The sequence below is a fragment of the Osmerus eperlanus genome, chromosome 14 (assembly GCF_963692335.1).
Source record: "Osmerus eperlanus chromosome 14, fOsmEpe2.1, whole genome shotgun sequence".
In the NCBI taxonomy this organism is placed as follows: domain Eukaryota; kingdom Metazoa; phylum Chordata; class Actinopteri; order Osmeriformes; family Osmeridae; genus Osmerus; species Osmerus eperlanus.
The window spans coordinates 17463481-17534669 of NC_085031.1; the positions used below are offsets into that span (position 1 = coordinate 17463481).

At 46.5% G+C, this 71189-nt stretch overlaps 5 protein-coding genes across 10 annotated transcripts; 2 read left to right on the plus strand and 3 right to left on the minus strand.

Annotated features, from left to right (window-relative positions):
* The first annotated feature begins 25774 nt into the window (after positions 1 to 25774).
* foxe1 (forkhead box E1) lies at positions 25775 to 27836 on the plus strand. The gene has a single exon (XM_062478890.1). It carries the CDS (start codon positions 26123 to 26125, stop codon positions 27233 to 27235), a length of 1113 nt encoding a protein of 370 aa, XP_062334874.1. The 5' UTR covers positions 25775 to 26122; the 3' UTR covers positions 27236 to 27836.
* Positions 27837 to 33102: 5266 nt separating this feature from the next.
* On the minus strand, positions 33103 to 46841 carry spag5 (sperm associated antigen 5). The gene is made up of 23 exons (XM_062478796.1): positions 46758 to 46841; positions 46094 to 46157; positions 45884 to 46006; positions 43556 to 45555; positions 43095 to 43287; positions 42799 to 42915; positions 42572 to 42664; positions 42356 to 42490; positions 41963 to 42082; positions 41439 to 41531; positions 41116 to 41229; positions 40791 to 40884; positions 40477 to 40624; positions 40332 to 40382; positions 39959 to 40133; positions 39070 to 39203; positions 38741 to 38909; positions 38495 to 38636; positions 38143 to 38374; positions 37592 to 37955; positions 37230 to 37304; positions 33470 to 33550; positions 33103 to 33255 (listed from the first exon to the last, which is right to left on the minus strand). The coding sequence occupies exons 2-23, from the start codon at positions 46094 to 46096 to the stop codon at positions 33184 to 33186; spliced, it is 4728 nt and encodes a 1575-aa protein (XP_062334780.1). The 5' UTR covers positions 46097 to 46157; positions 46758 to 46841; the 3' UTR covers positions 33103 to 33183.
* A 2803-nt stretch (positions 46842 to 49644) lies between these two features.
* trmo (tRNA methyltransferase O) lies at positions 49645 to 54555 on the minus strand. The gene is made up of 6 exons (XM_062478854.1): positions 54178 to 54555; positions 53934 to 54079; positions 52912 to 53086; positions 52585 to 52742; positions 50389 to 51117; positions 49645 to 50053 (listed from the first exon to the last, which is right to left on the minus strand). The coding sequence occupies exons 1-6, from the start codon at positions 54288 to 54290 to the stop codon at positions 49812 to 49814; spliced, it is 1563 nt and encodes a 520-aa protein (XP_062334838.1). The 5' UTR covers positions 54291 to 54555; the 3' UTR covers positions 49645 to 49811.
* Positions 54556 to 54824: 269 nt separating this feature from the next.
* hemgn (hemogen) lies at positions 54825 to 57863 on the minus strand. 4 transcript variants are annotated; one of them, XM_062478899.1, is made up of 5 exons: positions 57485 to 57862; positions 56807 to 56897; positions 55853 to 56121; positions 55322 to 55816; positions 54825 to 55048 (listed from the first exon to the last, which is right to left on the minus strand). In XM_062478899.1, exons 1-5 carry the CDS (start codon positions 57537 to 57539, stop codon positions 54936 to 54938), a joined length of 1023 nt encoding a protein of 340 aa, XP_062334883.1. In that variant the 5' UTR covers positions 57540 to 57862; the 3' UTR covers positions 54825 to 54935. The 4 variants fall into 4 exon arrangements, with proteins under 4 accessions (XP_062334883.1, XP_062334881.1, XP_062334882.1 ...); XM_062478897.1 differs by having other exon boundaries at positions 55322 to 56121; positions 57485 to 57863; XM_062478898.1 differs by having other exon boundaries at positions 55322 to 56121; positions 56819 to 56897; positions 57485 to 57855.
* Positions 57864 to 61683: 3820 nt separating this feature from the next.
* Positions 61684 to 70027, plus strand: anp32b (acidic (leucine-rich) nuclear phosphoprotein 32 family, member B). 3 transcript variants are annotated; one of them, XM_062478884.1, is made up of 7 exons: positions 61684 to 61911; positions 64201 to 64350; positions 64465 to 64587; positions 64952 to 65138; positions 68518 to 68633; positions 69144 to 69157; positions 69588 to 70027. In XM_062478884.1, the coding sequence occupies exons 1-7, from the start codon at positions 61858 to 61860 to the stop codon at positions 69886 to 69888; spliced, it is 945 nt and encodes a 314-aa protein (XP_062334868.1). In that variant the 5' UTR covers positions 61684 to 61857; the 3' UTR covers positions 69889 to 70027. The 3 variants fall into 3 exon arrangements, with proteins under 3 accessions (XP_062334868.1, XP_062334870.1, XP_062334869.1); XM_062478886.1 differs by having other exon boundaries at positions 61695 to 61911; positions 69144 to 69204; positions 69296 to 69731; XM_062478885.1 differs by having other exon boundaries at positions 61699 to 61911; positions 69144 to 69204; positions 69293 to 69731.
* Positions 70028 to 71189: the final 1162 nt, after the last annotated feature.

Below are 71189 nucleotides of genomic sequence, written 5' to 3' on the forward strand. Positions count from 1 at the left end.
CACAGCTCACACACAGCTCCTATGTAGGCCTACACCTGTTCCCTTTCATTTCAAGCATCTCTTATTCAGTGGCTTTCCTGTAAAAATGTCCTCTGCAAAATTACAGAGACTGTGTGTAACAAGGGGCAATAAGAATAGTATTTAACCCATTTTTGTACGTGGCTGTGCTTGCGAGGGTGGGTATATGTGCGGGCTGGTCAGCTGTTTGTGTGTGTTTACCATGCGATGTGAAGAGGGCTTTTAGTGACAGGTGCTTCTGTGATGAGGTAAACATGAAATTGTTTTGTCAAACTTAGTTTTGTTTCAGCACTGAAATCAACGTGTGGATGTCTCTATGACAACAGACCAATGCAGTATGAAGATTCTGAACGCTAATTCAATGATAAACACCCTTCAAAAACATGTTTTTTTGTTTCGTTTTTTTAAAAGGAAGCACAAGTTTTTGTATGAAAGTCTTGTTCATTGGTGGAGGAACCAGGGGTATATGGTGGAGAAACCATGGGTATATGGCACTGGCTGGATTTTTTTTTTAAGGGTATATATTTCCTTAATTTTATTTCTTTTTTTATTATCAATTATTGTGTTTATCTTTGGCCTCAGTGAGGACTGTACAGCTTTTCAGTGTTCTGTCATCACCCTGTGTGTATAGTCGCACATCTACAGTACCGTACCTTATTTTTGTAACTGTGATAAAAGTATATACATATAGATGTGTATATATATATACATATACAATATATACAGTACTTATATAGGACTTATTGTGAAGGGAGGGATTCTTTGTGATGCACACAATTGATGTCTTTGAATTCTTCTTCTCCTGTTTAATTTATTTTCATGATTTGATTTTGATTCAGTTTCTTTCCTGCACTGGATAACTTGGAGACAAAATGCTTGATGTAAGAAAAAAAATACTGATAAAAATCTCTCAATGTAACTTATTGAAATAAATACCAAAACACGGTTATGTTGCTGTCATGTGCTGTTCCTTCCTCTGCCTCTAGAGGGCATGTCTTACCCAACACTGCATGTGGAATCAGAATCAGAATCCGAAAAAGTTTTAATCGCCATGAAAGTTTGCACAGACAAGGAATTTACTTTGGCAGGAAGGTGTAAACATTCAACATTTAGGAATCTTAACTTAAGTATGTGGTCTACCTATACTAAAGCTACAAAGTCTCACTAATCCTAAGAATAAAATAAAGAATATTAAATATTAAATGTCCATAATATACAATGTCAAATTCAAATAGTATAAAAAATACAAATAGTGCAAAAAATACAAATAGTGTAACATAGTGCAAATTTCAATGAGGGTGTCAAGGTCTCATTGTACAGATAGTGGCTAAATTCAGTGTGAGCCCTTGGCCTTGTTGAAGAGGACAGCAGCGGATGGGAAGAAACTGTAATTCGAACCCTGATACTAACCCCTTTGGTCATTTCATCCAAAACACACATGCTAACCCCTTTGGTCATTTCATCCAAAACACACATGCTAACCCCTTTGGTCATTTTATCCAAAACACACATACTAATCCCTTTGGTCATTTTATCCAAACACACATGCTAACCCCTTTGGTCATTTCCCCAAAACACACAAGCTAACCCCTTTGGTCATTTTATCCAAAACACACATACTAATCCCTTTGGTCATTTCATCCAAAACACACATACTAACCCCTTTGGTCATTTTATCCAAACACACATGCTAACCCCTTTGGTCATTTCATCCAAAACACACATGCTAACCCCTTTGGTCATTTCCCCAAAACACACAAGCTAACCCCTTTGGTCATTTTATCCAAAACACACATACTAATCCCTTTGGTCATTTTATCCAAACACACATGCTAATCCCTTTGATAATTTTATTCAAAACACTCATGCCAACCCCTTTGGTCATTTTATCCAAAACACACATACTAATCCCTTTGGTCATTTCATCCAAAACACACATGCTAACCCCTTTGGTCATTTCATCCAAAACACACATGCTAACCCCTTTGGTCATTTCATCCAAAACACACATGCTAACCCCTTTGGTCATTTCATCCAAAACACACATGCTAACCCCTTTGGTCATTTCATCCAAAACACACATGCTAACCCCTTTGGTCATTTCCCCAAAACACACAAGCTAACCCCTTTGGTCATTTTATCCAAAACACACATACTAATCCCTTTGGTCATTTTATCCAAACACACATGCTAATCCCTTTGATAATTTTATTCAAAACACTCATGCCAACCCCTTTGGTCATTTTATCCAAAACACGCATGCTAACCCTCTTGGTCATTTCCCCCAAAACACACATACTAACCCCTTTGGTAATTTCATCCAAAACACACATACTAATCCCTTTGGTCATTTTATTCAAAACACACACGTTAACCCCTTTGGTCATTTTATCCAAAACACACACACTAATCCCTTTGGTCATTTTATTCAAAACACTCATACTAACCCCTTTGGTCATTTCTTCCAAAACACACATGCTAACCCTCTTGGTAATTTCCCCCAAAACACACATACTAACCCCTTTGGTCATTTCATCCAAAACACACATGCTAACCCCTTTGGTCATTTTATCCAAAACACACATACTAATCCCTTTGGTCATTTTATTCAAAACACACACGTTAACCCCTTTGGTCATTTTATCCAAAACACACACACTAATCCCTTTGGTCATTTTATTCAAAACACTCATACTAACCCCTTTGGTCATTTCATCCAAAACACACATGCTAATCCCTTTGGTCATTTACCCCAAAACACACATGCTAACCCCTTTGGTCATTTTATCCAAAACACACATACTAATCCCTTTGGTCATTTTATTCAAAACACACACGCTAACCCCTTTGGTCATTTTATCCAAAACACACACACTAATCCCTTTGGTCATTTTATTCAAAACACACATACTAACCCCTTTGGTCATTTCATCCAAAACACGCATGCTAACCCTCTTGGTCATTTCCCCCAAAACACACATACTAACCCCTTTGGTCATTTCATCCAAAACACACATACTAAACCCTTTGGTCATTTCATCCAAAACACACATGCTAACCCCTTTGGTCATTTACCGCAAAACACACATGCTAACCCCATTGGTCATTTCATCCAAAACACGCATACTAATCCCTTTGGTCATTTCCCCCAAAACACACATGCTAACCCTCTTGGTCATTTCCCCCAAAACACACATACTAACCCCTTTGGTCATTTCCCCCAAAACACCCATACTGACCGCTTTGGTCATTTCCCCAAAACACACAAGCTAACCCCTTTGGTCATTTTATCCAAAACACACATACTAATCCCTTTGGTCATTTTATTGAAAACACACATGCTAACCCCTTCGGTCATTTCCCCCAAAACACACATACTAATCCCTTCGGTCATTTCATCCAAAACACACATGCTAGCCCCTTTGGTCATTTACCCCAAAACACACATGCTAACCCCTTTGGTCATTTTATCCAAAACACACATACTAACCCCTTTGGTCATTTCTTCCAAAACAAACATGCTAACCCTCTTGGTAATTTCCCCCAAAACACACATACTAACCCCTTTGGTCATTTCTTCCAAAACACACATGCTAACCCTCTTGGTAATTTCCCCCAAAACACACATACTAACCCCTTTGGTCATTTCATCCAAAACACACATGCTAACCCCTTTGGTCATTTTATCCAAAACACATATACTAATCCCTTTGGTCATTTTATTCAAAACACACACGTTAACCCCTTTGGTCATTTTATCCAAAACACACACACTAATCCCTTTGGTCATTTTATTCAAAACACTCATACTAACCCCTTTGGTCATTTCATCCAAAACACACATGCTAATCCCTTTGGTCATTTACCCCAAAACACACATGCTAACCCCTTTGGTCATTTTATCCAAAACACACATACTAATCCCTTTGGTCATTTTATTCAAAACACACACGCTAACCCCTTTGGTCATTTTATCCAAAACACACACACTAATCCCTTTGGTCATTTTATTCAAAACACTCATACTAACCCCTTTGGTCATTTCATCCAAAACACACATGCTAATCCCTTTGGTCATTTACCCCAAAACACACATGCTAACCCCTTTGGTCATTTTATCCAAAACACACATACTAATCCCTTTGGTCATTTTATTCAAAACACACACGCTAACCCCTTTGGTCATTTTATCCAAAACACACACACTAATCCCTTTGGTCATTTTATTCAAAACACACATACTAACCCCTTTGGTCATTTCATCCAAAACACGCATGCTAACCCTCTTGGTCATTTCCCCCAAAACACACATACTAACCCCTTTGGTCATTTCATCCAAAACACACATACTAAACCCTTTGGTCATTTCATCCAAAACACACATGCTAACCCCTTTGGTCATTTACCGCAAAACACACATGCTAACCCCATTGGTCATTTCATCCAAAACACGCATACTAATCCCTTTGGTCATTTCCCCCAAAACACACATGCTAACCCTCTTGGTCATTTCCCCCAAAACACACATACTAACCCCTTTGGTCATTTCCCCCAAAACACCCATACTGACCGCTTTGGTCATTTCCCCAAAACACACAAGCTAACCCCTTTGGTCATTTTATCCAAAACACACATACTAATCCCTTTGGTCATTTTATTGAAAACACACATGCTAACCCCTTCGGTCATTTCCCCCAAAACACACATACTAATCCCTTCGGTCATTTCATCCAAAACACACATGCTAGCCCCTTTGGTCATTTACCCCAAAACACACATGCTAACCCCTTTGGTCATTTTATCCAAAACACACATACTAACCCCTTTGGTCATTTCTACCAAAACAAACATGCTAACCCTCTTGGTAATTTCCCCCAAAACACACATACTAACCCCTTTGGTCATTTCTTCCAAAACACACATGCTAACCCTCTTGGTAATTTCCCCCAAAACACACATACTAACCCCTTTGGTCATTTCATCCAAAACACACATGCTAACCCCTTTGGTCATTTTATCCAAAACACATATACTAATCCCTTTGGTCATTTTATTCAAAACACACACGTTAACCCCTTTGGTCATTTTATCCAAAACACACACACTAATCCCTTTGGTCATTTTATTCAAAACACTCATACTAACCCCTTTGGTCATTTCATCCAAAACACACATGCTAATCCCTTTGGTCATTTACCCCAAAACACACATGCTAACCCCTTTGGTCATTTTATCCAAAACACACATACTAATCCCTTTGGTCATTTTATTCAAAACACACACGCTAACCCCTTTGGTCATTTTATCCAAAACACACACACTAATCCCTTTGGTCATTTTATTCAAAACACACATACTAACCCCTTTGGTCATTTCATCCAAAACACGCATGCTAACCCTCTTGGTCATTTCCCCCAACACACACATACTAACCCCTTTGGTCATTTCATCCAAAACACACATACTAAACCCTTTGGTCATTTCATCCAAAACACACATGCTAACCCCTTTGGTCATTTACCGCAAAACACACATGCTAACCCCATTGGTCATTTCATCCAAAACACGCATACTAATCCCTTTGGTCATTTCCCCCAAAACACACATGCTAACCCTCTTGGTCATTTCCCCCAAAACACACATACTAACCCCTTTGGTCATTTCCCCCAAAACACCCATACTGACCGCTTTGGTCATTTCCCCAAAACACACAAGCTAACCCCTTTGGTCATTTTATCCAAAACACACATACTAATCCCTTTGGTCATTTTATTGAAAACACACATGCTAACCCCTTCGGTCATTTCCCCCAAAACACACATACTAATCCCTTCGGTCATTTCATCCAAAACACACATGCTAGCCCCTTTGGTCATTTACCCCAAAACACACATGCTAACCCCTTTGGTCATTTTATCCAAAACACACATACTAACCCCTTTGGTCATTTCTTCCAAAACAAACATGCTAACCCTCTTGGTAATTTCCCCCAAAACACACATACTAACCCCTTTGGTCATTTCTTCCAAAACACACATGCTAACCCTCTTGGTAATTTCCCCCAAAACACACATACTAACCCCTTTGGTCATTTCATCCAAAACACACATGCTAACCCCTTTGGTCATTTCCCCCAAAACACACATACTAACCCCTTTGGTCATTTCCCCCAAAACACCCATACTGACCGCTTTGGTCATTTCCCCAAAACACACAAGCTAACCCCTTTGGTCATTTTATCCAAAACACACATACTAATCCCTTTGGTCATTTTATTGAAAACACACATGCTAACCCCTTCGGTCATTTCCCCCAAAACACACATACTAATCCCTTCGGTCATTTCATCCAAAACACACATGCTAGCCCCTTTGGTCATTTACCCCAAAACACACATGCTAACCCCTTTGGTCATTTTATCCAAAACACACATACTAACCCCTTTGGTCATTTCTTCCAAAACAAACATGCTAACCCTCTTGGTAATTTCCCCCAAAACACACATACTAACCCCTTTGGTCATTTCTTCCAAAACACACATGCTAACCCTCTTGGTAATTTCCCCCAAAACACACATACTAACCCCTTTGGTCATTTCATCCAAAACACACATGCTAACCCCTTTGGTCATTTTATCCAAAACACATATACTAATCCCTTTGGTCATTTTATTCAAAACACACACGTTAACCCCTTTGGTCATTTTATCCAAAACACACACACTAATCCCTTTGGTCATTTTATTCAAAACACTCATACTAACCCCTTTGGTCATTTCATCCAAAACACACATGCTAATCCCTTTGGTCATTTACCCCAAAACACACATGCTAACCCCTTTGGTCATTTTATCCAAAACACACATACTAATCCCTTTGGTCATTTTATTCAAAACACACACGCTAACCCCTTTGGTCATTTTATCCAAAACACACACACTAATCCCTTTGGTCATTTTATTCAAAACACACATACTAACCCCTTTGGTCATTTCATCCAAAACACGCATGCTAACCCTCTTGGTCATTTCCCCCAACACACACATACTAACCCCTTTGGTCATTTCATCCAAAACACACATACTAAACCCTTTGGTCATTTCATCCAAAACACACATGCTAACCCCTTTGGTCATTTACCGCAAAACACACATGCTAACCCCATTGGTCATTTCATCCAAAACACGCATACTAATCCCTTTGGTCATTTCCCCCAAAACACACATGCTAACCCTCTTGGTCATTTCCCCCAAAACACACATACTAACCCCTTTGGTCATTTCCCCCAAAACACCCATACTGACCGCTTTGGTCATTTCCCCAAAACACACAAGCTAACCCCTTTGGTCATTTTATCCAAAACACACATACTAATCCCTTTGGTCATTTTATTGAAAACACACATGCTAACCCCTTCGGTCATTTCCCCCAAAACACACATACTAATCCCTTCGGTCATTTCATCCAAAACACACATGCTAGCCCCTTTGGTCATTTACCCCAAAACACACATGCTAACCCCTTTGGTCATTTTATCCAAAACACACATACTAACCCCTTTGGTCATTTCTTCCAAAACAAACATGCTAACCCTCTTGGTAATTTCCCCCAAAACACACATACTAACCCCTTTGGTCATTTCTTCCAAAACACACATGCTAACCCTCTTGGTAATTTCCCCCAAAACACACATACTAACCCCTTTGGTCATTTCATCCAAAACACACATGCTAACCCCTTTGGTCATTTCCCCCAAAACACACATACTAACCCCTTTGGTCATTTCCCCCAAAACACCCATACTGACCGCTTTGGTCATTTCCCCAAAACACACAAGCTAACCCCTTTGGTCATTTTATCCAAAACACACATACTAATCCCTTTGGTCATTTTATTGAAAACACACATGCTAACCCCTTCGGTCATTTCCCCCAAAACACACATACTAATCCCTTCGGTCATTTCATCCAAAACACACATGCTAGCCCCTTTGGTCATTTACCCCAAAACACACATGCTAACCCCTTTGGTCATTTTATCCAAAACACACATACTAACCCCTTTGGTCATTTCTTCCAAAACAAACATGCTAACCCTCTTGGTAATTTCCCCCAAAACACACATACTAACCCCTTTGGTCATTTCTTCCAAAACACACATGCTAACCCTCTTGGTAATTTCCCCCAAAACACACATACTAACCCCTTTGGTCATTTCATCCAAAACACACATGCTAACCCCTTTGGTCATTTCCCCCAAAACACACATACTAACCCCTTTGGTCATTTCCCCCAAAACACCCATACTGACCGCTTTGGTCATTTCCCCAAAACACACAAGCTAACCCCTTTGGTCATTTTATTCAAAACACACATGCTAATCCGTTTGGTAATTTCCCCAAAACACACATACTAACCCCTTTGGTCATTTTATCCAAAACACACATACTAACCCCTTTGGTCATTTCCTCCAAAACAACCATGCTAACCCCTTTGGTCATTTCCTCCAAAACACCTATACTAACCCCTTTGGTCATTTACCCCAAAACACACATACTAACCCCTTTGCTCATTTCTTCCAAAACACACATGCTAACCCTCTTGGTCATTTCTTCCAAAACACACATGCTAACCCCTTTGGTCATTTCCCCCAAAACACCCATACTAACCCCTTTGGTCATTTCTTCCAAAACAACCATGCTAACCCCTTTGGTCATTTCCCCCAAAACACACATACTAACCCCTTTGGTCATTTTATTCAAAACACACTTGCTAACCCCTTTGATTATTTCTTCCAAAACACACATGCTAACCCTCTTGGTCATTTCCCCCAAAACACCCATGCTAACCCCTTTGGTCATTTACCCCAAAACACACATACTAACCCTTTTGGTAATTTCATCCAAAACACACATGCTAACCCCTTTGCAACCTATAATTATAACACCAGATGGCGCCATCAGATTGCATAGATATTTCATGAGGGAAACGTCTCAGCAGATCCTGTCTGGTTCCTGTCTGGGACGGAGTAATCAACATGTAATTACATTTGTCTACAAACTTACAAGTTATTTCACAGCTCTGTCTTAAACTAAATAGTCTGCCTTTTCTTCTATGATAGCCAATCAGATGAGTCTGTCCCCAGCAGAGCAGCAGGGGCACACAGGAGGGAACATCTTCAGTCACTTTTATCCAAAACAACCTTCACTTTATCTTTTCTCCTGCTGTTGTATGTTTTGTGCTCAGACATTGTCACAGGCTGTGATCCCTCCATGTGGACACTCAGACCCCTCCATGTTGTGTGTGTGTGTGTGTGTGTGTGTGTGGCAGGGCAGTGTGTTCTGCTTGAGAGCTGTATAAAGGGAGGAGCAGCGATATGGAACAGCTTGTTGGCCCGCTGACAGACTGAGCAGGAGAGCCCCAACACACAATGGCATCTGTCAATCTAAACTGTCGCTATGACCCCCCCACACACACACCCACACACCCACACACACACACAAGTACACACACACACACACAAAAGTACACACACACCCTTTATACAGCTCTCAAGCTGAACACACTGCCCTGCCACACACTCACTGAAAGACAAATACTCACACACGCACAAACACTCACACACGCACACACACTCACACGCACTCATACACACACTCACAAACTGAAAGACAAACACGCACACACACACACATTGAAAGACACACGCATACTTAACTAACCCAGCCTACCAGGAGCTCTGTGTGTAAGACTCTTTCAGCACTAATGAAGCGTCCCACAGACACCACCCCCCATGTACACACACACACACATACAGCTGCACGAACATGTACACACACACACACACAACTGCATGTACATGTACACACACAGCTACATGTACACATACACAAAGCTGCACGAACATGTACACACACACATCCACAGAAACCACCCCATATGTACACACACACACACACACTCCACCCAAGGTGTTGCCCCTGTCATGTCCCTGATCACAGCAAATATACATACACCAGTGTCCATGTTTGACCTGGCACAGGTGGCAGCGATCCACACACACACACACACACACACACACACACACACTGGCCAGCCTGGACGAGCCTGCGGAGATGTGGATCAACTATGTCAACATGCTGCGTCTGTGTACACACAGCTGTTCTGAGGAGGATGTGTGTTGAGCAGAGGGGTCTCCAGCCCTGCTCCTGGAGAGATACCTGCCTGCAGGTTTTCACCCTAACCCAGTACACATGGTTCTAATAATGAGCTGGTTGATCAGGTAACTAGTGTTGAATCAAATATGATAAGTGTGGTTGGAGCAAAACTCATCAGACAGGCAGCTCTACAAGAACAGGGTTGGAGAACCCTGGTTTAGAACATGTGAGGCAATGTTCCTCAACCCTGGTCCTCAGGGACCCCCTGCCCTGCATGTTCTAGATGTTTCCCTGCTCCAACCCACCTTATTGTAATGAATGTGTCATTGTTGCAGACGTAGCTGGGTAAAAAGGTGCAGTGCTGGGGCTAGTAAAACGGTTGAAATTGAAATCAAATTCAAAATGTGCACATTTTGAATTTGATTTCACCACAGGGCACATTTTGATTGCCCTGTGGTGTTTTTAAGTGGACATTGATGCTCTAGGAAGCCTGTATTTGAGGTTTTGTTTGCTGCTTGTGAGTTATATATGGATAGCCTTTGTCAGATAGTTATTTACAGTAATAAAGATTTGAGACCACTTTTAGAAGGTGCTCCCTCTTGTGTTTAGCTGCAGTATGACATGACCTGTGAACCTGTGACCTCTCTCTCTCTCTCTCTCTCTCTCTCTCTCTCTCTCTCTCTCTCTCTCTCTCTCTCTCTCTCTCTCTCTCTCTCTCACACATACATACACACTCTCTCTCTCCATCTCTCTCTCACACACACATACACTCTCTCTCTCACACATACACACTCTCTCTCTCCCTCTCACACACACATACACTCTCTCTCTCTCTCTCACACACACACACACACACACACATACACACTCTCTCACACAGACACACGCGCCAGGCCAGTAAGGTGTGAGAGGAGACTGGGGTAGAGAACATGGGACAGACAGGTAATCTGGTAAAAAGCATTCCTCAGCCCTTCTCCAAGTGGGTGGCCCTCTCAGACAACCCTCTACCCAAACCTCCCCCCCATCCCCCCCCCCCCCCCACCCATCCTATAAAGCCCATGATGACCTGGCATTCTCTAGCCCTCGTTCTCTATCCTGCGTTCTCTATCCCAGACCCTGGCATTCTCTAGCTTGTGGCATTTTAAAATGTCTCGACAAATCATCACCCCTCTTGAACACATTTCATCAGCTCTTATGTAAAGTTGCTTTTCTTCCAAACGGCAGACTAGATGTTTACAGCCTCTAACATGTCAGAGTCATGATCGCTATCTGTTTCAAAATCTTGAGAAGGCTAATCTGGCTATCTTGAAGGATCTGGAATGTTTTAACTCAATTTAGAATGATCTTTCTCTCCTTTCAACAAATTGGTGCCGATTCTACAGACGTGTATTTCTACTTGATTTAAAAAAATCTTATTTCAGTTTCTTGCTCAACATTGGGCCTTTTTAAATTAGAGGTTAAAAAGAAATTACAATTCCCAAAAAGGAAAAACCCGCCCTGACCTCCTCCTGGACTCCCAGCGCCGCGCGGCCCGTCCCGCTTTCTCTGCTGATCCAGGGGGGGTTGGTGGTTCTGTCCCTGTGACCAGGAGGGATGGCGAGGCAGAGACCAGGAGGGATGGCGAGGCAGAGACCAGGAGGGATGGCGAGGCAGAGACCAGGAGGGATGGAGAGGCAGAGACCAGGAGGGGTGGAGAGGCAGAGACCAGGAGGGATGGCGAGGCAGAGACCAGGAGGGATGGCGAGGCAGAGACCAGGAGGGATGGAGAGGCAGAGACCAGGAGGGATGGCGAGGTAGAGACCAGGAGGGATGGCGAGGCAGAGACCAGGAGGGATGGAGAGGCAGAGACCAGGAGGGGTGGAGAGGCAGAGACCAGGAGGGATGGAGAGGTAGAGACCAGGAGGGATTGAGAGGCAGAGACCAGGAGGGGTGGAGAGGCAGAGACCAGGAGGGATGGCGAGGTAGAGACCAGGAGGGATGGAGAGGCAGAGACCAGGAGGGATGGCGAGGCAGAGACCAGGAGGGATGGCGAGGCAGAGACCAGGAGGGATGGCGAGGCAGAGACCAGGAGGGATGGCGAGGCAGAGACCAGGAGGGGTGGAGAGGCAGAGACCAGGAGGGGTGGAGAGGCAGGGGAGACTGAGGCAATGACAAGAAATAATATTGATTGTGCCACCAAATACAGATTAAAACTAAAGTAACAAGTCTGGCTTGAAAATGTAAGAAATAAAAAGTACAGATATTTGTGTAAAAAAAAAGATAGTGAAAGTAAAAAGTTGAAAAATAAATAGTGAAGTAAAGTATTGATGCGGTAACAAAGTAGAGTAATGAAGTAGTCGTACTTGGTTACGTCCCATCTCTGAGAGACAGACAGAGAGAGGGAGACCCAGAGATTCAACAGCTGTCAGGACAAATGTAGCTGTGGGAATACAGTGTGTGTGTGTGTGTGTGTGTGTGTGTGTGTGTGTGTGTGTGTGGCTACATGTTTGTCCCCAGCGTTCCTACATACTTTCTCTATTCATCAGCAAGGCTCTGCTCTCAACACCAGACAGAAGCAGCTAATACCCTGTCTGTCAGCCTATCTGTCTGTCAGCCTGCCTGTCTGTCAGCCTGCCTGTCTGTCAGCCTGCCTGTCTGTCAGCCTGCCTGACGAGCCTGAAGATGACACATGAGGCACTACGGGTCAGGCCGGGGGGGGGGAACACAAATACACCCAATATGTAAAAAACATAAATACACGTGCAAGGTAGAGTAAATACAACTACAGATTTAAATAATGTCGCACACACGTCTTTTGTGGATTTCAATCCCTGTCTTAAGACAGAGTCCAACAAGTAGACTAACACACAAGTAAACTAACACACAAGTAGACTAACACACAACTAAGTAAGTAAGTAAGACTTTATTTATATAGCACATTTCATACAAGAATTGCAGCTCAAGGTGCTTTACATAAAATCAATAAAAACAATAATACAAGTGATAAACAATTCAAACAAAAATAAAAATCCCAATAAGATCTCTGTTCAAGAGAGAAACCAACTTTAAACATGCATCTTAAAAGTAACAATAATATAATTAATAAAAGTAGGAAAACCCTTTTGAGATAAAATTACTTAAATGCTTCGGTAAAAAGGTAGGTTTTAAGCTGTCTTTTAAAAATGTCTAGTGTTTGCTTCCCTAATATTTATGGGTAATTTGTTCCATAGTTTTGGGGCGTAATTGACAAAGGCCGAATCACCAATCTTCTTATGACTGCTTCTGGTGACCTCTAATAGGCCTGCATTTGATGATCGCAGCTGTTCTAGACTAACACACAAGTAGACTAACACACAAGTAAACTAACACACAAGTAGACTAACACACAAGTAGACAAACACACAAGTAGACAAACACACAAGTAGACTAACACACAAGTAGACTAACACACAAGTAAACTAACACACAAGTAGACTAACACACAAGTAGACTAACACACAAGTAAACTAACACACAAGTAGACTAACACACAAGTAAACTAACACACAAGTAAACTAACACACAAGTAGACAAACACACAAGTAAACTAACACACAAGTAGACTAACACACAAGTAGACTAACACACAAGTAGACAAACACACAAGTAGACTAACACACAAGTAAACTAACACACAAGTAGACTAACACACAAGTAAACTAACACACAAGTAAACTAACACACAAGTAAACTAACACACAAGTAGACTAACACACAAGTAGACTAACACACAAGTAAACTAACACACAAGTAGACTAACACACAAGTAGACTAACACACAAGTAGACAAACACACAAGTAAACTAACACACAAGTAAACTAACACACAAGTAGACTAACACACACCCTTGAGCTTTGTGGGTTTTCGCTCTTGAGCCGTTAGAAATCCGTGTCCACAGTGCATGGAGGTCACACAGACAGCACAGAGGGCTTCACAGTGGATGGCTGGTCACACTGACAGCACAGAGGGCTTCACAGTGGATGGCTGGTCACACAGACAGCACAGAGGGCTTCACAGTGGAAGGCTGGTCACACAGACAGCACAGAGGGCTTCACAGTGGATGGCTGGTCACACAGACAGCACAGAGGGCTTCACAGTGCATGGCTGGTCACACAAACAGCACAGAGGGCTTCACAGTGGTTGGGACTTTAATAGGTGTTTAAGTATTGAGTCACAGTAAACCCAGGTCTCTCATGATAAACGGAGCTAGGTGAAGGGTGGGCTGCACAGCATGCAAAACATCCACACTCACAGAACCACCTGCTGTGCAAATCCCTCACGTCCATTCAAATTATGTCACCAACACACAAACAATGAAAGTGAATGGGTAAAGGGATCGCTTAAGGGTGATGCACACACACACAGACACACACACACACACACAGACACACACACACACACACAGACACAGACAGAGATACATATTTGAGGGTAGCCACAACACAGGTATCATGTCGAATTAATTGTTTATACTACAATACTTTTTCTGATTGTCTTTGTACTTACTGGCATGGCTCCAATTGACAACAATGACATTGCAAGATGGCTAAATAGTCTGATTGCAGTTGACCAAGATGATGACATTTTGTCACAATATATATTCATTTTGATTAAGATTTACATTGAAACGTGCCAATACCTAAATGCAACAGAAGAGACGAGAAATAACTCTCTAGATAAACACTGTCAAAGAAACAGCCTTTCATCCAAGCAATATCAACACTGCAAACACAACCATCTGATATACGTGGGAGATCATGCAGTAGCAGGGTTTACAGTCCGTACACACATCTATGTACACAACACGTCTATGTAAACAACCCAGCTCAACCAGCCAAGCCCACTAGGCTTCCCAGCAGCCTGGCTGACTCAGCAGTGTGGACCCTGTCAGAGAGCGAGGGTCTGGACCGGCTGCAGGGCCTGGACCGGCTGCAGGGCCTGGACCGGCTGCAGGGTCTGGAGAACGTGGGCTGCAGGGCCTGGAGAACGTGGGCTGCAGGGCCTGGAGAACATGGGCTGCAGGGTCTGGAGAACGTGGGCTGCAGGGCCTGGACCGGCTGCAGGGCCTGGACCGGCTGCAGGGCCTGGACCGGCTGCAGGGCCTGGAGAACGTGGGCTGCAGGGCCTGGAGAACATGGGCTGCAGGGTCTGGAGAACGTGGGCTGCAGGGCCTGGACCGGCTGCAGGGTCTGGAGAACGTGGGCTGCAGGGCCTGGAGAACGTGGGCTGCAGGGTCTGGAGAACGTGGGCTGCAGGGTCTGGAGAACGTGGGCTGCAGGGTCTGGAGAACCTCAACCTTTACAAACATCGCTTTAACCAGCTTCGACACCGAAAAGGTCTTTGATAACGCGGGTGGGCGGTATATATACTGAGTTTTACCAATTCAACTTGGTTGCACTAGCATCGCCTAACTAGTTTCCTGGGAATTTTTTCAGCAAATTGCCAATTGAAATGTTGTCCAGTAAATAAGTAGGCTAAGACTAGGTAACTAGCGAGAAGTAAACTTTCCAGTCAAAACTTTTGGCTGTAGGCCACTACAACGGTGTATGCCCAGTTGTTTTTAAACGTTTTTTAGACAAGTTCCGTAACAATTAGCAATCTCTTTGTTTTAAATAGATAGCATCACTTGCTCTACAGGAATGCCTACCAACCAGATAATAATTAGAAGGACTATTTAATCATTACGCTACAAAAAGTACAAAAAGTATACGTAAATGGCATTGGAACATGGTATAAGTGGGATAATAAACTACGCAGAATGCACTTTGCAGACGCAAACCACACGAGGCTTTGCCTTGTAGTTAACAACTTCTCTCTCTCTTCAACTCTCTACCTCTCTCTCCCTCTCTCTTCAACTCTCTACCTTTCTCTCTCTCTCCCTCTTCAACTTTCTACCTCTCTCTCCCTCTCTCTCTCACTAGTCTCTCTGTCTGGGTAGAAAACAGGTTAATTTGGTTTTAGAAAGGGGTTTCCATTAGAAAAACATGTGAAATCCAGCCCTGGTGTCCTACTGTAATTCTGGTAGCAGGGATCTGTGGGGGGGAAATCACCTCACAAAGAGGCGCGCATGCAGCACCTGAATGCGCGCACAAGATGTGGCTTGTGTTGGCTTTCTGTGGTAAGTACAGGTAATCCAGGTGTGTCAGTGATTGAGGAGGGACAGATCCTACAAGCACGCAGATGGACCAAGAAAGAGGCAACATACTGCCAGACCTAGGCGTTCTCTCTCTCTCCCTCCCTCTCTCCCCCTCTCTCTCTCTCTCTCTCTCTCTCCCTCCCTCTCTCCCTCTCTCCCACTCTCTCTCCCTCTCACTCTCCTGCTCTCTCTTTCCCTCTCTCCCTCTCCCTCTCTCCCGCTCTCTCTCTCCTGCTCTCTCTCTCCCTCTCTGTCTCTCACTCTCTCTCTGATGACAGACATTCATGTAAGCTCTGGAGGCCAGAGCCAAGTCATACAAACATACACACACTCACACACACACACTCATTCACTCACTCACACACACCCTCACACTCACACACACACTCACACACACACACCCACACACTCACACACTCACACACACTCACTCACACACACACACTCTCACACTCACTCACACACACACACACACACTCACAGACACTCACACACACACTCACACACACTCACACACATTCTCACACACACACACACACTCACAGACACTCACGCACACACATGCCATGCTCATTTGTCTCTCTAACGCATCCTGTTTGGATGGTTCCACAAAACCTCCAGCCAAGTCACACATGGAGGTGTCACCCCCAACCCTACCCAGTCCTACCTTCACGACCCTACCCCCCCAACCCTACCCAGTCCTACCTTCACGACCCTACCCTACCCCCCCAACCCTACCCAGTCCTACCTTCACGACCCTACCCCCCCAACCCTACCCAGTCCTACCTTCACGACCCTACCCTACCCCCCCAACCCTACCCAGTCCTACCTTCACGACCCTACTCTACCCCCCCTACCCTACCCCCAATACCCTTCCTCCCTTAATATCTATTGTAACAATATCTACTATCACAATACCCACTATCACAATATAAACCACTGTTGCTATCTATCACAATATCACCGGATGTAAGGAGGAGGTAGAGAGGAGTTGAGGAGGTAAGGAGGAGGTAGAGAGGAGGTGAGGAGGACATAGAGAGGAGGTAGAGAGGAGTTGAGGAGGTAAGGAGGAGGTAGAGAGGAGTTGAGGAGGTAAGGAGGAGGTAGAGAGGAGATAAGGAGGAGGTAAGGAGGTAAGGAGGAGGTAGAGAGGAGGTAGAGAGGAGTTGAGGAGGTAAGGAGGAGGTAAAGAGGAAGTAGAGAGGAGGTAAGGAGGAGGTAGAGAGGAGTTGAGGAGGTAAGGAGGAGGTAAGGAGGAGGTAAGGAGGAGGTAGAGAGGAGGTAGAGAGGAGGTAAGGAGGAGGTAAGGAGGAGGTAAGGAGGAGGTAAAGAGGAGGTAGAGAGGAGGTAAGGAGGAGGTAGAGAGGAGTTGAGGAGGTAAGGAGGAGGTAGAGAGGAGGTAAGGAGGAGGTAAGGAGGAGGTAAGGAGGAGGTAAAGAGGAGGTAGAGAGGAGGTAAGGAGGAGGTAAGGAGGACTAGAACAGACTTGCTTCTCCTGTATTTCTCCTTTTTTTTTTGAATGCTTCTTGTCATCTGTCTGTTTTATATGTATTTACTTTGAGAGCCCCACTGAGAATGTGTTTTAATTTCAAATAAGTTTAATTTGATAATGACAGGATGTTTGTGTGTGTGAATGTTTGTGAGTGTGTGTGTGTGTGAGTGTTTGTGAGTGTGTGTGTGTGAGTGTGTGTGTGTCTCATCCAGAGTCTCGTCTCCTGACAGGCTGACAGAGAGAGGGACAGAGAAAGGGGAATGTTTGGGCGTCTACATAAACAGAGATCTGCGCTCTTGGATCCAACTGGAAGCGGAGAGGAAGATCTGTACGTTCCTGCTCAGGAATCAGCAGCTCGGCCATGACACAGATCCCTGGCTCACCACGACGGTGCCGTATGAAGTAAAGACTTTATTTCCTCACTACCTCCTTCCTTCACTACCTCCCTCACTACCTCCCTCACTACCTCCCTCCCTCCCGTCAGAAAAGGCAGGCAGAGGAGACAGTGTTAATGAACTAGAACACAATAAGGGCATTTGTGTTTAACTTTTTACCCGCGTACCAATTGTGCAACAAGTAGCGTGGAAACATGCTGATGTGTGTGTGTGTGTGTGAGTGTGTGTGTGAGTGTGTGTGTGAGTGTGTGTGTGAGTGTGTGTGTGTGTGTGAGTGTGTGTGTGAGTGTGAGTGTGTGTGTGTGTGTGTGTGTGAGTGTGTGTGTGAGTGTGTGTGTGAGTGTGTGTGTGAGTGTGAGTGTGTGTGTGTGTGTGTGTGTGTGTGTGTGTGTGTGTGTGTGTGTGTGTGTGAGTGTGTGTGTGTGTGTGTGTGTGTGTGAGTGTGTGTGTGAGTGTGTGTGTGAGTGTGTGTGTGTGTGAGTGTGTGTGTGTGTGTGTGTGTGTGTGTGTGTGAGTGTGTGTGTGAGTGTGTGTGTGAGTGTGTGAGTGTGTGTGTGAGTGTGTGTGTGTGTGTGTGTGTGAGTGTGTGAGTGTGTGTGTGAGTGTGTGTGTGTGTGTGTGTGTTTGAGGACAGGTTGAAACTGAGCTGATGACACACACACAGACCCCAGCACATAGTGTGTGATTCTCGACTCTGCATCTGCAACCAGGCATGGAGGTAATTGTGGGTTCTACGCCATGGTGTGTGGTATAGAGGAGAGAGGGGAGAGAGAGCCATGGTGTGTGGTATAGAGGAGAGAGGGGAGAGAGAGCCATGGTGTGTGGTATAGAGGAGAGAGGGGAGAGAGAGCCATGGTGTGTGGTATAGAGGAGAGAGGGGAGAGAGAGCGGGGTAATGGGAGAGACAGAGAGGGAGGAAAGAGAGAGGAGAGAGGGGGAGAGCGAGAGAGAGACAGAGAGAGGAAAGAGAGAGGAGAGAGAGGGAGACAGAGAGAGAGGAAAGAGAGAGGAGAGAGGGGGGAGAGGGAGACAGAGAGAAAGGGAGAGGAAAGAGAGAGGAGAGGAAGGAAAGAGAGAGGAGAGGGGGGGAGAGGGAGAGAGACAGAGAGAGAGAGGAAAGAGAAAGAAGAGAGGAAGGAAAGAGAGAGGAGAGGAGAGGGACGAAAGAGAGAAGAGAGAGAACCAGACTGACAGCCCTACATAGGAATGCAAGGCTTTAAAATCAAGACAAAGAGGAAATACTGAACAAATTGTAAATCACTTTTGTGTGACACACAAAAAAATGGTGCATTTAGTTTAACAAAGACACCTGTATGAGAAATCTAGTAAGCAAACAGTATTTAAAGCTGCTGGTATGAGGAGTTTAGACACACCATCATCATGGGACACACACAACTGAGATCTCAACACAAAGATTATTTCAAATGAGTAAAATCGAATTTAAATCATTTTCAAATGAATCCTTGTATTGTGTGTCTTTTTCCAGAAGTTCTGTCTAAACAACCTGCTGTGCTGACTGAGACACACACATTCACCCACTCACTCATTCACTCACTCACACCCCCTTTCCCCCACACACTCACACACACTCACAAACACGCTACCCTTTCTCTCTCACACACACAGATACACACACACACTCTCTTTTTCACCCACATACTCTCACACACACACACATACTCAAACACACTCACACACACACACACACACTCACACACACACACACACTCTCTCTGGTGGAGATTTAACGGCGCCCCCCCCCCCCCCTGAGCGACACGGTGCTTCAGTTATGTAAACCGTCTGAGTCAGGAGCCAGTCAACCGTCCTGTGAACTTTGCATCCAGGCCAGGTCTCTGCTGCTGCTGATGCAAACAGCACACACTGCTGGGTCTCTCTCTCACACACACACACTGCTGGGTCTCTCTCTCACACACACACACTGCTGGGTCTCTCTCTCACACACACACACACTGCTGGGTCTCTCTCTCACACACACACACTGTTGGGTCTCTCTCTCTCACACACACACTGCTGGGTCTCTCTCTCTCACACACACTGCTGGGTCTCTCTCACACACACTGCTGGGTCTCTCTCTCTCACACACACACACACTGCTGGGTCTCTCTCTCTTACACACACACACTGCTGGGTCTCTCTCTCTCACACACACTGCTGGGTCTCTCTCTCACACACACACTGCTGGGTCTCTCTCTCTCACACACACACTGCTGGGTCTCTCTCTCTCACACACACTGCTGGGTCTCTCTCACACACACACACTGCTGGGTCTCTCTCTCACACACACACACTGCTGGGTCTCTCTCTCTCTCACACACACTGCTGGGTCTCTCTCTCACACACACTGCTGGGTCTCTCTCTCTCACACACACTGCTGGGTCTCTCTCTCACACACACTGCTGGGTCTCTCTCACACACACACACACTGCTGGGTCTCTCTCTCTCACACACACACACACACTGCTGGGTCTCTCTCACACACACACTGCTGGGTCTCTCTCTCACACACACTGCTGGGTCTCTCTCTCACACACACTGCTGGGTCTCTCTCACACACACACACACTGCTGGGTCTCTCTCACACACACACACACTGCTGGGTCTCTCTCTCACACACACTGCTGGGTCTCTCTCTCACACACACTGCTGGGTCTCTCGCGCACACACACACACACTGCTGGGTCTCTCTCACACACACACACTGCTGGATATCTCTCTCACACACACACACACACACACTGCTGGGTCTCTCTCACACACACACACTGCTGGGTCTCTCTCTCACACACACACACACACACACACTGCTGGGTCTCTCTCTCACACACACACACACACACACTGCTGGGTCTCTCTCACACACACACACTGCTGGGTATCTCTCTCTCTCACACACACACACACACACACTGCTGGGTCTCTCTCACACACACACACACTGCTGGGTCTCTCTCTCACACACACACTGCTGGGTCTCTCTCTCACACACACACTGCTGGGTCTCTCTCTCACACACACACACACACACACACACACACACACACTGCTGGGTCTCTCTCACACACACACACTGCTGGGTCTCTCTCTCTCACACACACTGCTGGGTCTCTCTCTCACACACACACTGCTGGGTCTCTCACACACACACACACTGCTGGGTCACTCTCTCACACTCACACACAAAGTACACGCCAATACACACACACTGTCATACACACAGTCACACACAGACACACATATTTACAGACACATCGAAACCAACAGGAGGTCTTCACCTCCTCTTCATTCTCCAGAGAATCTATAAGATTCAGGAGTCGGCATAAACAGACCCAGACCCAGGTGTTTCCATCCAGCTCACCTGTACACAACACAGCCCCAGTGTGTGTGTTTGTGTGTGTGAGAGAGTTTGTGTGGATGCGTGAATTCAAATGGAAATGCTCTAATTTGTTTGTCTTTGTTTGCAGAGAGCCGTTTCTCCCTGAAGCTGAGATGCGTCCCTAACCCATCCATCCAGGCCCTTCATTTGCCTTGACTGACTGACTGACTGATTGATCACATCAGGCTGGCTGGCTGGCTGGGTGGGTGGCTGGCTGGGGGGGGCCTTGGAGGATGAACCACACTGCCTCTCAGCCACATCACACTTCGTTCATCAACATGAATAGAACGTTTTAACTGGTTCTGTGGAAGAAAACAAGTCACAGGAGTTTGAGCAGGCAGCACTAGATGATCATGAGCAGGTCAAAGACACAGACATGGGCTGTTTATCAATCCACGTTTTTCTCCGTTCTTGTGTTCTTGCGAACTCGTTTGACGTCATCTTTCATTGCCCAAGTACGGTTCCAATCCAAAGAACACAAGTCACCAAGAACGCCAAAAATACCCTGAAATGTTCTTGATCCGCCCCTTTTATTGAGGATGCATCGGATGGTGACTTGGTCAGCGAGAACGCATTTGAATTTCCCATAAGTCCTTGCAAGAACACGCCTCTCAAATCGTTCTCAGTCCTCGCGGTCTTGAAAGACCGTTCTGGCAAGATGCTTGGCAAGAACGTTCTCAAGAACGCAAGTACAATCTTAGTGTTCTTCGGATTGATAAACAGCCGTGGTCTGCTGCAAGGTCTGTGTGAAGCTTGAAGGTTAGAGAGCTCGTTTTAGGAGTTTGAAACGACGGGGCATCTGTTCCTCCAGCTGTAACACTGCAAGACAGGAATCAATATCAGTAAATACAGTAATACGAAGAAACAATGAATATTATACGATGTTAATAAGGTTATTATAGGATGTTAATAAGGTTATTAGAGGATGTTAATGAGGTTATATGAGGTGTGATTTGATCCTTCAGGATCATAGCGTTCTCTCACGATGCGAGGCTGCAGGCTTTCCTCCGCTCTCCCGCGGTCCATCCTTCTAGATCTTTCACCACTCGTTTGAGAACGCAAAGTAATCCTTATCACAAACACAGAGGAGAGATATCGATCTAGAACTGTAAAACGAATGTCCTGGTCGGGGCCGATTCCGGGCCAGGCGATGAGGCAGAGGAGAGGTATGTGAGGGCTGACTCAGCTTTGAGCCGCCTGTGAGCGGCAGTTGCATGAGTCACTTCTATTGTGCTCTACTGAGGACCATGACAGGCCCGTCTTAGGAGCTGGGCGCGGTTCTGCGGGGAACCGAGGGGCCGTCGCACCTGTCAAGCCTGGAGAGAGAGAGAGAGCGATCGCCCCCTTTCACCGCGGCAACCGCAACACCTCAGGCAACTGTGTTGGAATCACAGATCAGAAAAAGAAAAACCGAATGGTGATTGTGATGAATTGTGTTGCGGAATCTGTCACCTTGACGTGAGAGTACATGTGGGTTTCCAGTCCTCCCTTAGTCCAGAGTCGGACCTGGTGAGGTCAGTGTCTGCATGCACACACACACACACATGTACACACACAAGCACACACACACAAACATGTACACACACAAGCACACACACACAAACATGTACACACACAAGCACACACACACAAACATGTACATACACAAGCACACACACACAAACATGTACACACACAAGCACACACACACAAACATGTACACACACACACAAACATGTACACACACAAGCACACACACACAAACATGTACACACACACACAAACATGTACACGGACAGGCACACACACACATACACGATAGGAAAGTGAGGCTTGAGAAGCACGTTTGTTTTTTCGTAAACAATATGTTTTCATGACCCTAAAGATGCTGATTTCGCTTTTACAGACTTAATAAAAGTTTCCCCGTCGGTAACCCCCCCCCCTGGACAACTCCCCCGTCAGAGCTGACAGGCTCTATCATCACCTCCCCTCCGCCCTGACAACCCTGCTGACGCTCAGAGCTTTCCCGGATACCTTGGACGGTGCTCGGAGGCCTGGGGATTACCTGTGGGCTGACAGGTGTGGCACATCCACCCTGCCCCTGGGGTCGCTCAGAGCCCCCAGGCTGCAGCTCCAGGGAGGGGGCCCTGGCCTCCAGGCTGCAGCTCCAGGGAGGGGCCCTGGCCTCCAGGCTGCAGCTCCAGGGAGGGGCCCTGGCCCCCAGGCTGCAGCTCCAGGGAGGGGCCCTGGCCCCCAGGCTGCAGCTCCAGGGAGGGGCCCTGGCCCCCAGGCTGCAGCTCCAGGGAGGGGCCCTGGCCTCCAGGCTGCAGCTCCAGGGAGAGGGCCCTGGCCCCCAGGCTGCAGCTCCAGGGAGAGGGCCCTGGCCTCCAGGCTGCAGCTCCAGGGAGGGGCCCTGGCCTCCAGGCTGCAGCTCCAGGGAGAGGGCCCTGGCCTCCAGGCTGCAGCTCCAGGGAGAGGGCCCTGGCCCCCAGGCTGCAGCTCCAGGGAGAGGGCCCTGGCCTCCAGGCTGCAGCTCCAGGGAGAGGGCCCTGGCCTCCAGGCTGCAGCTCCAGGGAGAGGGCCCTGGCCTCCAGGCTGCAGCTCCAGGGAGGGGCCCTGGCCTCCAGGCTGCAGCTCCAGGGAGGGGCCCTGGCCTCGGACTGCCCAACAGGCGTTAACCTCTCTTCAGGTCCTCCCCTCTTCTCCACCTTTCCTCCACCTCTTCTCCTCTCTCCTCCTCCCCCCCTCCTCCCCCCCCCCCTCCCCCCTTCTCCTGGTACTCTGAGGTAACACTCGTTCGTGTTATGTGCCGGGCTGGGGTTTGTGGAGTGTTTTCTTTCTGTTTGTGTCTCCTGTGTGTGCTGAACAGACGAGGCGTTCGACTGAACCTGGAGATGTAGAGGCTGTAGAGGCTGTAGAGGCTGTAGAGGCTGGAGATGTAGAGGCTGTAGAGGCTGTAGAGGCTGTAGAGGCTGTAGAGGCTGTAGAGGCTGTAGAGGCTGGAGATGTAGAGGCTGGAGATGCTCTCAGGTACTCCAGAAAGCTCCACAGGGGAACACAACAGCACAATGGTGTAACTTTAGTTATGTTCAGCTACTGTGTACATATTTATATATACATATACTGTATATGTTGTGTATAATATACATGTATATTGTGATGGCTTTAAAAAAATATATATATATAAACAGTACCAGTCAAAAGTTTGGACACATTTTCCCGAATATATACTTGTATAGTGTTGTGGCTTTCAATGTCAATAGGCACAAAATTGTGTAAATATACCATCTTTAAAACAAAGTGAGGGACAAGTTCCGTTAAGTCCGACAGCAGTGAGAATCCAGTCGTGTAAATAAACGGGTGCCATGTTGTTCCTGCCGCACTCAGAGATGCTGTTTGGGAGATTTGCATCTGACATCACAAGACAGGTGAGGTCTGGATTAACATTTACATCTCTCTCTCTCTCTCTCTCTCTCTCTCTCTCTCTCTCTCTCTCTCTCTGTGTGTCTCTCTCTCTCACACTGGTGCAGAGCAAACAAAGGCCTCACACAACACCAGCCCAGAAACCACTAATAAAGCCTTTTAGTGCTAAACATCCAAACTAGCCAGAGACCATTTTGGCCCTTTTAAAATAAACTGAGGTGTAGTTTTAGAGCTGCATTTGAATGCTTAGAGGTAAAGATACTTTGTTTTTGCATCCATGGTCACAGGATGAAAGAATTCCCCTAAACATAGACTGCCAGCACAAAGCAGAGCGTAGAGTGGGGTAAGGTAGAGTAGATTACAGGATGAAAGTAGAGCAGAGCTTAGAGTAGAGTACAGCAGAATGAAGTAGAGCAGGTTTTAAACTAAGCACTACTTATTGTAATACAGAGTGTAAACATATTCCTATAAGCACACTGTACAAACCGACTCCTGTAGTTCAGTAATCTTGCACAACCTTACAATGCTTGAATACACATGTATATGTACATAATTACTGTCTGATTCTGGTGGTTTCACTCCACTAGAAGTAGACAAAAAACTGGGCCCACACTTTAAAGGTAGAGTTCTCCTGGCGACACACTAGGGTTAGCAGAGCCGCAACAACAAGGTCTGGATCAGCAGAGGTATGTGACAGGAACCATGTGATGTGTGACGGGGGTGTGGTTCCCTTTTTCCTACTCAGGTGTGCAGGGTTGGTTTAAGCTTCAGGTAACACACAGTCCCCCTCACACACACACACACACTCGTACAGAGCTCCGCACTGTTTACCTGGAACGTTTCCCTCTTTGTGCTGCTGCTGGACTTAAGTGCAAAAGTGACTTTTATCATTCAGAAGAGACTTTTCTTTCACTTGAAGAGTTTGGACTGAGAAACTGAGAGTGAGTTATAATTAAAATGATATATTTCTTCTCTTAGATATGAATGTTTCCATCTGTCCCAGATAGCCTGGCAGCGTCTCAGGTGTTTTCCCTGTGCTGGGGTGCTGCTGAGCCGTCCGATGACAACACCTGAACAGCCTTGGTGAGAACGAGACTCCCTAACCCTAACGATGCCGGTGGTGAAAGTAGAGAAAGTGTCTTCCTCTGATCTCCCCCAGCCGGCCCCCGGCCCCCCCGCGGAGGAGACGACCCGCGGCCGGCGGAGGAAGCGCCCTCTCCAGCGGGGGAAACCCCCCTACAGCTATATCGCCCTCATCTCCATGGCGATCGCAAACTCGCCCGACCACAAGCTCACCCTGGGCTCCATCTACAAGTTCATCACGGAGCGCTTCCCGTTCTACAGAGACAACTCCAAGAAGTGGCAGAACTCCATCAGGCACAACCTGACTCTGAACGACTGCTTCATCAAGATCCCGCGTGAGCCGGGCCGGCCGGGGAAGGGGAACTACTGGGCGCTGGACCCCAACGCGGAGGACATGTTTGAGAGCGGCAGCTTCCTGCGCCGCAGGAAGAGGTTCAAGCGCTGCGACTTCACCACCTACACCACGTACCTCCACGACGCCCCCGTGTTCTCGCCCGTGCCGGTGTCACGGGCGTACGCCAGCTCGGTGTACCCTGCCAACATGGCGGGGCTGAGCCCGGGGCTGAGCCCCGCTCCGTACGGCCAGCAGCTGCCCTCGGCCTACTACCCGTCCCCCTCGCCGCCTGGCTACAGCCCGGGACAGCCACACCCCCGCATGTTCAGCATCAACACCCTCATCGGCCACCCCACATCCTCCAGCGGCCTGGGAAGCCAGGGCCCGGAGTTGATGCAGCAGCCCGGGCGGAGCTTCAGTCCGGAGGGGACGCCCGCCGGGCCGAGCCCCTGCAGCCTGGGAGCCCCGGCCTTCCAGCCCCAGTCCTGCGGAGGGGCCATGCTGTCCCGGTCCTCGGCCCACGTAGGGTTCACCTACCCTGGGCAGAACGGACACCACCACCACCCCCCCCACCCTCACCACCACCAGGGCCCCTACCCTCAGGGACAGGGATACGGGGGGCAGGGCCGGCACCCCTCCACCCCTGGGTCTGGAGACTCGGGGGACCTGTACGGGCGGGCCTCCCCGGCCCAGCTGGGATCGTTCCCCCAGTACACCGGGGGCCCGGGCCCCCTCACCAGCAGCGGCACCTACCTACGGCACCCCGCATACTCAGGGAACATGGACAGGTTTGTGTCCGCCATGTAAAACTGGACATAGTTTATCTAATGACTGAGTTGATTGACCGTTCTTTTTAGTGATTAATTTTCGACAACTGGACAAAAAGTATGTCGACGTGGAGATCTGCAGTTACCCTGGGCAACGAGATAGACTTCTGGAGGAGAGACTGTTCAAATGTGTTTTGTGTTGTCGTGGAATTTGTAGCGTTTACTTGTTTTTACGCTTGTTGACGAATTAAACAGGGTTGAAACGGTCATCGGTATTGCACTAACCCTACCACGGCATGAATACAGCGAGTGATAACTGACAGGATAAGGCATAAGGCGTGTTTTCACAACCACACAAGTCCGTACAAGAAAATCTGTCAACGTGTTTGAAGTGAACCATAATATAATTCATAATACTGCTTTTCAAATGCACAGTTGATATTCTAATGTTAAAGGTTAAAAGCATTTTGAGATTTAAATGAAAATATAAAGACTCAAGATCGTTCTGTTGCTATAGCTTCTTGAGTGGAACTGTTGTTATTTTACATAGTTAAGTTGCAATTTCAATGGATTTATATAATTTGCTGTAAATTATTGTGTAAAATGCTTTGAATAGAATTGATAAAAATGATTTTTGTGGATTTGTGTTGAGTTGAACCATTATTTCCTTCATGGAAAAAAGGACACAAGCTCCATAATTGCATTATTTGTATAGAATGACTCACAAAATAAAACAATTCCAGTGGTCATACAAATTAAAAAAACGTTCACACATAACACAAGCAACAAACAATTTCTGCCTTATAGTATTACCATAACCAAAACTTTACTTATAACTTCAAGAGTTACTTTAAAAAAAAGAGTGTTTTTCATATTTTCCATCTTGTTAGGAAAACACTTAAAATATCTCCACCTCTAGTGGCTGTGTCCTCCACCCTGTTTCAGCTCAGCTGAGCTTGAAGAGCAGTCTGGAGCCAGTGAACCAGTCCTGCGTCCGGCTCATTTATCATCTAGACCTCACCGCTGCACTCAGACAGAAAGCCCTGACTAATCTACCTCAGAGATCCAGCAATCAAGAAAATTATGACTTTGGAACCTGATATGTGACCCTCCTCAGTGGAGGCAGAGAGGAGGGCGACCTGCCTCTGGCGACCTGCCTCTGGCGACCTGTCCAGAATGTCAGACTTTTTGATTCAAAGCATAACCCTACAGGTCTTCAGCCTTTAACTGATTATAAAATGATGTGTAACTAACTGACTAATATCAAAGGAATAAATATAAACACAGTATTCTCAGAGGGGCTCACGGACACGTGGACACCGAGGGTCTGGTGGTCAGAGGACTGCATTACAAACCTTGTCAAGTTAACATCTAAAGTTTATTTTCCCATGAAACCCAGAGGACATAAATATCCTTATCAAACAAAATATGATGTAACATCCTCATCCAAACAGCCTTTTCACACAAGCCCAATCAAGCCTCTAGGAGAAAAGATATAAAACATACAATAAAAAACATGTCAAAGCCGTCTACTGATCAGAGAGGGATGTCTGTGGTGGAAGTGTCACCCAGACAGTAACTAACAGCGGAGGTATTTGGCCCAACCTGAGTTTCAGGCCCCATCCGTCATCCTCACCCAGCAGAGCATTGAGGAGCAGTGAAGGGGAACGAGAGCTGAGGGTGACGGAGAGAAAATGAGCTCTAGATTAGAGTGTTTTATCCACGTCGCGTCGACACAAGCACACATGCGATTCATTAGGAGAGGTTTTCGACCCCTCACACACAAACGCTCTTTCACTCGTTTTGGACCACAGTGCTTGGGAATTCTGTGCGTGACAAATCTCTCCTGTCACACCACATCAGGAATAAAACGCTCAAGAGGTTTTTAGTTTCAGATTTTTTGAAGTGTTCTGTCATGATTAAAGAAACTCCCACAAACGTCAATTACAGACTTGTTCTCTGAAACCAGTCAGCAGAACCAAGGTGATGAGTAAATACCTGTTTTTTGTCATTCCTTTCAAAACTTTCCTTTTACACAATGCAGTCAAATGAATAAACAGATCCACATATTAGTGTCAGAAGGTTCCAATACAGGATACATAAAACTTCACAAAAGCAGCACAAATGTTTCCTAACTAGAATTTACTGGATATGATGTGGAATGCAGTTGTGTTCATGACATCATCATGTGGAGTGTGTTTCTGTGTCTCTGTGATAGAAGACCTGCTAATGTGGAGTGTGTTTCTGTGTGTCTCTGTGATAGAATACCTGCTAATGTGGAGTGTGTTTCTGTGTGTCTCTGTGATAGAATACCTGCTAATGTGGAGTGTGTTTCTGTGTCTCTGTGATAGAAGACCTGCTAATGTGGAGTGTGTTTCTGTGTCTCTGTGATAGAAGACCTGCTAATGAGTTAACCCCAACCCCGCTGTACACCCTGGTCATCCACCTGCATCATCGGGGGCTCATGAGCACCATCTAGTGTTAGTATTGAGTTGCTGCTGGGTCAATAGTAAGCGACTGAGTGTGAGAGTGAATGTGAGAGTGAGTGAGATGAGAGTAAGTTGAGTGAGTGTGTGTGAGTGAAGCCTGGTTTATACGTCCTCTACCGAAATAACGTGTTAAACTATTATTTAGGCCTATATAGCCTGCATAAATATTCAGACTATTTATTTACTTGCTTAGTAGGCTACATTTGTTAATGTATCAAAGCTGAAATGTGAAAACCATTCAATCAGAATTTCACTGAATATTAGTCTACATGATTCCTTCATTCATTCATTTAACTTGATATCTTTGAATTTAGAAGACTTAGTAAATATCAACTTTGATAGCAATCTAGATAAATGTAAGTTAATTATGAATAACTGGCTCAGAGACATTAGAAAGTATAATTCTTCCAAATTGTGTAAAGAGTTGTTTACCCAAGCTATTTGTTGGCAATCTTAGCAAAAATGTTGTAATAAAACAAATGTAATTACGTAAGGTGACATTCTAAAAGATTATGAAGATGGTGGACTGAACACTATTGATTTTGACATTATGGAGTGCACAAACATTTCTGAGGAAATGTCTGTTAAAAGAATGCTATCCGAGCCCAGTAAGTTGAACAAGGTGGATAGCCTGTCAACAAATCTAGCAACATTGTCCTATTAATGGTAGGATACTGTTAGCCTGGCTCTGCCCTCCTACGTACTTCCGCTCAATTTTGATTTTGCTTCTGTACTAGGTCTGGGCATGAGGTACGCAAGTCAGATGTCTCCAGTTAATTTTCTACCTGTCCAATCAGCGAACAGAGGGAGTGGCTGAGAACGATGACGATGATGTCGTGCGCTAGTTTGTGTTGTAGTTCCGTAATGGCGGCCGAGAAAGATGCGAGCGAAGCCATTCGGTCCGTTGTGGCAACGCTGCCGAATATACAGAAGTTAACGCTTGTCAATGGAGCGAGCCCAGACTCTGTACAAATGAAATGTACGAGAGTCTGGTTAGGACCAGGCTAGGATACTGTATGCCGATCATACATTTTTAACCAGGCTAGTGTATCTGAGGTTCAATAAGGACAGTAAGTGTAAATAACTCTAGGAACCAACCAGGGAACACTGTTCACAGACTATTTGTTTATCAGTATATCATTTACAAGGCAATGTCCTAAAATGCCATAAAAGTGACAGTCTCTCTGGAGAGAAACAGACATTTATCAGAGAAATGAAGAAACTAAACATGAACCTGCCAGCCTTGTTCATCTGTGCTTTTCTGCTGCAGAGCATCCTTGCTGAGGACGATGATGGGTACCCAAAGCTTTCCAACGAGACTGTCACTCAAACCGTCACCAAGACAGTGGAGACCACGGTAGAAGCAACACAGCCTCCCCTGCTGATGGGTCAAAGCCCAGTTCCTCCTCGCTTCCATTACCCTAAGGGTGACATGTCCCTGAATAGGGTGGAATGGTCTGGCTCTCTGCCTCAGATGGCTGTGAAGGTCAACATCAATGGAACAGGAGAATAGAACTACATCTGTGTTCCTCGTACTGGCTGCAACATGACCACTGGCTTCTACAACCCCTCCAAAGGCCCGTTCTGCTTTCACACATGCAATGAGAAAAAGAAAATATCCTCAGAGTTTGACATACTGGTCAACGAGTTCAAGGTGAGTGGATGTGTGTGAGGTGAATGAGTGAGTGAAGAAGCAAACCTTGCACCTGCCAGCCTTGGTCATCTGTGCTTTTCTGCTGCAGAGCATCCTTGTTGAGGACAATGACGAGTACCCGAAGATTTACAACAAAACTGTCACTACAAACGTCACCAAGACACTCGTGACCACGGTAGAAGCACGAGCGTCGGACGATGGGTCAGACCCCATCAATTCATTTAGTTTGCCTCGACCCCAAGGCTAACTTGTTCTAGAAATGGGTGGAATGGTCTGTCTCTCTGCCTCGGGGGGCTGTGAAGGTACACATACCTGGAATAGGACGAGAGGACTACATCTGTGCACCCAATAAGTATGGAGGTGTTTGGTTCAGTGGCTACTACAACCCTTCCTTAGGCCCATTCTGCTTCAGCTCCATGTATGGAATTGACAAAAACAAACAACAAAAATGAACAACAAGCAAAACCTGGAGCAGTTGGAGTGGAAGGATTTTGAAGGTGACGTCAGGAATGGGGTCACTTCAAGTATAGGGAGTATAGCATATGTAAAGAGGTTTGTTGGGGAAAATCTATTTAGTATTGGGGCGATCATTCTCCCAGACAACTCAAAAAAAGACCTATTTTACCAGCACAGGAATTCAATCCATCAACTAGCTTTTGAAATTCTGACACTGCAAACAGGCCAACCCAAGGTGAGGATCTATAACATTGAGTACCACATTGATGACCCACCGTGTTCAATCAGATGAGAGTGGAGAACTATAACTGCAGAGACGTAGAAGAGGAGGTGAAACTGGAGGGGAGCACAGAGAGACAGAGTTCCTGGGAGAAGAGCATCTCCAACAGCCTGACTCTCTCTACAGCATCTCCAACAGCCTGACTCTGCCTCCATAGAGGTTACGGTACCTTTCGTCTCCGTCTCTGCAGGTGTTGAGTACTCAAACTCCAAAACCGTCACCAACGGCAACTCTCTGAGACAGTCTCTCACTCTCTCACTGTGAAAGTCATCGTCCCTCCCAACCACTCCTGTGTGGTGAAGATGGCAAGGAAGACGAACAAGTTCGACATCCCGTACAAAGCTCAACTCTCCAAGGAGTTTACCAACGGGAGTCCATACCACCCCAGTGTCTGGGACGTACAAAGGTGTCCAGGTGGGGGAGATGCATGCTGTGGCAGAGCGCTGTGTTCCCATCCCCAACGCCAAGCCCTGCCCTGACTGAAACTGACAGATATATCTCACCCTAAATCTGATTAGCAAACATTCACATGAAATACCATATGGTGTTCACCTCTGAACCCTCTACTGGATAGTGTTGCCCTCAGGCAACATAATACCTTTTTGTCTCTCTCAACTATACAAGTAATTTAAATATTTGACACTGATCCTGACATGTCCGGAGGCAATCCAATGAGATGGACACATTTATATGATGCAACAGTTGGGGGAGTAGCCTTCTTTCATCAAGACCATTGACCAAAATGTCATTATTTTGGATGTTTAGACACTTAATTACTTTTAAAAAATGTGCTTGAGTAGCAACATACAAGGATAGGTTTATTTTTATGTTTTATACTGATTGATTCTGCCTGACTACTTCTGATTGATGACTACTCTTGTTTTCTTGAATTTCTTAACTTATTTGTACCAAATCAAATGTTGAAGATCATACTTTCAGAGCAGCAAAACTGGGTGTTTGTACTTCTGGAGAACAGACACACGGCACAGGGCTGTCCAACCTGTCAAATCGAATAACAGCCTTTCTGTCGTATTAAAACAGCTTTTATTATTTCCAATAAACAATTCACAAAAAAAAAAAAAGGTTTTATCTGAAGTGTTATAAGGTCTTCATCCGAGGTATTCAGCCAGTTTACGAAGCTCCTCACAGTTCTGTACCACGTCCGGCACAGAGAACAGAGTCTGCAGGACAGGAGATCACATGACTATATTAACATGCAGTATAACAGGAGATCACATGACTATATTAAAATGCAGTATAACAGGAGATCACATCAGTAGATTAACATGCAGTATAACAGGATATCACATCACTAGATTCTAAATGTACACTTCCTGTGTGGACATGAAGCCTGAGTCATCACATCATGTTCTGAATCCATGGTGGAGCGCTCACCTTCCTGACGGCCTCGATCATGTTATCCAGCAGGTGAAGCTCCTTCTCCAGCTTCCTCTGGTTGGCCTCATGCACCACTTGCTGCAGACACAACACAAAGCCTTCATGCTGTTTAGGAGTCTTCAAATAACCCAGAAAACCCTTCATGCTATTTAGGAGTCTTCAATGAACACAGAAAAGCCGGCATGTAAGAGTGAAGTGGTTGTTTCATTCGGAGAACAGGTGACCATGGGCACCCACCACCTGTGTGTGTGTGTGTGTGTGTATGTGTATACACACTGTGTGTATATACATATACATAAGTGTAGATATACATGTTTAATGTTGCTGTATTCTTTATATTTTTTTGCTGCTTTTAATGTCTTATGTACCTCTGTACGATGTCCTTGAGGGCCGAGAAAGGCGCCTTTAAATAAAATGTATTATCAGTGTTTTCTCTATGTTGATATTGGCGTGGCAGCTCGCCACAGCTACATTTCTGCTGCCACGGTATCAGAAATAGGGCTGTACAAAAGGCCGTCTATCAGCAGTGATTGTTAGAGTGCATGTCGGAGAATAGCATGGACACGCGCTTCACACCGCAGTTGAGATTGCGTGTGTGCGTCCTTGAGAACTGTAAGTCGTATAACTTATGTTGTCAGTTCATTTAAGCCTGTTATTGTATTAGTCTATAGTTCTTGCAAATTAAAATTAAGTTAACTGGTTATTTTCGTTGTTTGTATTCTTCCCCTACTAGCTAAATTGCCCGTCTGTTGATTCGATAGTGATTGCTGCCCTTGCTCACGTTTGTATTTTAGGTGCATTATTATGCTGAAGTAGTTTTAAATAATAGTGGGTTTATTGTTATTATTTGCTACAGAATGCTTAGCCTATCAAGATGAAACTAGAGAGGGTACAATTTCTGGGGAAATTGTAGGGTGTGCTTGCTTGCGTCGGTTGCACAGGGGTCCGTTTTTGAATGACATTTTTACAACTGATATTTCTGTATATTTTATATAAAAATGCATACTTATTATTTATAAAGATGACATAGATTTAAAAGCATTTTTTTTTGCTGCTCATTTACAACTGAAAATACGAGTGAAGTGTAGAATGAAATAGATGTCTTCTCATTTCCCCTGCAAGAGGCAGCCTCATCATATACACGAAAATGTATATGTGAGGAATGTTTATTTTAACGATTGAAAACAGATAACGCTACATCATAGACCACTGTAGTATGTGTTGCCCGGGCAACACAGGCTAATGTCATGATGCTAATACTTCAGTGAAATAGTAGACTACTGTTTCCGAAAGTAGATGTACTTCCTTAATAATATCAGCTTATATTGTACATTACACATCACAATTGTGTGTCATATCACAAAGTAAAATTAGTAAATAGTTGTCACCTGGCCTCTTTGCTTGTGGCGTTTCTGCAGCTGCCTTGCAGTAAAGCTATAGTTAGCCTAGCTATCTCCCAGAAGTTAACGAGCTGCTAAACTAATATTCTGCTAGAGGTAGTCACGCGAGTTTTCGTGACGTTAGTGACGTAAGTAGCGTCATTGACTGTGGTTAGCAAGTTAGCCACCGTTAGCTTCACTTTTCGACACAAAAACGTAATTTCTACTTAAACCGTGCAACGGAACGTAAATCCCAATACAAGCAACTCAATCGGTACCAGGACGAAACGTTTGACACCTAGGTTGTCTATGTAGGCCAAATATTGACTGAGTTTTAGGGGGGCAAAAAGAATAATAATAATATATATATGTGAGAGAACAAAGGTTGTGCCCTTGCCAAAGGAAAAGCACACCCAATGAAGCAGACAGTGTAAATGCTTTCGAGTACCTTAATCGATAGGCTATAGCAGGGGTCACTAATTGGCGGACCGAGGTCTGGGTCCGGACCCAGGCGGTTCCCTCTCCGGACCCGGACCTATACTGTAACCGATATATTATTATGGAATTAATTCATTTTGACGGAACGTTTCCATTTTAACCGGCACATCTTTTTGTTCCAACTAAATGTGGTTTCTATCTTACTTGTCCAATACAAAGGTCCAATCAGGAGCTTTAATAACTGTAATCGCCATGACAACTTACTCACTGAAAGTTGGCCGCAACCTCTGTGGGTCAGGTTGTTTGTGTCATTCGCAACAACGCAGGCTAATCGATTTGCTAACAGTACCCGTTTCTTCCTTAGCAAAAAACATGGCGTGCTCTAAACCCGGCGAAAAGTTGATTCCAAAAAGACCTAATTTCAGACGAGTATGCATTTGTGCTGCCGGTGGGGAGCACACAACCAATGTGTTTAATGAGACGGTTGCCCTTGTCAATAGTGGTAGCTAATGTGAAACGTCACTATCATGGCCGTGGGAACTAGGAGTGCTGTAGCACCCCCTGACAGCACGAGAATTTCCAATGAAGAAACGTAAGGGTGGGCTGAAAAATTAAGAGACAAAAAGACATCACCTTCACTAGACAAGGTTTTACCAATTGAAAAACGGCTATGTCCCCCCTGATAAAATAACCTATGTTCCCGCGGCTATGGTCACTATGACACAAAGCATGGACACTTTGAACAAAATTACCCCCAGAACTCTGAGGTAAGGGCCAGAAAAATAAACCATAATTGTTCCGGACCCTGGACTGAATACAAATTTGGTTAGTGGACCTTTTGGGTTTCTAATTGAGTACCCCTGGGCTATAGGCTACTGACCATACAATAAGTTGTTAAATCAATTATTAATTGGCAGCATTTATGCCATTTAGAACATACTTTATGAGTGGAAGGTGTCTTTAAGTAGCCTAACTTTATTGCTTTAGGGTAAATAGGACGAAAATATGTGCAATATTACTATTAGACTATTACATTAACCTGCTCCGAAATATAGGGTTACAGTGCGTTCACACTGCAGCGGAGCGGGCGGCGCGCGGCGTCGGCTTCCAATTCATTTTCAATGAAACCAGGCGTTGACGCTCGCGTAGGGCATTGTGGGAAGGCGAGCGGAGCGGAGCGGAGCGTTGCAAGTTGGATTTTCTCAACTTTATGTAAATGAGGAGCGTGAAAACGCTAGCGTTGGCCAATCGGATTGGTTTCTTGTTTCTTGTAACGTAGCAACTGTTCGTCATGGTAAACATTTCTAGGTTTGACAATTTCAAGATGGAGGAGAAACTTTTCGTATGTGTCTGCACACCCAGTTCTGTTCAGAACAAAGTTACTAATGTGACGAGCCTGAATTTAAAGATTACATTAAACTAATAATGCATGGTGCATGGTTGCCGATGTCGTCATTGTTCCTAGTGTGTTTTTATAGCCTACTTTTAAATGTAGTCGTCACATTACGTGACTGTTCTGTGCCACTGCTAGCTCGCTAGCCCAGCCTACAAACGACTGGTTGAGTGACCGGTGGCGTAACATGTATTCTACTGTAATCTTGCACTAGTAAAATCTTGCACTTACATAAATGTTGTGTAAAAGTGGTATTTTGATCGATATTGTGAGTACATTAACCCAAATCTGCACGCTTGGCCATGACTACAACAGTGACCTTAGAGAACTACAACTCTGTATTAACTTGTCTAACACGCCCCCGAGCGTGGTGTACTGTGGGAAGGCAAGCGATGCAGAGCGTTAAAAAACGCTGCAGTGTGAACGCACTGTAAGAACTTTGTTTCGGCTGGGGGGGGGGTTCGGACAGACCTGCCCCCACGGCAAAAAAAAAATAATCCTAGAGGAAACACTGATTATTATTATATACATATAAAAATAAACTCACGTGTCTCTTGGCTCGATCCAGCAGCCTGGAGCGCCCCTCCTCTACCTCCACCAGACTCATCCTCAGTCTCTCAACCTGTGAATGACAGCCACGCTGAGGTTCATCTGTGTGTGCATTGTGAAAGTGTATCCCAGCCTGGTCTAGTAGCAGCTAGTGAACACCAGTTAGCTATGTGCTTCCACAGTCCACAGCTGCTGTTAGTGGATCAGTGTGCTCACTTCTGAGATCTCAATCTTTTCTTTCTCGCGTTACATTAAACAGTCCACAGATCAAATGAGAAACATCTCATTATCTCACCATATTAATGCTTCATTTATGTGTATACATGTATTTATTAATATAGTGATCTGTCACGAACAAACCTCTTTCAGAAGGCGGATCTTGTCGTCCATAGCATTCATGGAGGATGCTGATTGGCTGCCCCCTTTGCCGAGTTCCTCCCTCATTGCCTGGGCCTCCACCTCTGATTGGTGGAGAGAGCGGCGAAGCTCAAACACTTCCTTACTTAGCTCGGTGTTCTCAGTCCTGTGGCTCTGAAGCAGCTCTCTGGCCTCGTCCAGGTCAGTTAGAAGCTGCATGGTGGTCTTCTCCTCCTGGGCTCTGTCCTGCAGCGCTGCAGCCCACTTCTCCTCCTGGCTGCTCAGTCTGCTCATCTGCTCTCTCAGCTCAGACACTTCCTCTGTGTGTTTGCAGGCCTGGGCCTGCAGCTCCCCCTGCAGGGCGCCGCTGAAACAACAGCAACAGTCATTGAAGCCAGCTGCCTCTCTTCCACAAACACTACATGGATCACCTGACTGTTCTAATGGATGTACATGAATACAGCTAAATCAAAACACAGACATCCAGCATCTACAGATTTACTACACACACACACACACACACACACACACACACACACACACAGGGTACCTACATGGTGTTGTGCTGTGAGCCTTTGTGCTGGTGCAGCAGAGCGAGGGTAGAGGCCAGCTCAGTCACAGTGTTACCCATGTCTCCCAGTAGAGCCAGCACGCTCTCTTCCTCCTCTTCATCCCTCGCTTCCCCCCTCTCGTCCCCTCTGTCGCTCCTCTGGCTCCTCTTCAGGGGGACCCGGGAGAAGGCGCTGTTCTTACTGCCCAGACCCTTAGACTGGGACCCACCCACATCTGAGGAGAAACACAGAGAGAGGGAGGGAATCAGAGTGAGACAGGAAGAGGGAGCGAAGCAAAGAGAGAGCGAGCGTCCACATGTGTGCTGTGGATGGTGTCTGAGGTGTAATGACGTACTGTGTTCAGCAGGGGGCTCTGTGTGGCATTCCTCCGGCCCTCTGGCCAGGGCAACCATGATGCTGTCCACAAACGAGCTGGGGGAGGGCTGCTCAAACAGAGGGGTGGTCTGGGGCACAGGGGGCTGCTCCTGGGACGGTTTCTGGAGACACGGCCATGTCACGTTTAAATCAAGTTTAGCAGACTTGGATAGAACCTTGGTTAATTGTGTGTGTGTGGTGTAGGAGGGTGATGTGTGTGTGTCACCTGGGAGGTGAGGGCAGCATGCTGCTGGTTGGTCAGTTCTCGGAGGGTGTGGTGTAGGAGGGTGATGTTAGTGACCGTCTGAGCCTGCTGCTCTTCCTGCTCTGCCTGGACCCTGCTGCCTGCCTCACGCACGCTCTGCAGCTCAGCACGCAGCGCCTGCTGCTCCAGACTGAACACACACGCACGCACGCACACACACACGCACACACACACACGCACACACACACACGCACGCACACACAAAAACTTCAGTTCAAGAACATAGGAGAGAACTGTACAGTATAATACTACCTACAGAACCTTTATAAGACTATGAAATCAAAACGTACGTGGCGTGGCTGAGCGCCTTCCTCAGGTCCTCACTGTGGAAGTTCCTCTCCCTGAGCGTGTGCAGAGTGGCCCTCTGCGCAGCCTCGCTCTCCTCAATCTGCTGCCGCACCAGCTCGCTCTCCATCTGCAGGAACTGCCAAGAGAGAAGAGGCTTCATCTGGTGAGATTTGTTTGGCAAAGGCAGGAGGCCCGTTCAGCGAGTACGGCTCGAGCAGGGCTCCAGATTCAGGACCCTTCGTCCCAGGACCGACAGCAGGATCAGGAGGATGTTAATACAATTTGACAAGTTAGAGTATTAGTGGGGGGCACCAACGTTACTAAAACCACTGGTTGTGAAGCAGCACAGTTAGGGTTAAACCTACTTTAACAATTTACACACACGCACACATTAACTAGACCCGCGAAGGTCTTCCTCTGGCCGTTTATCTTATGGTAAGTTACTTGTTCGTATCAGATACAGAAACAGTTCTTTATCGCATAGACCTAGAGATAGGTTCGCATCGTCAGTTTCTAGTTAGCTTCTTGACTTAAGCTTTGTCATATGCAGAGATGGGAAGTAAATTTCTGGTATCAGTACTTTACTATTTATATTCATGTATTTTACTAATATCTGTACTTTCTACTTCTTACATTTACAAGCCAGGCTCGTTACTTTAGTTTCATCTGTATTTGGTGGCAGGATCAATATAATTTCTTGTCATTGAGCAACTTTTTTCATTTCCTGGCTATGACGCACAACAAACGTAAAATAATCTAGAAAGCTACCATGCAGCAAGGCAGACTTGATGAGGACTCTACTATACTCTACTCTGTATTACTCCCCTTCCTTTCACTGTCAAGGTTGCAAGGTTTCAAAGGCAAATTTGTAGGGTGTGTGTGTGTGTGTACCTCGTTCATCTCCTTCATGCTGCAGAGCTGAGTGTGTATCTGGGGCAGCTGCTGCAGCTGCAGGGCCTGGCTGCAGCTGAGGGCCTGGAGCCCTCTGCTCTCCTCCTCACTGTGCTGCAGGGCCCGCTCCAGCTCACACACATACTGCTCACTGTGCTGCAGCCGTGCCTGCAGCCTGGACACACACACGGAAGAGGATGACGATGTCAGGGCAAGGCTACGACAACTGTTCAAGTTAAGAAAGCCAAACTACAACAAACAAGCGAAACTGTTACAAATCACAACAAATACATGTATGTTTTATTCAGATGTGCTTGTCCTACAGGTCCTCTTTACGTTGTGTCTGAGTCCCTATTGGAGAAGTTCTACTCACTCATTAACACGCTCAGTAGCTATCTTCACATCCTGCTGGGCCTGCTGCAACCTACAGGAACAAGACATCACAGACAAATGAACCACACTATCTGATGAGATCTATAAAATAGACTGCACATGCATACACAGAGTCAGGGCCTTACTGGCTGGACTCCCCGGCGAGGGCCTGCTCCAGGAAGGCGTAGGAGGCCAGGCTGGAGGAGACCGTAGCAGAGAGCTCCCCCACCTTCCTCTCCAGACCAGCACGCTCCTCCTCCTCCTCACCCAGCTTCTGCCGGAGCACACCCATCTCTGGTGAGGGGGAGAGGGTGAGAGGGGAGGGAAAAACTATTAAATACTACGATTAAGAAGTTCACTGAAAGATAGTTGGCAGGAGCTGAGGATCACAATATTGTCACCAAGAGGTCGCAGGTTCAAATCCCCCTGTGTGTGGCGGGTAGGGTGGAGGGCCTCTCACCTGAGGTCATGATGGTGACCTGCAGCTGGAGGTCTGTGTTCTGCTGTTGGCTCTCCTGCAGGCTGGACATGCTCTGCTGGAGAGAGGCCTGGGTCTGGGCACAGGAGCAGGGATCAGGACAGAGAGTTAGGGATGTGCTGGGCCTAGAACACTGTCCTAACATAGGATCCTACAGACACAAAGACTAGAGAGAGAAACACAGAAACAGTGACTCGTGAGAGAGACTAGGGACACAGACTAGTGAGAGAGTTACGGAGAGACAGACTATCGAGTGAGACAGAGAGAGAAGACAGACAAGGGGCAGAGAGAGAGAGAGACTAGAGACCTGGTCTCTCTCCATCAGGGCCTGGTCCCTCTCAGCGATGGCAGCAGCAGTTTTCTGGTTCAGGCTGCTGAGCAGAGGGAATGTCTTCTGGAGGAGACGCCTGCTTGACTGGAGCTGGAGAGAACAGGCTCAACGTTAAAACACACACACAGGCTGACTGGAGAACAACGTCACAGACGTGATGATAATGATATCACAATGTATTTGATCATGTATGTTAAATGTAGGAATTTCATGCTATATAGTACTTAAACAAAAATACAACAAATAAACTCCAGTCAGATATTTGATTCCTGATCCCATTCTACAGAAGAGGTGTGTACCTGTTGGTACAGGCTGGCTTGGTCACTCATAGTTCCTCTTAAGAGTTCAGATGCTGAGCTGAAGGATTCAACATAAGCCTTGTTCAGTGCAACCTGCATGGCGGGAGGAACACACACACACACACACACACACACACACACACACACACACACTTAAAGAATGCTCTCAGAAGAAGCAGTGTGTATTCATTCTATTCATATGCTTAGCCAATATGCCTGTGATTAAAAGGGTGTACCTGTTGAGGGTAGGTAGGTAGGTGTGTGTGTGTGTGTGTGTACCTGTTGAGGGTAGGTAGGTAGGTGTGTGTGTGTGTGTGTGTGTGTGTGTGTACCTGTTGAGGGTAGGTAGGTAGGTGTGTGTGTGTGTACCTGTTGAGGGTAGGTAGGTAGGTGTGTGTGTGTACCAGTTGAGGGTAGGTAGGTGTGTGTACCTGTTGAGGGTAGGTAGGTAGGTGTGTGTACCTGTTGAGGGTAGGTAGGTGTGTGTACCTGTTGAGGGTAGGTAGGTAGGTGTGTGTGTGTACCTGTTGAGGGTAGGTCCTGGTCAGAGCATCTCTGAGGTCCTGGATAGAGCCGAGGCTGTTCTCCAGCTCTGAGATCCTGTCAGAACTCGACACCTTCAACTGCTCCACCACACTGAAGGCCTGCGCGCGCACACACACACACACACACACACACACACACCAACATTTCCAGATTAGGTTTGGAGGGAAAACCAATAACAACCCTACACACACACGAGGATTTCCTCTGCTGAAGTACAGACTACAGAGATGGGACACAGGACAGTTAAAGCTCCGTGGTTAGAGCATCTGACTAGATCAAGAAGACATGTTCAAACCCCCCCGCCCCATCTCCTCTGTGTGGAGCTCTGGAGAGCAGGTGAAGCCGGAGTGGTTGAAGTGCTGTATTTGTACCGCCTGCTGCTGAGAGAGGGCCTGGTCCCTCTGGGCTCTCATCTCCTCCCTCTGCTGCAGACAGTCTCTGGTCTTCTGCAGCATCTGGGACTGGCTGCTACGACAGCGCTCAAACAGGCTCCGCACCTGAGCATGCTGGGACAGGACACACATGAGTACACACACACACCCTGGGACAGGACACACACAGGGACAGAACACACACACAGGTCCTACCTGTGAGAGGAGGCTGTGGTGGTCTGATTTGACCTCATTCAGCATCTGCTGCAGGCTGGACAGAACTGCCTCACTGTGAGAACTCAGGCTGGCCTGGAGACACAACACACACACTGTGACTGATGGTACTGGTGTGTGTGTCCTCACCATGCAGGTCCTGGTGTTGTGTGTGTGTGTGTGTCCTCACCATGCAGGTCCTGGTGTTGTGTGTGTGTGTGTGTCCTCACCATGCAGGTCCTGGTGTTGATCATGCTGAGCCGCAGTGTCTGCAGATCAGCCTGGTCCTGCTCCAGATCCCTGATCCTCTCCAGGGACGCAACATACAGCTCCCTGTAAGTTACAGTCTACACACACACACACACACACACACACACGGTGAGGCATGAAAACTAAAAGATATTTCGGCAGAGCCAGAGAGGCTTCAGAAATGAATGTGTGTGATTTTAACAGTCCAGAGACTAAAACTGGAGCTTTCAAAATGTCAACATTCAACACTGGCTCAACCACCTCACACCCCCCTCACCTGTCTGAGTTCGGTGTGGTCCGTCTGCACGATCTTGTCCCTCAGGCTGGAGGGGCCGGGACCCCCGTGGAGGGAGGTGGGCGCCCTGGATGTCGACAGCTGCTGGGCCAGGGCCTCCACCATGATCAGGCTGGAGGACAGTCGCTGCTCCAGCTCTGCTCTGGAGAAGTCAGACAGGCTGCCTGGGGCTGGGCTGGAGGGAGTAGAGAGACAGAGGGGAGGGAAAAAGATGGAGGAGGGAGAAGGTAGAGGGGGAGAGAAATGGAGGACGAGGGAGAGAGAGAGATGGTGGGAGAGGGAGAAAGAGAGGGAGAAAGAGAGAGAGGGTGGGTGGGAGAGGGTAAGAGATGGTGGAGGGAGAGTGAATACTCCTGTATAGACTTGAATGAACAAGATGAAAAACACATTTCAAATTAAGGGAATTGAGCATCTTGGAGAAAGATTGTCTGAGCAGTACTCACTTCCAGAGCAGCGAGTCAGTGGCAGTGCAGGCGTCTGACACCAGCACCTCCCTCTTCCTCTCATACACCCCCGAGGTGTTGGAGCTGCGCTCCTCCAGCCTGGGGGGGCTGGTGCCCACACAGCGCTCCTCCAGCCTGGGGGGGCTGGTGCCCACACAGCGCTCCTCCAGCCTGGGGAGGGGTGGAGCCGGGGGGGTGGACCCACCCACCCTGTTGGACGCCAGGATGAGGAGGTGGGCCATCTGCTTGAGCTGCTGCTGGAGGGGGAGCCCAGGAACCAGAGAGAAGCCGAGGGGCAGCTGGTCCATCTGAGATGGAGGAGGAAGAAGAGGAGCGCAGGTTCTTCCTCCATCTGTCCTCGTCTCCACTGGAGGAAGATCCATCTCTTCCTCCTCCTGGGTAGGAGGCTGTGCAGCAGAAGAATTTTTCTCTCCTGCCTCCTGCTCATCATCCGCAGTCTTCTCCAGTGTGTCTGTGTTCTGATCCTGAGGGGCTACATGATCCTGCGAAGGCTCCACCTCCAGAACGTTCTCCGGGTGATCTTGCAGCACCTTCCCCCTGGTCGGAGGTGCTTGCAGGGGCTTGCAAGAAGACCTGGCCCCCAGAGCGGTGGAGTTGAACTGGGGATGGAGCCCTGGGCTCTCCAGGCAGATGCTGTTCCACAGGCTGTCAGGGTTACCAGGGACCACACAGCTTACTTCAGTGATGCCCACGAGGATCTTCTCAACCTCCAAAACTGACTCCTCTGCTATCGCTCTAGCGAGGGCCCGAACAGACCGCCGGTCACACTTCCTCCGGTTGACGGGGGTGGCCCTGAGCACGGGGCTGAGGAGAGAGAGGGGCAGAGCGTCGGCTACGGAGCAGAACCCCGGGAGTTCCCTCACCACGTCCAGCAGGGTCTCTGGGGGAGGGGCTACCCCCGGTTCCAGGCACGGAGAACCCGTTCTGCTGGAACCCAGGGCGCTGTCTCGGGCCGCGGTCATTCCTGAGGCAACTTCACTTTGCAAGTCTGGGTCATCGGCTGCTTCATCATCATCAACGTCATCATCATCATCATCATCATCAGCGCGTGTGGTGCTGCTGTGTGTGAACGCAGGGTTGTCACCACAATCTGTGATGGGCTGACAAATGACTTCTTCCTGTGTGGTGCATTCTGGGAAGAGCTGACAGGAAACAGCTTCAAGATCCTTTGCTGATTTCAAAGAGATGTTTCCCACAGAGGGCTTCATCATATGAGGGTGGCCAATATAGGACGTGACACCATCACTGCTCGAATGGCAGTATGGGTGATCTGCGTGACTGAGAGTCTCATCATCCAATAAGATGCTTGGGTTTAGACTGATGTCGCATTGCGATTGGCCATTCGAAGACTGATCCTTGGGTAAAGGGATGGTCTCCTCCCCCATTCTGATGGAGTCAGACAATTCAACCTCTCCTCCACAGCAACTAAATGATTTGAAGGTGACGTCACTCATGGCACTGGGAGGCTTCTCACTCGTCTCACTAGTTTCCAAAGCATCGTCATCAGGACAGTTAACCGAGTCCTTGTAAGAGGGAGGGTCAGTGTTAAAGGCGGCCATGTCTTGTTCTGTGTTACAGTAAGGGTGCTCAGTATGGCCACTGCTGGGCTTAGGGTCACGTTCCTCCATTAAGCCAGGAGGATGAACACTGTGGTGGTACGGGGAGCAGGTGAGCCACTCTGACCTGTCCCCAGGTAAACACATTGTCTCAGCAGCCAGGCTGGTGCCTTCAGAAATGTCCACCTCCCCGCCGGCACACAGGAGGGATTTGTACGTAATATCTCCCAGTCCAGAAAAGGAATCGTTGGCACAAACAATGGATTCGAAAGTGACGACTCCTGGTCCACACGGATGATTGACATGGTTGTCCTCCATGGTAGATGCCTTCTCAGCGACTTCTGGAGAATGTGTGCACGTGAGCTCACTTGAAGGGCGGGGCGAGAGCGGGGTTGCTAGGCAACGAGCAGCTGCCTGATCCTTCTGTTGGGAGGATAAAAGTAGGGGGTAAGACCAAATATTAACATCTTTATTAGCCTTTATAGAAAGTAGTACATGTACAAATAGTACATACAGAAAGCATATCAGCATATCAGAAGATCAAGGATCGGAAGTGCATCGTTGTAAATGTACTAGGTTGTCAGTCAAGGAACAGTCATCCACACCCCATCATAAGCACATTTCAGGCACAGTGCACATTAACAAACAATCATCTAAACTACAGTGCAACAAAACCAAAGTGCATTGAGAGAAAAACAAAAACCTAAACTTTTCACAAAGTTGAGCAAAATATCATATTTAATTCGCTTACCATTAAAGTATATTGGACATCGCTACTGGACTTGGACACTGATCTTAGCCTTGAAGCTGTGGTTTGCAGGTGCATCTCATTCTCCACATTTCTCAACGGCGTTCGTTCCCCACGCCTAGACGACTAGTAGCAGAGGAGAGCAACCAGCTCAAGTAAAGCCCGATGAGGATAGTGCACGAAACTGTGTTATAGTGATGTTAGGAGTTTTACCATGGCTGAGAACGTAGGAGTCGATCTCTTGTCGATCTCGAGTCGTTGCAGGCAAGCTTTGAATCTTTAACCAAGACGCAAATGCAACAAACGTATATCGTTAGCGTTTCTGTCGGTGGCTAGCAACTGTAAATTATGTTGGTTCTATGCCAGGGCTCTTTAATGCGGCTCCTGGAGATCTACCCTACTGTTGTGTTCACACACCAACCTCAGTTTAAACAAATTATTTAACTTGTCAAACAGCTAGACTATAGTAATTACAGTTAGGGTCACGTAGCGTCTGTGCGCTGGATTAAGTTTGATGAAAACCTACAAGAAAGTAGCTCTAGTCTTGCTCTTCGGGAACAGGGTTGACCTAATCTATGCATGTAAATTATACAATTAGAGTATACAATTACGAGTGAAGATCAATCAATAAAGCTGGGTAGTTAGAACATGTAACTAGACTAAATAAATTAGCTCTACGAGCACGTACAACGCTCATGACCCTCTTGTTAGAGATAGCCTAGCTAACGATTGCTGAGCTAACTTAATATTTTCCTAGATACTAGTTGGCTTAGTCTTAGAATATTATCAGAATGTCAGAACTTTCTCACAATTTACATAATTACAGAACATAGACATGTATTAAATAGCTAACGATATGAAAAGGAGGTAAACAAACCTGTCAGCTTGTGAACTTCAACCGCCTGTAAATTCAAACTGAAAGACTGCCGCTTATTGGTTAAAACTGAATTACCGTAGGTCTGAAACGTCACTTCCGCTTGCAAACAACAACCATTTCCTGCCGCGCTGCCGGATGCGGAGCAAAGTGTGTAATGACAAAATGATCACAGAAATATGTTTAGTTGGACGACACAAAAAGACACGTGTATTACAATTTCATTTTTATTTGTAATATATTTAAGCACGGGATTTCAAACAATCAGCTAACAAGAAACCATTACCCATGCCCAGTTAAAATTGCAATTATGATTCCTTTCTATACTGTGGCTATTTACTTAAAGGGCACTATGCTCACAATTCGTTCGTCATTTCATGTGAATCTTCTGAAAATGTCCTCAAAAGTGTATCTCGATTCAGAGCTCTCAAGTTTTATCATAAGTTTAGCGTGAGAATACATTTTTTTATAATTCCATAAGACGTCTCATATTTTGAACAGTTTAGAAAGCCAACGTGTTTAATGTGACAGACATTTACATTTTAGTCATTTAGCAGACGCTCTTATCCAGAGCGACTTACAGTAAGTACAGGGACATTCCCCCGAGGCAAGTAGGGTGAAGTGCCTTGCCCAAGGACACAACGTCATTTGGTTGGCATAGCCGGGAATCAAACTAACAACCTTCTGATTCCCTAACCACTCAGCCATCTGACTCCCCAGACATTCGACGTATGTTAGTATGTCCAGTTACAGACGGCTTTGTCTGTTACGACAGGCTTTTTGCGTGATGGAAAGTAACAATTACGTTGAGCAAACATTTCCGCAATGTAAGATTACATGAAAAAGGGCTCTCAGTGTTTCTGATTGCCTGGTAGGTGGCATTTAACTCTGTATAACTCGAGACATTTCCCTTCCGTATGGTTGCTTCTCGTCCATTCATTGAATATAGCGGGACAAGTTATTCCTTACTTCTCCGCGGGAGAAGGTGTTGCGTGAGAAATGGTGGATGAGAAATGCGTGAGTCTCACGGCGACTGCGTGAAACTTGAGAGCCCTGATCCAGATCTTCACACAAAAACTAAATTCATGATTGTTTCAAAGTTTTCTTCTTCACTTCCTGAATACTGACAAGTGGTTTAGGCGTTTCCCTCCACCCTCCCCCGGTACCGCCGCTCCCGCCCCCCCCCCCCTCCCCTCCAGCCTGGTGGAACAGTCCCTCTGCCCCCCGACACACCCATCCTGATCATTGGTAGGACCGCCAAACTGCAGCGCCTCCTAAACGCCCCGTTGGCGCTCTGCTCCTTCAGCAAGCTGTCGCTGAGGGCGGGAAGAGACATCTTCCTGCCTCTCTGGTTCTGCTGACGGAGCAGAGCCTCCACCCTAGGGCTCGGCCCCAGTCGGGAGGTCCTCTTCCTGGGTTTTGTGGCCGGGGGCCGGGCCTGGGCCCTGGGTCTGTAGGACGGGCTGATCTGGTGTTGCAGCGTCTGGTTTAACGTTCTCAGGGCCAATTTCCAGTCCTGTGGAGGGTCTGGTGTTACCTTCGGACCCCCTCGAGCTTTCCCTTCTCTTTCCTCACCTCCTCCAGGTGTATAGTCTTCATTTACTTTATTTGAAGCGTCATTGGATAACTTTTTTACCTCAGGCCTCGTTTCACGTTTCTTCATGGTGTTGTAGAAACTTGCCCTCTTTTCCCACAGTCCCGCGGGGAGGGGCTTATAGGGCAACAGTGTCACTGCATCTCCCCTTGGCTGTGGTGTTGTGTACTTGGTTGGACCATCCTGCAAAATCTGCCTGGATGCTTTCAAAAGGGCCAGGCTTCGACCACACATTTTCTGCCCAGCATGGTTAGAGGTGGTGGTTGTCTCCTCGTCTGAGTTTAGACCGTATCTCTTCATGGTCTTCTCCAGCAGGTCACGGATTGGACCATTATCGACTTGGACCGCGTACCTCAAAGCAGTACAGCCGTACCTGTCGGCCTGGGTCAGGTCGTGATCCAGGGCTTGCAGAAGCATCCTGACCAGCCCCAGGCGCTCGTACAGGACAGCGTAGACCAGAGCTGACCGCCCCCGACCGTCCCTCAACCCCACCCTGCCCCCGTGGACCAGCAGCATGCGTGCTGTGCCCAGCGCCCAGCGCTCGCCATCATGGAGGCAGCAGAGCATCAGCGGGGTCCTGCTCTCCTCGTCCCTGGTGTTGACGCTGGCCCCAGCCTCTACCAGCCTCCGCGCCTGGAGAAAGTCAGCCTTCAGCACAGCCTCATGGAGATCCATTGGTTTCATCACAAGAGGCCGGCTGTGAGGATTGCAACGTTTCTTGTGCACCAGTTGGTTTTTAATGTGAATGTTTGGTCTGTTCAGCTTCAGGCTCCTTCTAATGCTGTTCTCTCTCTGTCTCTCCTTCTAAACACACACACAGTACAAAGGACGTTCTGGAGAGTGATTTGCTGTTGCTATTGGTTAGGGGAGTGTTACACGTTGTAAATCTAGGCAATGAAAAGCACAGCTTCATCCAACAATGAGAGGTTTGACTAATCACCGTTTGCTGTGAGTCAGGATAGAACGCAATTAAGTTACTTAAACAATACAAATCATTGGCTTTCTACATCCGAGATTGGAGTTACTCACTGTGATAGTTCATAGGATGACAAAAAGTTTAGCAAATAAAGTGTGAAAAGAAAGTAGAGTTTCTGAGTGTGAAGATTAAAACCCTGTCCTTCTTGTTACTGTGTGACTGGCATACTAGTGCTGTTTGGGACACACCTTCAACACACAGAACTCTAACAGCAAAGTAAGCAGGGATGATTGGTTGGGTTGTGAAGCGCTCCAACATGGCCCTATCTGTTGCTGGAAGTAAATATAATAATACAGTCATTTTCAGGCACCCAAAAAATAAATATTTGAGGGAAATTTCAGCATCAATTTCAGCATTTATTTAGTTCAAGAGAATACGCAAGTGAGTTTCAAGAGAATGTTAGAACATAACAGAATTTCACTCTGCAACAAAAACAAACCCAAAAAGTTTCCACAATCCTGAACTTCTCAACTGGGTCCAGAACTCGTCACTCAGGTCCGGTTCTGTGTAACGGTCCTACGGGCCGGACCCTGAGCACCTCAGCAAAGCCCGGTCCGAACCAGCAGGTGACGTGGGCCGTGTCGAGGGTGAAGAAGAACAGACGGTCTTCACAGCGAGACCTCCGGTACACCGACCGGGGGTCAGCAGATAAAATTCCCCTGATGGCGTCCCTGGCTTCCTCTGGACCACGCAGGAACCGGAACCTGGGACGCCCGCATCTCTGAGGTTCTGCAGAGAACATTCAGCGGAAGGGTAACATGAGAACACATGTACAAGTACCTTTAGAATCTATATAAATAAATACACTCTGACCAGTGGATAGATAAATAAATAGAATCACATTATCATAGGATGTATGGGGATTATGATATCCAAGGTCTCGAAAGACGCTGGGCTAAAATGTATGTATAACAATAGCGCCATCCAGTGGTGAACAAATGTAACCCGATTCTCTGGTGGCAGCAGAGATGAAGGAATTGAAGAACCACAAGTGTTACATATATATTATGAAGAATGTGTAGTGAGGAATGAAGAAGCAAAAGACCATTTAAACATATAATCACCTGTGTTTAGACCTGCTATTTCTGGAGGCAGAAAGTGTGACAGGTCCTTTTCCGTGTGTGCGGTGAAGCGAACCTCCAGGCTGGCCATGGGAGGCTCTCTGATCCAGCCTGCGATGGTGCTGTAGGCCTCCTCCCCATAGCAGGGCACACCACCATCCTCCACAGCATCTACTGGCTTGGCCGTAGGCCTGTCTGAAGCCTGGCACTTTCCTACAGAGCTCCCTAGGGAGAGGGCAGCATCTCCCTGGCTGACATAAGCTTTAAGGTCCTCCAGGACAGCACTGAGGATGCTGGGATGGGAGGCAGAGAGAGCCTGTTCTGAGCTTGCAGCAGAGAAGTTAGACGGATCATTTCCACTTAAAGTATGAACCTTAGATCCGTCTTTTGAGAGGAGTTTTCTAGGGTTCGGTCCACTTCCTCTCCTATCAGAGTCCAACTCACAAACCACAGATGAAGGACATCCTGACCCAGCCACCATAGAAGAAGTAACACTTCCTGTTTCTGTAGTTACGGTGACTGCACCGGTTGCCTGATCCGACGACACACCCGGCCCCTCGTCTGGGTAGAGTCCACAGCTCTCCTGTAAGTCCGGGTAGGTTCTGCTGTGTGGGGAGTCATAGTCCGGGTAGGTTCTGCTGTGTGGGGAGTCATAGTCTGGGATGTAGGGTTTGATGTCCAGAACTGGAGTCCCATCGATCATGTCGATCTCAGACAGGTGGAGAGTATCACCTGAGGACAGAGAATCAGACTCACTTAAACTAAGACCCTAAGCCACAGTGGACAAACATCTGTAGCTCGTTCAAGTGAGGAACTGAGTAGTTGATTAGTGGCGTCAAGGTAGTATGATGTCTGATTAGTTTGTCGTTAGTGTGCCAGCAAATTGTGTGTAAAAATGATAGATAGGCTACTATGCAGGATTTTTAAAATGTTTGTTCTCTGTACGACAGTCTACCTGTGTAGGGTCTAACTGCTGTGACATTAAACAACCAAACATTCACACGATGTAGACGTTCCTCAGTATAGAAGCAGTTCAGTCACATTCTGCATCTCTGTCACACTCTAGCAACAGTAAGCAACAGTGTGAATCTCATCACAAAGGACCCAAAGCAAGTCAAGCCAGTTTTGATGACTGCCACACAGGGGCGGTTTGAGGGGGTGAAATATATTGTTGGCAAAATATATGCCAACAATAATGTTTCATGTAACTGGCCCCTCGAACAGTACTACTGGCTAAGCTTGGACCCCCAGTTGAAATGGTCTAGAGCCGCCACTGATGCCATAGGCATACAGTATATATCTATAGGCCTACACAAGTGGATATCCATACATTCTTCATACAGCCTATACAGTATGTTAACTAACTCTCAATACAACCTGAAGCTTCTGCAACTCTCTAGGATGGGATGAGTGTTGGTTAAAAGCATCTAAATGAACACTTTCTGGGGCTGCTCACCAGAGACCCACCACAGACCCACCAGAGACCCACCACACACCCACCAGAGACCCACCAGAGACTAGAGCCCGACCGATATTATATATTTTACAAATCCAGAAACGCGTAACAAAACAAACTGATTTCCCTAACAGTAGTTATTTGTAGTTTACATTTAGTTACTTTTAGAAGAAGTTCTTATCCAGAGCGACTATGTACAGGGACATTCCCCGAGGCAAGTAGGGTTAAGTGCCTTCCCAAGGACACAACGTCATTTGACATGGCCAGGAATCGAACCAGCAACCTTCTGATTAATAGCCCGATTCCCTAACTGCTCAGCTATCTGACTCCTGTTATTATTTCCTCACTAAAATAATATGTTAATGCAGTTTCTGATAAATAAAATGTATAAAAATACAAACTTAAAATATGAAACTTAAAGTCCTTTGAACAAAAACACACAAAAAAATTAAAAAAATTAAAAATAACATTATATGCCATTATATGCCATTATTATGCCATTATAAATGCCGATACCGATAGTTTGGAAAATGCCCAATATCGGCCCGCCGATAATATCGGTCCGCCGATAATATCGGTCGGGCTCTACCAGAGACCCACCACAGACCCTCCAGAGACCCACCAGAGACCCTCCACAGACCCTCCACAGACCCACCACAGACCCACCACAGACCCTCCAGAGACCCACCAGAGACCCACCAGAGACCCTCCACAGACCCACCACAGACCCACCAGAGACCCACCAGAGACCCTGTCCAGCCGGGCCAGGGAGAGGCCCAAGGCGTTGGGGCGGTGGGGGCTCCGGGTAGAGTACACCCCTACCCTCTGGCCGTTCAAACGCGGAGGTTTCACTTTAGCCTTGCAGCTCAGCTGGCCGTTCTTGTGGAACAGGAAGATGACCCTGGGAAAACATGAAGGTGTATGTATGGTGGCATAGGGTCACACCCTCCCTCCATGCCCCCCCTCAACTACTTCCTGCCACCCCCTTGCCACCCCAGGTGAAAATGTCTAGCCCCTGCCGTCAGTTGATTTACGTTTACATCAGCGGCGATTGCTAGTTAGCATCTTACCACACATGGGAGAATTGCTCCAGGCCGACCAGGGAGTGCTCGGGGTTGGAGAAGAGGCTCTGCTGGACCTGAAGCGTGGCCCTGGACGCTACGCAGACACTGGGCTGCCTGGGTGTACCGCTCTTCAGGGAGAAACAGGAGCTGATGTAACCGATAGGGACCGTCTGGATGGTCCCTGTCACGGCGCACATGAGGACTCGGTTCAGTGTGTCATGGACAGAGATGGCAAAAGTACACACATCCTTCACTCAAGTAGAAGTACAAATACTCATTTTTAAAAAGACCCTGGTAAAAGTTGAAGTACTGACTACACCTTTCCACTCAAGTTAAAGTCAAGAAGTGTGGGCTCTGACATACTTAAGTAAAAAGTAGCAATTACTACACCTGTTTTAGTGTCACGCAGGTAACTGGACCTCACATCAAATTAGTACATTAATACCAAAATACACTATAGACACTGCACATTTGCTGAGGTGAACATCGAACATCTCCCTCATATATGGCCATGTTTTTTCTTTAGCATTTTTGCTAACTTTTCCCCCCCAAAAAAGTCTAAAACTTTTTTAAACCTTTCGAAACTTTTTTTGGAAAATATTTTTTAAACCTTTTGAAACTTGTTTTTTACACGCACAAGGAAAGGAGAGGGGACAGGAGAGAGGAGGATATGGGAGAGGAGGAGAGGGGAGAGAGGGGAGGAGAGAGGAGAAAAGAGAAGAGGAGAGGGGACAGGAGAACATAGAAGCCTAAAACAGAGTAGAGCAGAGCAGAGCAATAGTAGTCCTCATCAAGTAGGCCTACTCATCAATGACGCAAACCTATTTTTGGAAAATAATATATTAAACATTTGACAATCTTCTGAAAAAAAAGTATATTTTTTCTACCTTTCGAAAAAAAAAAATTCCCACACACAATGAGAGGGAGATGAGAACATTGAGGGGTAAAATGCCTTTCAAAGCAACATTTTCAATAGCTAACTGTAATTTAAGTTTTGTGTAGCCGTAACTTTATAACTCAGTAGGTACCTCGTTCTAACGCAAGGTGTGTCGGCTCCACTTTACGTGATGTTGGCTCTCTGGTCTGAAAACCGACCTGGCCAACATCTGCCAGGGCAGACCGGAGAGATACCATGTGTTTCCGATGGGCTCGGACGGCGGCGTCCAAACCCTGCCTAAAATCATAATATCGTTAATAACGTCAAATATAAAAACCTCTCGCACGCGTATGAGTGCGTATATCGAAAAAAATATATTTTTTATTAAGTCTTACCGAAGATTCTTGATTTCTTTTCGCATGACAGACACTTGCTCGTTAAGTTTGTTGAGATGTTCGCAACAATAGCAGCATGTATGAGACATCTTGCTTGTCGAGACTGATAACATACGTTATTTTAAAATAGGTAACAGAACAAATATTTTGACAGTGTAACTGATAGTTGTTTATCCTAGGACCAACCGTAACACGTGTGCAAATTCACGGAAGTACATGACTCAATTTTATTTGTTGGACGACCAGTTTCTAACTCCTGCTTGTATTTTACAATTCCAGAAATTGCAGCAGAGGGCGGTATTGAGCAAGCGTGTCCTTTGCAGGCAACAAATAAAAAGCAAGGCTGTTTATCCATATCAAAAGAGATTGTATTATGGTGCACATCAACAATGTATCTATACAAAGTTAATAACAAATCTTATTATTTCATAAAAACTTTACTAGAAATCTGCCCTATAACTAATCATAGATGATACACTTATGTAACATAAAGCAAAAAAAAAAATTATACAACAGAATGTATATATATTTTTAAATTCAGCCCCAATTGCTAGTTTTTTGAAAGTGCATTGCAATACATTCACCCTATTGTTTCCATCCATCTCTCCTCTTTGTTCTTAGGCTGAAAAACCCCACAAAAAAATGTATTTGTATTTTTACTCATCTACCTCCATCTTCTTGATGAGTCTGACAGAATAAGCTTGAAGTAATAGTAACCTAAAGTTATATGCACGGTTTCAAAAGACTGTGTTGGTTGTTCAGAAATTACTTCCAGGGAAATATTCATATTGGGGCGCAGAAGAGGAGTAGGTGGGTCGTGAGAAAGACGCATTCTGCTCAGGCACCTCGATGGACGCCTCCTCCAGCAGTCCTAGATGAACACAGGCCAGAGACCAAGTCAGGTTGTTTGTCGTAAGTTAGCAGCAGCGATGATAAACAACATTTACATCTGCATCAGAGCCCTCGGTACCTGAACCAGGCATGAGTACAAGTTTGATGTAGGAGTCATTGAGTCTTGAGTTCATTAGTATTTGTCTTTGCTGTTATCCGTGTGTGAGTGTACATCGCCACAGGCTGAAGGTGGAGCCCAAGAGGAAGGCCTTAAGACCTGGGAGCCACCGTGTGTGAGGTCGGGAGAGCATACCTTGACCAGGGTGGTCTGGTGATGGAGCGAGGTCTTGCTTCTCGTCTGGGCCCAGCTCCTCCAGCAAGACCGGGGCCAGCCTGTCACCCTCTGGAGGCTCTGTGTACAGGGTCTCCATAGGGCTGGGGGCGGGGGCAGGAAAGGCAGGAAAGGCAGGGGCAGTTGGAGAGGCAGGGGGAGAGGTAGGGGGAGAGGCAGGGGCAGGTGGAGGGGCAGGGGTGATGGCAAAGCTAGGGGCCAGGGCAGGGGAAGAAGAAGAATCCGGGGCAAGGGTGGGGGTAAAGGCAGAGGTGGGAGTGAAGACAGAGGTGAGGGCAGAGGCTGGGGTGAGGGTAAACGCTGGGGCAAGCACAGGGGCAAGGGTGGAGGTAGAGGCAGAGTCAGGGGCCAGGGCAGGAACAATGACAGGGAGAAGGTCAGGGGCCGGGCATGGCATGGGCAGAGAGCTGTATGGGGTAGGTTTAGGTGGGCCCTGGGCAGGGGGCAGGGGGGCGTGTGCTGGCTGTGGCTCTGGGGGAGTGGGCGTCTCAGGAGGGGGCCGGGGGGCGTGTGCTGGCTGTGGCTCTGGGGGAGTGGGCGTCTCAGGAGGGCGGCCAGGTAGCAATGACACGCTGGTTGTCATGGACACACCCAAGGGTTCCACGACAGCGGGGAGAGCTACCGGTTGTGGGTCCGGTAAGGGTCCCGGTTCCTCCTCAGCGGCCAGGAGCCCCGGTAACGTCTCGGCCTTCTTTGGCCTCCCTCGTTTCCCTGAGCCGCCACGGTCCTCCCCTCTCGCTCTCTTCCTCCTGCTCTGCATCCTGGAAGCGCAACACACACCTTATTATTAGAATACTCCTTTAGGTCAATACAGGCTGGTGTGACTATGAAAAGTTGATGGGGAAAACTTTTTACTTTCACTACTTGCATTTTTTACACAAATAATTGTACTTTCCACTTCTTACATTTTAAAGCCAGGTTAGTTACTTTAGTTTGTATTTGGTGACATGATTTCTCTCCCTCCTATCCTCTCCTTACACTGTGTGTGAAAAAAATATTTCGAAAGGTTGTAAAAATATTTTGGGGAAAAAAGTTTGCATCATTGATGAGTACTTGATGAGGACTCTACTGTACTGTACTGTACTGTACTGTACTGTACTGTACTCTACTCTACTCTACTCTACTCTACTGTACTCTACTGTACTCTACTGTACTGTACTCTACTGTACTCTACTGTACTCTACTGTACTGTACTGTACTGTACTGTACTCTACTGTACTCTACTCTGCTTTACTCTGTTTTAGGCTTCTCTGTGCTCCTCCCTCCTCTGCTCTTCTCTTTTCTCTTCTCTTCTCCTCTCACTACGTGTGTGAAAAAAGATCGAGAGGTTGGAAAAATATAAAAAAGTTTAAAAAGATAAAAACACTCCAAACCCTTTCAGATGACAGTCATCGTTCCCTGTCAGAAGTCAATCTCAGACTGGAACTTTTGGATGTACAAATTTACCAATAAACCCACTGGTTTGTAGCTTTCTGCTCTGCCTCGGCCCTCCTCTTCCTCAGGAGATCTCTGTCTCTCAGTCTACGCCGGATCCCACCTGCAAATCACACACACACATTATACACACACACACACATTATACACACACACACATTATACACACACACACACACACATATATACACTTCTGCTTTCCAGGGTAAAATAAATCAAGTGCACCCCAACAGCTTGGCACTGCAGCCTGCCTGTTTGGCACGGTTCTGAAAACAGCCCTCACCACCTGGCTGTCCTCGCTCCCCGGTCTGGAGGACCACTGAATTCAAGGCCTTTACACATATCACACTGAACATTATATACAAAGAAATACACACTGAAACTGCTCAGTACGCGCTGTGAGGACATGCATATTGGAGTGGCTCTGTTACACATCATTAGATCTCCTGAGAAACAGTTCTTGGAGGGAAATTAAATAACAACAACTAAAGTAATACTGTGTCGCTCCATATAGTCTTTTTCCAGAATGACATGACACTGTGTTAGAAATATTTTGTTGTATCAGAATTCAGTTGAATGAGAAACACATTTTTTAAATAAAAACAACAACTAGAAAAATGGTTGCGTATAAGTAATGTACATGATTCTTCACCCCCCAAAAAACACAGTTAAAGTTTTAAAGATGCCTACCTTCGTTTTCATCAGGATCTTCGTATTCCAACTCTTTCTGGGATGACTCCTCCATTTTGCGTCCTCTTCAAAATGAGTTAAGATTATAAAAAAGTGCTAAAAAGTGTTTTGTCCCCACCCCTCTAAAGGGATTATCTGGTTAACCATTAGCAGAGCAGGGAGAGTTCTTGCAGCTTTGCCCTTATCGTATTTGCAAAGGTGGAGTGGTTGGCACAATACTGGCAGAAAAAAACAGGGCATGTTTCTGGCACAGATGGTGTGTGTGTGTGTGTGTGAGAGAGACAGGGACAGAGAGATAATGAGGGAGAGAGGTGGAGAGAGATGGAGAGAGAGACACACAGAGAGAGATAGAGAGAGAGAGACAGAGAGAGATGGAGAGAAACAGAGCGAGTGAGAGACAGAGAGAGAGAGAGAGAGAGAGAGAGAGAGAGAGAGAGAGAGAGAGAGAGAGAGAGAGACAGAGAGAGAGAGAGAGAGAGAGAGAGAGAGAGAGAGAGAGAGAGAGAGAGAGAGAGAGAGAGAGAGAGAGAGAGAGAGAGAGAGAGAGAGAGAGAGAGAGAGAGAGAGAGAGAGAGAGACAGCAGGTATAAAACAACCTGCAGTGTGTATGCCTGCTAGTGTGTGTGCGTCTATCTGCCTGTGAGAAGATTCAAACTGTAACCAGACAAACAGCACATGCAACAGTGTGTTTTGCTACCGGTGCTGACCCGGGTAATGACACTAATCATCTGTCACAGTCGTCTTTGTGTGTGTCTCTCTCTGTGTGTGTGTCTCTCTCTGTGTGTGTGTCTCTCCCTCTCTCTCTCTCTCTCTCTTCATCTCTCTCTCTCCCTTTCTCTCTCTCTTTCACGTCAGTGTGACAGTGTATACATAGCTGTGTGGTTACCATACAGAGCTGCATTCCTGAAACCATAACAGGTTCTGTCTCGCTCACTCAAGACAAACCCCCCACCCCTCAAACTGCACAACATTACATCAATGTTTCTCTTCTCCTGCTTCTTTCTTTCTCTTCTTTCCTTAAACACACAAGCTTGAGAATCCAGTTGATACTGAACACTAATCTAATCCGAGAGACATCTATTTCCACTCCCCTCGTTCTTTCTTATCTTCTCTCTCCTCTCTTCTCACAGCTGGGGAGAAGGCTCCCCAGCAACACTGACTCGTTTTGTTTTCAAAAGAGGCGGGAAAAGAGGGACGGCCCCCCTCCCCCCAGCCTCTCACGGGGGACTCTGCTGTTCCAGGAAGCCAGCCCCCCCCAGCCTCTCACGGGGGACTCTGCTGTTCCAGGAAGCCAGCCCGCAGCAGACGCCTCTTATCTCTCTCTCTCTGCCAGGGAGCAGGGCCTTGTCCAGGGCGTGTTCTCAATCTGCCCCCCGCACACGGGGCCTGCTGCTTGACCCCCCGGGACAGCAGTTACCTCCCTGCTGAGCACACACCCAGCCGACAAGCTCCTCCCCCTTTCGGCCGAGGGGGTCATAGCTGGGCGTGTGGGCCAGGGCCCCCTGGTCTTGACGGGGTTCTCCTCAGATCAGGCGAGGCTGAAGGCCTCCGCTACAGCTGCATGTGCAGGAATCTTGGCTGAATCCCTGCATGCGCGTGGCCACTGACCTAGAATCTGTTTCCCGCCGTTTGTGAGGGTTTTCAGTCGTGATCAACAACTGGTCCCAGATCAGAGGCCTGGCTCAGTGATCAACAACTGGTCTCAGATCAGAGGACTGGCTCAGTGATCAACAACTGGTCTCAGATCAGAGGACTGGCTCAGTGATCAACAACTGGTCTCAGATCAGAGGACTGGCTCAGTGATCAACAACTGGTCCCAGATCAGAGGCCTGGCTCAGTGATCAACAACTGGTCTCAGATCAGAGGACTGGCTCAGTGATCAACAACTGGTCTCAGATCAGAGGACTGGCTCAGTGATCAACAACTGGTCTCAGATCAGAGGTGTGGCTCAGTGATCAACAACTGGTCTCAGATCAGAGGTCTGGCTCAGTGATCAACAACTGGTCTCAGATCAGAGGCCTGGCTCAGTGATCAACAACTGGTCTCAGATCAGAGGCCTGGCTCAGGACGTTTCTGCTGGTTTATTCAGACGCAGATGTTCACTGAACATGAGTGTTCTCTCCAGACTGTTGTGAGGAGAGGGAGAACATGAGTGTTCTCTCCAGACTGTTGTGAGGAGGGAGAGATGCAGGACTGACCAGGTCCAACATGTTTCCTGTTTCAAGACTTTCCCTTCTGGGTGAATTAACACGTCTCAAAATCCCAAAAGCCAAGTACTCGGTCATAGCATTGAAAGTACAGTTTTCTCTTTTGAGTAGATGTGTAGGACTTTATCCTAATGACAATCTGCGGTTTTGAAGGAAAACATTTTACAGTTAAGTAAAAACAGTGGTGTGTGTGAATGGTTTTCTGTTTAACGTAAGCCCAAAATGGCAACAATGTGCGATACGAATGGTTTGAGTTCCGTAGGCTTTCAAACACACACACACACACACATACACTCACACACAAAAATACACTCAAACTATCTTAAACACACAAAGAACTTGAACTAGTATCCCAGCATAGTATACTGCCTCTAACAACCACCCCGCTCCCTGCTGCTAGACTGTGAGTATTTCTAATCAGTTATTATAAGCAGGGACAGTGAGAGAGGCAGGCAGGCTCACATACATGTGGTGTTTGATAAACTCATGGTTAGTTCGACTGAGAAAGCACTTTTGTTGAAATACATGGAACATCGCCCCCTACTGGTAAATACCCTCCACTACCATCCGTGTGTGCAGCGTTGTAGCTGGCCAGAGTATTACAATAACCCTGTGTGCTGGAAGAGGCATACGCTGTCAGCTGGATAGACCACTGATGTATCAATCCCGTACGAGATCGTGGACACAAACTGGTATTGCGTGTGATGAATGGTCCTATCATTGTATACTGTGCATGTTCTGTGTTAACACAGAAACAGAGGTAGACTTACAGCAGTAATACACCGTATTACACACTGGTAAACAACTTGTATATCTCTGTAGGTGTTGTGAAAATTGTTTTTATACACGTACTTACTAAGTGACACTTGTTGTGAAGTATAAGAAAGTAAACTATATTTGAGTCAGACACCTTAAACCATATCACCTCTCCAGAAACCAAACATGGACGATGTGTATGTTCCTCAGCACCAGTAGTTCCTCTCACGCCTCCACAGAATGCACCCTAGTTTGCCTATTCAACAGCCTCTGTTGAGAGCGTGTGTGTGTACTTCCTGTTCTGTGTCAGAGGGGTGTTCTGGTGCTGGTAGTCTGAGTGGAGGCGGTGGAGGTTGTGAGGCGAGCACACAGGAGCCCTCTTCAATCTGGGGGACCATGAGTCGATGCAGGAAGTGGCAGAGGGGAAATTTCCCCCTCGTAGGAGACCTACAATGCTCTCTTCACTGCTCTCCAAACAAACTGCAAGCTGCTTCCAGGCCAGGCTACAGAGACATGCAGGTACTCCTACAACATTCACCAACACAGGTTACAGTTACGCTCGTTTCTCAAATCACTGCTAATGTCAAACTTGTCTTATAGAATAAGGATTTATTCCAAAATGAGACCATATTGTGGACATTTTGTTGAATAATTACACTTGTTTTTGATTTATAGGTCAGCTGTGTAAGATGTGGTTATGCTGTACAACAAATAAATACGAAATAAATGAAGCCAATTATTGACAACAATAGGGTTGAATCTGCAGGTAGGCCATGTTTGTTATTTAAAAGTGTTCATCTGATTGGGCAAAAAAAACAGGAATTAAGTCATAAAAACATTCAAAGTAAATCATATCACGTATAAATTGTTTAGAAATATAAATCATTAGTGAACTTAGCCTGAGGTGTGTTTTGTCATCGTAAGCATGTTGCTAAATGACTAAATGTAAAAATGGATGTATACAACAATACCTGCCATATTCATTTTTTTCCATTTTTCAACATGACACGACGAATAAGCAGACATACAAATCCATATTAGCTCAACAGAATGACAGATGGAGATTTAGGCTTTTTTATTTTATTTTTTACATAACACACATTACTTCTTCAGAAATAAATTGCACCACCACCATTAGAACAGTTCCACGGCATCGTCATGTTTAGTGACTGCAATGCCTTTTTAACGGCAGTGGGATGTTCTGGCCAGAGATGGCGCTGTTTAGTATATATTTTGTTTCAGTCCCGTTTCCCTCCATGGTTTCTCCTCTCCCCGACTAACTTGGCGTTTGGCTCAGTTCATTATACAGTCCCATATTCTTCCTCCATTAGGGCATCTCTCAGCATTTGGACTGAGAAAAGATTCCAGCAAAACCCCAGAGAGAAAAGTTTAAACTTTCGGAAGGGCAAAATGGACATGAAAAAGAGGATCCACTTGGAGCTTCGAAACATGACACCATCTGATGTAAGTCTGCCTTTTAAACCAAACCTTTAGTTTTCTGGCTAGCATTGCTAGCTTGCTACTTTTTTGCTTTCCAAGTGACCTGTGTAGCTAGCAAATGGTGACCACATGGGGTTTATGTTTCTCATTTATTAATAGGGCGGAAAATACTTAACTGTAACAAGCTTTATCTGTTATAGAGTATCCGTTAGGGCGTGAAGGGGCAACAAAACGAGAAAAGCTATATTCAATCGTTACTTTCGAAAGCCGATTCTTTAGCTTGCTGGCATTATTGCAGGGTTGTAACGTTCCCCAGTCCCCTCGGTCGATGGTTGCACACACGATTCGATGGCAACGATGTGGCCCAATTTGTTAACTTCTATTTACATCGGCGTTAGAAGAATGTCAGTTTCCCTCCCGTGCGTTCTGACAAACGAAATGGTTTATTTTATATAGACCTTGGAAGCCATGTTTGTGGCTAGCATAACTGCTAAAATGGGGCGCCCTTTATTACAATGCACTTTACACCCCTCAGCAATTAGTCAAAAACGAAAAAACGCCTCGTAATACTTTTGATCTCTTAATCAAGATCACGGGTGGAGCAATGATCATTTATCCAGATTGGGTCGGGACACATTCAGCAGCTGTAGCTAGCTGGATACGCAAACAAAAAATTAGTCACTTACTGACTCTCACGAGTCACCCAAATCCTATATAGCTACTATCAATCCGCCAAGTTACAATGTTCCATTTTATGTAAACGTTTACGTTGATCACCAACCAAGTCAAGTTTAGAGTGGCCAAACAACAATACCATACCTTAATTATGATGGGCTGCATAAAGTTTAAATCCAGAATTAAGTTGCGTAATATTAGCATTTAGGTTTTAGACTATTCTCTGCCTAAGTTAGTTGATTTATTGAATCATCCTGAAATTAAATGAGTCAATTCCAATAATTCCGGCACGGATCTGACAATGTTTGGTTCCCGCCATATTATGTTCCAGGAACAACGACTAAACGGTATAAATCCATCTGTTACAGACTATGATGCCCCGGGTTTGGATTAACTGTGTTGTGTCATTTCGCTGAAATGTTTACTTTTGACCCGCTACATAGACAATACTATCTGAAAGTACTAGTATGGTCGCCGGCTTGTGGAACAGTCTGCCTGACTGACACGACACCGAGCAACCCGTTCGATGCGTGGGTAGTTAAAATTCGACATCCCCGCGCCCTTCATTCATGCAAAAATCTATACAAATATTATACAGTGAAAGAGGATTACAAATTGATATTTATACTGTATTACTACGTGTTAGCAGTCATTTCCCGTCGAAGTGTTCAAGAGATGTCTGCATACTGTATCTCAGGAATCGCCATGTTGTCATTCTGTCGTCTTTGAAGCTCTGGAGAAAGGAACTTTCTCCATCTTTGTCTTACTAATTTCCGTTATGAATATTTCCTTCGCCATTGGAACAAAAACGCCGATTTAACGTAACAATCTGTAATATCGGTCGATCGCTCGACGACAAGACGATCCAATTCCCCTCTCAAATTTGATTTGAAAATAAAAAGTATATCTTTACAGAGTATATTCGCAATCCTTCCCGTTGCTGTAGTGTGGGTAATGGCGGCTGACAAACTTCTCCTGCAGCTCTTCACTGCACGCAGCGCTTAAAAGGGCAATGGCTGGCTAGCCTGTAGCGAGCTGCTAGCTAACAAAAATCATTGCATTTGTCATTAGTGACTGCATCGGCAGAGCAAGGGAAAGGTGCATCTGTTTTCTACCGTTCCTCTTCCTGGCATATGTCTTAAAGAATACACTCGCGGTGGCTTTACCATACGATTGAAACACTTATCGTGGACACACAGTAGTATTTTAGGTGTTTGACTTTGAGAGGGCGCAAATCATGATCTTTGACGTTTTACAATAACTTTGTTCAACGTTTAATCGAGCATTTGATTGCGCAGCTATAGTGTTGTGCCCACACTGTAAACTCCTCCTTTCGACAAGCGTGGATGTAGGGCATTATGTTGTAAGGGATTTAATAAAGTTGTTATTTAGTTGGTAGTCTTTTTCGAAAAACACACGTCTATCTAGGTTCCTGTACACGTTCTAAGTTCACGACTCAAACTGATGCTGTCAATTGTTAAAAATTGTGTTAGAATTGTACATGTCAGACACACTGGATCATGTGCTTTTCTCCACTATGAACTTTAAAACCTAGGATATTGAAACATGCAACAGCTTTAACTAATATGTTCAAACGATGAATACAATATTGAACAGTTTATTTGTATTCTTTTACAGGTACGAGAACTGGTCCTTGACAACTGTCGATCTAATGAAGGGAAAATTGAAGGTCTCACAGCTGAATTTGTCAACTTGGAATTTCTCAGTTTGATAAATGTTGGCTTAATGTCTGTCTCTAACCTCCCCAAACTCGGAAAACTCAAAAAGGTAAAGTTGCTTTCCCGTTCCATACTACGTTGGACCAGCTAATGTTTAAAATACCTTAAACTACAGGTTTACAAGTGTCTCAAATTCTACCCTATTTTATATTTATTTTGTCAGTTGGAGCTCAGCGACAACAGAATCACTGGTGGCCTCGACGTTTTAGCAGAGAAGCTCCCCAACCTCACGCATCTAAACCTCAGCGGAAACAAACTGAAGGACATCAGCACGTTGGAACCTTTGGTGAGTACTGGCGCCCAGGCAGGACACATTTAAGTGCGACACGATACCAGTAGCCTACTCAAGTGTAAAACCGCAAGTCACATCCCACTTAGAATTTCACGTTTACATTTTTACTTTAAATATAAGCGTTACTGTTACAACTGTTTAATTAACTAATTTGTTAGTCTGTAGTTGATATGCGATGTGGCTAGCAAACAGACCGCTCCTTGACTGACCACCGAAACTCAGTCAGACCTAGGTCTGACCGAGGTCTGACCTAGGTCTGGGTTAGATCTAAGCACTTTTGATCCTTGGATCTCCTGCTGTACTTCCTTGCGCTGCTGAATTCATGAAAATGTGAGGAGAATGTGTTTGTTTCTTGTAGAAAAAGCTTGACAACCTGAAGAGCCTGGACCTGTTTAACTGCGAGGTGACGAACCTAAACGACTACAGGGAGAGCGTGTTCAAGCTGCTGCCCCAGCTCACATACCTGGACGGGTATGACCTCGAGGACAGGGAAGCCTCCGACTCGGACGGAGAGGTGGACGGGGTGGACGACGACGATGACGAGGGTTCGACTCCCTTCCTGCCTTTTATTACACACAGTCATCATCATCCACACAGTCATCATCCTCCACACAGTCATCATCCTCCACACAGTCATCATCCTCCACACAGTCATCATCCTCCACACAGTCATCATCCTCCACACAGTCATCATCCTCCACACAGTCATCATCCTCCACACAGTCATCATCCTCCACACAGTCATCATCCTCCACACAGTCATCATCCTCCACACAGTCATCATCCTCCACACAGTCATCATCCTCCACACAGTCATCATCCTCCACACAGTCATCATCCTCCACACAGTCATCATCATCCACACAGTCATCATCCTCCACACAGTCATCATCCTCCACACAGTCATCATCCTCCACACAGTCATCATCCTCCACACAGTCATCATCCTCCACACAGTCATCATCCTCCACACAGTCATCATCCTCCACACAGTCATCATCCTCCACACAGTCATCATCCTCCACACAGTCATCATCCTCCACACAGTCATCATCCTCCACACAGTCATCATCCTCCACACAGTCATCATCCTCCACACAGTCATCATCCTCCACACAGTCATCATCCTCCACACAGTCATCATCCTCCACACAGTCATCATCCTCCACACAGTCATCATCATCCTCCACACAGTCATCATCCTCCACACAGTCATCATCCTCCACACAGTCATCATCATCCTCCACACAGTCATCATCCTCCACACAGTCATCATCCTCCACACAGTCATCATCCTCCACACAGTCATCATCCTCCACACAGTCATCATCCTCCACACAGTCATCATCCTCCACACAGTCATCATCATCCACACAGTCATCATCCTCCACACAGTCATCATCCTCCACACAGTCATCATCCTCCACACAGTCATCATCCTCCACACAGTCATCATCATCCACACAGTCATCATCCTCCACACAGTCATCATCCTCCACACAGTCATCATCCTCCACACAGTCATCATCCTCCACACAGTCATCATCCTCCACACAGTCATCATCCTCCACACAGTCATCATCCTCCACACAGTCATCATCCTCCACACAGTCATCATCCTCCACACAGTCATCATCCTCCACACAGTCATCATCCTCCACACAGTCATCATCCTCCACACAGTCATCATCCTCCACACAGTCATCATCCTCCACACAGTCATCATCCTCCACACAGTCATCATCCTCCACACAGTCATCATCCTCCACACAGTCATCATCCTCCACACAGTCATCATCCTCCACACAGTCATCATCCTCCACACAGTCATCATCCTCCACACAGTCATCATCCTCCACACAGTCATCATCCTCCACACAGTCATCATCCTCCACACAGTCATCATCCTCCACACAGTCATCATCCTCCACACAGTCATCATCCTCCACACAGTCATCATCCTCCACACAGTCATCATCCTCCACACAGTCATCATCCTCCACACAGTCATCATCCTCCACACAGTCATCATCCTCCACACAGTCATCATCCTCCACACAGTCATCATCCTCCACACAGTCATCATCCTCCACACAGTCATCATCCTCCACACAGTCATCATCCTCCACACAGTCATCATCATCCTCCACACAGTCATCATCCTCCACACAGTCATCATCCTCCACACAGTCATCATCATCCTCCACACAGTCATCATCCTCCACACAGTCATCATCCTCCACACAGTCATCATCCTCCACACAGTCATCATCCTCCACACAGTCATCATCCTCCACACAGTCATCATCATCCACACAGTCATCATCCTCCACACAGTCATCATCCTCCACACAGTCATCATCCTCCACACAGTCATCATCCTCCACACAGTCATCATCATCCACACAGTCATCATCCTCCACACAGTCATCATCCTCCACACAGTCATCATCCTCCACACAGTCATCATCCTCCACACAGTCATCATCCTCCACACAGTCATCATCCTCCACACAGTCATCATCCTCCACACAGTCATCATCCTCCACACAGTCATCATCCTCCACACAGTCATCATCCTCCACACAGTCATCATCCTCCACACAGTCATCATCCTCCACACAGTCATCATCCTCCACACAGTCATCATCCTCCACACAGTCATCATCCTCCACACAGTCATCATCCTCCACACAGTCATCATCCTCCACACAGTCATCATCCTCCACACAGTCATCATCCTCCACACAGTCATCATCCTCCACACAGTCATCATCCTCCACACAGTCATCATCCTCCACACAGTCATCATCCTCCACACAGTCATCATCCTCCACACAGTCATCATCCTCCACACAGTCATCATCCTCCACACAGTCATCATCATCCACACAGTCATCATCCTCCACACAGTCATCATCCTCCACACAGTCATCATCCTCCACACAGTCATCATCCTCCACACAGTCATCATCCTCCACACAGTCATCATCCTCCACACAGTCATCATCCTCCACACAGTCATCATCCTCCACACAGTCATCATCATCATCCACAGTCATCATCCTCCACACAGTCATCATCCTCCACACAGTCATCATCCTCCACACAGTCATCATCCTCCACACAGTCATCATCCTCCACACAGTCATCATCCTCCACACAGTCATCATCATCCACACAGTCATCATCCTCCACACAGTCATCATCCTCCACACAGTCATCATCCTCCACACAGTCATCATCCTCCACACAGTCATCATCCTCCACACAGTCATCATCCTCCACACAGTCATCATCCTCCACACAGTCATCATCCTCCACACAGTCATCATCCTCCACACAGTCATCATCCTCCACACAGTCATCATCCTCCACACAGTCATCATCCTCCACACAGTCATCATCCTCCACACAGTCATCATCCTCCACACAGTCATCATCCTCCACACAGTCATCATCCTCCACACAGTCATCATCATCATCCACAGTCATCATCCTCCACACAGTCATCATCCTCCACACAGTCATCATCCTCCACACAGTCATCATCCTCCACACAGTCATCATCCTCCACACAGTCATCATCCTCCACACAGTCATCATCATCCACACAGTCATCATCCTCCACACAGTCATCATCCTCCACACAGTCATCATCCTCCACACAGTCATCATCCTCCACACAGTCATCATCCTCCACACAGTCATCATCCTCCACACAGTCATCATCCTCCACACAGTCATCATCATCATCCACACAGTCATCATCATCCTCCACACAGTCATCATCATCCATACATTCATCCTTTCTTCCTTCCTGGATAAATCACTCATCTAAATGGAAGTTTTCAACTAAACAAGCGAGTGTTGTCCACTGTGGGTCTAATCTCTGTTCTACTGTGTGGCGTTTCCTCATGTTAGAGGGTGAGGAGGACGAGGATGGGGAGGAGGAAGACTTTGACGAGGACGAGGATGATGACGATGAAGAGGAGGTAGAAGGAGAGGAGGATGACGAGGAGGGCAGCGGAGATGACGAGGTAGGTGGTGTTGTCCTCTGACAGACTAGACCAGTGGTCGTCAACCCTGGTCCGCATGACCTCCTGTCCTGCATGTTCTAGATGTTCTCCTGCTCCAACACACCTCATTCTAATGAGTGGGCCGTTACCAGGCTTTTGCTGACCTTGATAACGACACATTCATTAGAATCAGGAGTGTTGGAGCAGGGAAACATCTAGAACATGCAGGGCGGGGGGTCGCTGACCATTGGACAAGAGTATATGTAACTGAGTTGAATTGTTTCAACACACTCCTCAGTATAAATACAGCCATCGAATAGCTTTTCAGTAGGGTAGCTGGTTACGCTGTTTGTAAAGGTTGAGGCCGTGTTTGCGAGTCAGAGGACCTGAGTTTGAATCCCAGTACGAGGAAAGCAATACTGACAAGCAGCGTGACTACACCACATAGACATACATATAGATGACAAAGGATAGTCCATCTTCGCTCCAGACGCTCATTTCAACAAACTCACTTGGTTCTCACTTTTCCAGGAGGAAGACTTGGGACAGGAAGGTGAAGTGGAGGATGAGGATGATGAAGAGGAGGAAGATGGTGGGTACCCAACACTCGTCTCACACACCATCCCACCAGACAGCTGACAGAGGAATGTTTTGATGTGAGGTGTCTCGTGTTCTCCTAGAAGCCGAGGCGGGAAAAGGAGAGAAGAGGAAGCGAGACCCCGAGGATGAAGATGATGACGATGATGACGACGACTAAGAGAGAAAGAAAAGAGAGCCTGTCGATTTACCAACTCTGCCCTGCCCCTCTCCCCCAACAACCCCTCCTCTGCCCTCCCCCTCTCCCCCAACAACCCCTCCTCTGCCCTGCCCCTCTCCCCCAACAACCCCTCCTCTGCCCTCCCCCTCTCCCCCAACAACCCCTCCTCTGCCCTCCCTCCTCTGCCCTCCCCCTCTCCCCCAACAACCCCCTCCCCCAAGTACCCACCCACACTTGGACGCCCACCCTCCTCTCCACCCAGACACCCAGCCTATTCACACCCCCATCCCCAGCTTTGAGCTCTCATGCGGGACAAGACTGTATCGTACGGGTGGGTCGAGTGGAGCTGCACCCCCCCTCCCTCTTTCCCCTCCCCCAGGAACCGAGAGCCACTGCCCCCCCCCCCCCCCCAGCAGCCCACCACTCAGCATTCCAAAAATCACTGTCAACAAGCCCAGGTCATGTGCTCGCGCCCCGGGACTGTGGGACTGGTGTCTAGTTTTGGGTCTGTACTTTTAATATTTTGTTGGATTTTGTTTTATTTTTTCTTAATTTTTAATTATTTTGGGGTGTTTTTATTTTTCCCCTCTCTCTCTCCTCTGTTTGCGTTTTCCTCATTTTTCCCTTAAATAAAATGATCGCTATAGCAACTGTGCAACGAGCGAGCGCTGAATTTGAGTGTGGCCGCCTGTTGCACAAATCAAGGTTGTAGCTACATTTTTACTTTCTGTATGACAAAAAAAAAAAAACTTTGTAAATAAAATGTTAACATTTTGCGCTTTTGGCCCTGCCCCTGCCATGTCTTTGCAACTGTCAAAACCAAACTGTCACAGGTGGGGTTGATGTAGTGGTAGAGTTACAACATCCAGACCCCCTCCCATGTAAACCTCTCATGTCCTGTGGCTCTGCTGAGTCACTGGGAACCAAGGGTGCTACACAAGGGCAGATTTCCTTTCCAAATTTCTGGATTTCAGCGGTGCTTCTGTTGAATCTTATGGTGTTCTAGATGTACACTAACCAGAGATGGTGTTGTTCTAGATGTACACTTACCAGAGATGGTGTTGTTCTAGATGTACACTTACCAGAGATGGTGTTGTTCTAGATGTACACTTACCAGAGATGGTGTTGTTCTAGATGTACACTTACCAGAGATGGTGTTGTTCTAGATGTACACTTACCAGAGATGGTGTTGTTCTAGATGTACACTTACCAGAGATGGTGTTGTTCTAGATGTACACTTACCAGAGATGGTGTTGTTCTAGATGTACAATTACCAGAGATGGTGTTGTTCTAGATGTACACTTACCAGAGATGGTGTTGTTCTAGATGTACACTTACCAGAGATGGTGTTGTTCTAGATGTACAATTACCAGAGATGGTGTTGTTCTAGATGTACACTTACCAGAGATGGTGTTGTTCTAGATGTACACTTACCAGAGAAGTTGAGTTTCTCAGGTGTGGAAGAGTAGGACATCTGCTCCAAAAGCTGTGTGGAGGATCTGAAGCAGGGCTGATTAGGCCACATAAACGCCAGCCAAGGTGGTACCAAATCTACCCATGTTTCATAGTCAAGGGCTAGGACACCAAACCTAGCAATCAACGTGTTCAACTAAATGTTTCGTTCCACCAGCTTGAGAGTGAATTACGTCCAGGAAGTCCCAGAGCCTGGCTGAGGGCAAGGAGGGGGTCTGGAGGAGACACAAGGAAGAACTGTCAACATTTTACAACCGGTAGTCATAACCTGAGCAAATGACTGAATTGTGGGGAATTTCATAGAAACTACGAGTTTCATAGTTTGCTACCAACACAAATGGTGTTAG

Bases quoted from the DNA above. Each gene is read 5' to 3' on its own strand.
- anp32b (XM_062478884.1), top strand. From the start codon at position 61,858: ATGGACATGAAAAAGAGGATCCACTTGGAGCTTCGAAACATGACACCA. The intron at 61,912-64,200 runs GTAAGTCTGCCT...ATTCTTTTACAG, and splicing joins GAAACATGACACCATCTGAT to GTACGAGAACTGGTCCTTGA. The intron at 64,588-64,951 runs GTGAGTACTGGC...TGTTTCTTGTAG, and splicing joins TCAGCACGTTGGAACCTTTG to AAAAAGCTTGACAACCTGAA.
- hemgn (XM_062478897.1), bottom strand. From the start codon at position 57,539: ATGGAGGAGTCATCCCAGAAAGAGTTGGAATACGAAGATCCTGATGAA. The intron at 56,898-57,484 runs GTAGGCATCTTT...TGTGATTTGCAG, and splicing joins AGATCCTGATGAAAACGAAG to GTGGGATCCGGCGTAGACTG. The intron at 56,122-56,806 runs GTAAATTTGTAC...TTGCGCTTCCAG, and splicing joins ACAAACCAGTGGGTTTATTG to GATGCAGAGCAGGAGGAAGA.
- foxe1 (XM_062478890.1), top strand. From the start codon at position 26,123: ATGCCGGTGGTGAAAGTAGAGAAAGTGTCTTCCTCTGATCTCCCCCAG.
- trmo (XM_062478854.1), bottom strand. From the start codon at position 54,290: ATGTTATCAGTCTCGACAAGCAAGATGTCTCATACATGCTGCTATTGT. The intron at 53,087-53,933 runs GTACCTACTGAG...GCGCCGTGACAG, and splicing joins ACACCTTGCGTTAGAACGAG to GGACCATCCAGACGGTCCCT. The intron at 52,743-52,911 runs GTAAGATGCTAA...ATGTTTTCCCAG, and splicing joins GAGCAATTCTCCCATGTGTG to GGTCATCTTCCTGTTCCACA.
- spag5 (XM_062478796.1), bottom strand. The intron at 40,625-40,790 runs GTGAGAGGCCCT...CCCCCTCACCAG, and splicing joins GGTCACCATCATGACCTCAG to AGATGGGTGTGCTCCGGCAG. The intron at 37,305-37,591 runs GTTTGTTCGTGA...TGTCATTCACAG, and splicing joins AGATCCGCCTTCTGAAAGAG to GTTGAGAGACTGAGGATGAG.